Source organism: Cupressus sempervirens, chromosome 6 (assembly GCF_028749045.1).
Source record: "Cupressus sempervirens isolate cs-2001-9-10 chromosome 6, ASM2874904v1, whole genome shotgun sequence".
Lineage (NCBI taxonomy): Eukaryota > Viridiplantae > Streptophyta > Pinopsida > Cupressales > Cupressaceae > Cupressus > Cupressus sempervirens.
This window is the reverse complement of record NC_143123.1, coordinates 116,539,436-116,611,524: the sequence shown is the minus strand read 5'-3', so window position 1 is coordinate 116,611,524 and position 72,089 is coordinate 116,539,436. Positions and strand designations below refer to the sequence as shown.

At 34.7% G+C, this 72,089-nt stretch overlaps 1 protein-coding gene, 1 long non-coding RNA gene and 1 pseudogene across 2 annotated transcripts; all 3 read right to left on the bottom strand.

Annotated features, from left to right (window-relative positions):
* Positions 1–26,152: 26,152 nt before the first annotated feature.
* Positions 26,153–26,548, bottom strand: LOC149551486 (uncharacterized). The gene is made up of 2 exons (XR_016352746.1): positions 26,417–26,548; positions 26,153–26,248 (listed from the first exon to the last, which is right to left on the bottom strand). It is a non-coding gene; the product is annotated as an uncharacterized LOC149551486 (long non-coding RNA).
* A 1,458-nt stretch (positions 26,549–28,006) lies between these two features.
* LOC149551485 (actin-related protein 2-like) lies at positions 28,007–63,277 on the bottom strand. The gene is made up of 15 exons (XM_089786980.1): positions 62,677–63,277; positions 59,766–59,876; positions 50,638–50,772; positions 50,340–50,411; positions 50,106–50,184; positions 49,251–49,300; positions 44,508–44,611; positions 44,340–44,408; positions 44,172–44,235; positions 43,935–44,003; positions 31,457–31,540; positions 30,410–30,468; positions 28,855–28,921; positions 28,617–28,700; positions 28,007–28,523 (listed from the first exon to the last, which is right to left on the bottom strand). Exons 1-15 carry the CDS (start codon positions 62,716–62,718, stop codon positions 28,443–28,445), a joined length of 1,170 nt encoding a protein of 389 aa, XP_089643106.1. The 5' UTR covers positions 62,719–63,277; the 3' UTR covers positions 28,007–28,442.
* Positions 63,278–67,938: 4,661 nt separating this feature from the next.
* On the bottom strand, positions 67,939–68,525 carry LOC149551484 (mavicyanin pseudogene; annotated as a pseudogene).
* Positions 68,526–72,089: the final 3,564 nt, after the last annotated feature.

Here is a 72,089-nt window from a genome sequence, read left to right as displayed (position 1 = left end):
GACGAGATGTCTCAACATCAATTAGGTGGTAGGCTTTGTGAAGACTGCTATATCCAACAAGCATGAGTTTCTGACTCTTGGCATCCAACTTGGTGCATGATGCATCAAAGATCCACACAAAAGCAAGGGAGCCAAAAACCTTCAGATGGCTGATTCTGGGCTTGTGACTTGACTAGGCCTCTTTCGGAGTTTTACCTTTGACTACCACTATGGGTGATCGGTTCAACAAGCAAACTACAATGTTAACTGCTTTTGCCCAAAACTACTTTGCAACATGTTTGTGTTTGAGCATAGATTGAGCCATCTCGGTGATTGTCTTGTTTTGACATTCAACTACACTATTATATTATGGTATGTGGGGTGTGGTTAATTGGTGTTTGATGCCATGTGTATCCAAGAAGCTGGAGAAAGCATTATAACAAAATTCCCCCCATTGTCTGATCTAAGAGTAATAATAGATTTCCCAAACTCTTTTTCAACTAAAGGTTTAAACTTCTAAAATACAGGAAATGCATCTGATTTCTTTTTAACGAAATGCACCCACATTTCTCTACTTAAATCATTAATAAACAACTAAAAATACCTGGACTCAAGAACAGAAGGAGTGGCCATAGGACTGCAAATATCAACATGAACAAGCTGAAGTACCTAAGAACCTCGCCATGAAATGCCACTGGTGAAAGGTGTGTGATGTTGCTTCCCAACTTGACATGCATCACAAACTCCAAGGTGTTGAGTTTGAATCTCTGGCAATCCAAGAACAAGCTCATCTCGAGCAAGTTGTGGGAGATAATGCACATTTAAGTGCCCATATTGTTGATGCCAAAGTGTGCTGACAGAAGATCATCGAGCAACCATAGCTAAGTCCTAAGAATCACTAGTAAGTCTGAAAAGACCATGATCCTCAAGACCCACTGCAACAATAGACTTAATCGCCCAATCAGTGATGGTGCACTGATGTGAACTGAAGGTGACTACCAAGTGTGGAGAATGTCACATCAACTGACTAACTGAGAGTAGATTTAGTTCCATCCCTAGAACATAGTACATATCAAGGAATATGAGATTCCTCCAAATGAACTAAATCTAAATGTTGCCTTTATTAACAACCATGTACTCTTCTCCACCACCAAAAATAACAGAGTCTAAATAAGGCTGGTAGTTAGTAAACCAACCTCTATGTTGAGTGAAATGATGAGAGGCACCTGAATCAATGTACCAGGAAAACGACTTCACATGATTTGCAGGTCTTTTAGCCATGAAGGCATAAAAGGCAGATTTTTCCTGCTCAGTGTGCACTGCACTGTTTGCTTTGGGCTACGAACCTGATTGCTTAGACTGTGTAGCTAAATGTTTCTAACATTCAACCTTCACGTGTCCAAATTTGTGGCAATAGTTGCATTGAATGTTCTTCTTTCTAGAACCATTTGATGTTGGAGCAGAAGACTTCTACCAAGATGTTTGTTGAAACTTTCCCTTATCCCATTGAAAGGATTTTGCAACAAAGGCTTGCTCTGTGGAGGTGGAACTAGAGCTGCTACCAAACTGTTGTTTCCACCGATCTTACTGAAGCAACAATGTGTAGAGATCAATGAACTTCAAATCAACACTAGAAGATGTGATGTTGAGAGTCTTGATAAAATGTTTATAGGATTTTGGTAAACTCCAAAGAGTGATAACCACAATATCCTCTTCCTCCATCTTGCGACCGATGGCAAGTAACTAATCACATATTTCCTAAATTTGATTTAGGTGTTCCTAGAGCAAGGTGTGCTCATCCATGACAATACAAAACAAAGTGTTTTTTAGAAAGAAGGCTCTGCTTTTATTAGAAGTCTCATGAAGACCTTTGAAATGTGTCCAGATCTCAATAGTTGTCTTGCTAGATGGAATATGAGAAAGCTAATCATTAGCCATAGATAATTTGAGAATCATCTCTACATCTTGATTATTCAGATCCCATGTATCTTGATCAGGACCCGAAGAAGTCAGACGCTTCATAACACCTAGAACAAGTTGATTAGTGTTTCGATATATAAAAATTGCGACGATCCGCTACTTTTAGGTGCCATAATTTTGACCATTGAATTTGGAGTTATGCTCGAGCAGAATGTTTGTCAAAGATGCCATAGCACATTTTTTAATGAAAAACTATGAAAGTCTGTGAAGGCACGTTCTTCAAGGAAAAAAATAGAAGACCCATAAAAATTGGAGAGTGACCCAAAAGAGAGCTTGAAAAACCTAGAAGGAATATGTTGTCATTTTCTAGATATGCTAACTCAAAAATTGAGTTACAAAAACCAAGGCACAGAAAAATGAATGACAACCTAGCTGAGCTCTCAAAAAACCCACCAAGAATTTGAAATCAAAAAAAAAATTTCGGACCCAAAATTTAGGGTTTCAAGCAAAATCCTAGTTTGCGACTTGGAAGGTCGAATTTGCAAAAAAATGGTTGATTTTTGTTTCAGAGCTCGACTAGAGGCAGAGACAGCACTAAAGATTGGAGTTTTAACTCCACAAATGGCAGAGATTGTAGAGTTTTAACCACCAGGCATTTTGCAAAGCCGTTTGAAAATGATAACCAAGAAACTAGACCAAGAAATATCTGCGAGTTCCTTCCATATGCAATTTGCAGAGGACTTCAGCTAAGAAAAAAATGATACCAGTAATGAATTCGCGTGACTAAGGAAAAATCGTAATTCGCAGTCAAATCAACCCTGATTGGGCCACAAATCTCCAAAAACAAAGCTGCAATTTTGCCAGAAAAAATCTGTGATTTTCCAAAACCCTCAGACAAAACCTAGTTTGAAATCACAGGGTTTTTGAGATTTAGGAAGCAAGGATTACAAAATAATTTCAAAAATTGGCTCTGATAATTTCAAAAAAGAAATTATATTTTTTTTTAAAAATTAAGAAATAGGCTTTGACACCATATTACAAAGTAATTGGAAAATATTTGCTTGTTATTAATAGAGACCAGACAATCAATTTATAAAAAAGAATGAGACGATGTTTCCTTAGGAAACAATCGTAAAGAATGGAAACATTCTATTCTAGAGAAAGCAAAAAATGAAAACAAATTAAAGCTTAATTAGATAGTTACAATAGATAACCATTAACTAATAATAGACGACTTATCTATTATTATCATACTAGCATGGCATTAATGACCATGATCATGAGCATGATGGTTATGTTTGGTTTTGCTTGAAATTGGGTTTGTTTATACATTGGGCTCTTTTATTTTTGAGGAAGAAATAGAGGAATCACATCAGGTTGAGAGTTAACATTAGTAAAATGTGTATAAGATATAAGAGGTGGGGAAAAACTACATATAGGAGGTGTAGGAAGAAGTCCAAGTCTAGGATAAGGAGACAAAACATCCTTGGGTTTGGTAATTAAGTTCACAAATCTTTTGGACTTTGTATTATTGATATGAGCAAAATAGATTATTGAGATGATTTTGGGTTGGAGGCTAGAAGCCAAAAATAAATTATGGTTAATAGACCCTTGAGGCACAAAGGGATGATAGAGACTATAGTCAATTATAATTTCTCCATCATGAGGAAATTTTACATATTTATGAATAGGAGATGTCACAAATTTCATGGAGATAAGCCACAGAAGACCAAGTTTTTCTTGAAATTGGTTGGAATTTGGAATCATAGGGAAGGTAACATCTAAATCTTTATTGCCAACTTCAATAGGCAATGCAAAGAAGGATAAAGGAAACCATTACAATTTTTGATTGTAACATCAAATTTAACATAAAAAGTATTGAAATTTTTAGAAAAGATATGTTCTTCAATTATCACATTCACCATCTAAGTAGGATCAACTAGGACACCATGAGAATGAAGGCCATTAAGCTTTGCAAACTATACAAAGGGCTGTCAGGTGATTTAATTGTCTGAATAGGGTGAAAGGTAATGCAAGGTTCAATTTGAGGGTTGGATTTTACTTGATCAATGACATTGACAACAATATTGGATTCATGAGTTTAATCATTATAGCTATTCAATCGAGTGTTAGAGGAAGATGAAGGTTGGGTAGAGCTAATAGTATTGTTTGAATGAGATGCCAAAGGATTGATATAGGTTTGTAAGTTTTGATTAGGAGGTGCTACAAATATGTTTCCTTGTTCATTGATACTTTCAATAAATATAGAATTAGAATCAATAAGGTTTTAGTAATAGTTTTCAAATGGAATTTTTTTTTAGTATCATGGCAAGGTTGACGATGAAAGATTTATATTTCATAGTTAGTTTGATAAGAGGAAGAGAGAAAACATTAGTATTTACTAACTTTTACATCAAACTATGCAAAGATTTAGAAAGATGAGTAGAATTACAAGCAAATATAAAGTTAGATGACAAAAGAGTCACACCTTTCGATGCTGCAACCACCTGTTCATCAACATTGTTGGATGAATTATTGACTCAATTGAAGGTTTTGGTTTCTAAACTTTGTTAATATTATTGGAGTCAACATCGCTCTTATCAATGATAAACAATGGAGTAGTTCTTTCAAACTAACTTACTTGAAGCCAATAATCATGAAGCACTACACATAATTAACTAAAAGAAGATAATTCATAAAGAAAAATCTTGTCTCTAATATTTTTTTGTAGTTAGAAATTAAAATTCATTTAACATCAATATCAGACACAAAATAAGAAACTAGCACATGCAAATCTACCAATTAAATTTTCTCTCTAACACCTTAACTACAATGCATTAAATTTGTCAAAGAGATTATAGGACCAATATTGTTTTGAAATTGTTAAATGAAAGCATTAGCAAGCTTTTGGAAAGAATAAATGAAACAAGGAGACAAAAAACAATACCATTGCAAGAAAGAAATGGTGCACGGAGAGGGAGTGAGAGTAGGAGCAGGAAGTGGCAAGATTGAGAATTTGAATTCAGCTTTAGGTGGGTCAATCCAGGATGGTGCAAAGATCAGATCTGGGGCCTGCCAGGAGGATGAAGACCAAGGGAATAAGCCAATCTTTGGGAATGGGGGCCCACGAGAGCCAAGGAAGGTTCCTAGGAAGGATGCATTGAGTTTTGGACAGACTATGTGAGGCCTGCAATCTACTCGGAATGTCCTCAGTGCAATATCGATTGGTCGGTGTTCTCCTCTCTTTAGTATCAAATCTATAGGTAAGTCTTCCTTCCCAGAAATGAAGGATATCTTAGATAAGGAAAAGGGGCAATATTCTATTGAGATTCTTGATGAGCTAGTAGGCCATAATATTGCTACTATGGCCTCTTCTCCGTTTGGGGAGTTCATTGGTCCTAGGTTGAATATTGATATTGTGCCGGCCTATGCTAGGAAAAATGGGACCTGAAAGGTAATATTGAGATTGTGACTATGGCCAAGGGTTTCCTCTCCTTTGAGTTCTCTTGCCTTGAAGATCTCACAAGGATCCTCTATGTTGGGTCTTTGTCCTTTGGTCGATCCACCCTTGCTCTACAGAAATGGACCTCAAAGATGGATCTTAACGACTCTTTCTTTGTTCAAGCTCCTATATGGGTTCACCTTCCTAAACTTCTTATGGAGTTTTGGTATGAAGATGATTTTGATGGCATAGCAAAATCTTTCGGGTAGCTTCTTTCCATTGACCCCATAATGATGTCCAGAAGTCGATTAACCTATGCTCAGATATGTAATGGAGTTAGTGAGGATAGAGATATGTCGGAGGTAGTGTATCATCACTCCAAATTGGGTAAGCATATTTAGAAACTAGACTTTGTAAGTGTCCCATTTGCATGTTTCCATTGCAAGAAAGCAGGGCATGTGGCTAAGAAGTGCCCTAGATTTCTGGAGGAAAAAGCTAGGAAGAAGTCCTTGAGTAAGAACAAGACCAATGGCATTTCCTCATACCTAAACAAGAATACAAAAGAGGGAGAAAAAGTACAGAGACAAAAGAAAATAGTGAACCATGAAGGAGGGACAAAGAAAAGTCAAGAGGATTTAGTGGGAGCTAAGCCATTAGTTACCAAAGTGGCTCTAGGGGTATAATTTGGAGGAATCATGGAAGCTGATATGATTTTGCCATTGGCACTTTGCCAACCCAAAAAATGGCTATAGATGAGGTGGATCTTTTCTTCAAGGAGGTAGGGGTTGTTGTCTCCGCTCATATAGAAGATGAAGCAATTTCACAAGTTCTCGACTCCCAAGCTCTTGATGGGCATAGGGATGCTACTCAAATGAGTAGACCCTCCCCCAGGGAATCTATTATCAACCTCAACCTGGCGATCACTTCCCCTGGAAAGGTTTCAAGAGTGCTAGAAATCGTTAGATCCTCATCACCAAGTCAATTAACAAGAATGGAGGCTCTCTTTGCAAGTTGTGTGGATGAGTGACAAGTGGAGTGAACTATGGTTAAAAAGAAAAAGAAAAGTAGAGACCCTTCTCTAGTCTCCCCAGTTGCTACCAGGAGTAGAGAAAAAGCTGATGTTGGAGCAAAACCCTTGGAAGGAACAACCACAACCATAATAGGAAAGAGGAAGCTGGAAGGAATCTAGCGGATGGTAGTCAAAAGACCATTCAAGAGGCATGGTTCGCAAAGACGAGATGAAGGTCATATCCTAGAATATAAGTGGGCTAAATGGATCCCACAAACAAGAGGTGATTAGAAATATGATTAGGGTTTATAGACTAGATTTTACGCTTATTCAAGAAACCAAAATGAAAAAGGGGTCTGTGGAGAGAATCTCTTTCACTAATAGTTTGGAGCAGTTTGCCACAAACTTAGATGGGGCCTCAAAGGGTCTTCTTACCCTTTGCAACTCTAACATTTTCAAGCCCCAAGTCTTATATGGTGAAGGTAATATTCTACTCATTCAAGCTCTTAATATCAAAAATTATGTGAGCTGGTATCTTTTGAATGTCTATGCTCCTTATTCTAAGATTGGTAGGAGGAACTATAAGGTAAATATTAGAAATATTTTAACTAGATTCCAAGTGGAAAATTGTATCATAATGGGGGACTTTAATAGCCCCCTAAGGGGTGATGAGAAATAGGGTGGTTTGGCCTCAAATCTAGATAGTAGATAGGACCTTTCTGACTTCATCAATGATTTTGCTTTGCTAGATGTTGAACTTCAAGGAGGCTTCTTCACCTAGTCTAATAGAAGAGTCAACAGAGATTGCATCCAAGTGTGGTTGGATAGGGCTCTCATATCATTAGATTGGATGAATTCCAACATCTACAATTTGTCAACAATCTCTACCTTAAGGGAGAACGAATGCCACCCGCATCCACGTCTCCATCTGTGACTCTATATGTTGTGCCTGCACCCATGTTTTCTTCCACCACTACTCTGACATTTGTGTGGGCCTCTTCCTTGGGCATAGGGGTAGCTACGTTCTCAAAATCTCCAATTTTTGCTCCTACTACTCTAGATTCTATCTTCTTTGATGCCCTAGATGGGTTTCAAATCTGGTCCTCTCTCGCCCTTGCCTTAGGTTTGGTTTTGGTGGCCCCTTTGCATTTGTTCCTACTGGGAAGGCTTCTCCGCCTTGTGGTCCTATAGGCAGGTCAACTATCTCTTATGCTAATGTTGCAGCTTATGAGGTCGACATTGGTGGTGGCTTTGGCGGCCAAGATATGCGTTCGAGACTTCGCGATGCTGTGCCTGTCGCTCACCCAATTATGATTGATTTAAAGTCTGATATTATTGATGAGATCTCCCCTTATGTGGATGACTTCTCTTCCACCACTACTATCTTTCATTTTAAGGGTTTCTGGCCCTCTTTGTTAGATCTGCACACCTGGATCACCCGAGTTTGCGAGCCCCTCATTTCGAAAATAGCCCAGATTTACCCTATGGCAAGGGGTTTTTTTATTGTGAAATTTGCTACTACTAATGATAGAAATGCCATCTTTCATTGTGGTTTCTCATGGGGGGAGAAGTTCCCCTTGATGGCCAAACCTTGGTATAAGGATTTTGACCCATTGATAGAATCCTTCAATAAAATCCCATTGTGGGTTAGGTTGTCGAATCTCCCCCTCACCTATGGTTGGATTCATTCCTGGAGGCAGTGGGGGAGGCCCTCGAGGATTTATTGTTGGTTGATACAACATCATCCAATGTGTTTCAGACAATGTATGCTTGCATTCTTATGGAGATTGACATCTCCAAGGGACTCCCTCAAAAGATTAAGCTGGTTTCCCATCTTGGCTCTTGGATTCAGATGCTTGATTACAAGGGTATCCCCTTCTGTTGTAGGAAATGCCACAAGACTAGCCATCTTGCTGCTCGATGCTCCTCTCAAAAATATAGACCGAAGAAGTCTCCCTCTTGGTGGAAGGGGATTTCAGACGATCACTACATGGTTTAGAAAGCCCCCCTTGTTGGGGATTGTGGCTCGTCTCAGGATACTTTGGTGGCAGATTGGATTACTGATGACGGTTCAAATGTTGCCTCAATGGTGGTGACCTCTCCTATTCTCTCTTGTTTGGATTCTGTGGTGGTGACCTCTTCTGTTCTCACTCCTTTGAATTTTGTCACTTGTGATTCGATTGTTGCCCCTCTTATGGCTCCATCTCTAGATGTTGCTACTGTTTATGTTGCAGTCTAGAGTCCTCCTCGAGCTATGGGGGTTTTGGGGGATGGTTGTGGTGTTGTTGACTTTGCATGGAAGAAGGCTGCTGGTTTGGTGGAGGATGGATGGAAAACTATAAAAGGAAAAAAGGTCAAGCCCTCCACTCCAACTTTTGATATGGCATTACATTCTTAAAAGATGGGACCGAAAGGGAAATCTTGAGCCCCGGTCTTGTTTTGGCTCTCCTAGCTTTTTTGGTCTGTTGTCTGTTGTAGTTTTACATGGTTAGGGACTTATTGTATATCCTTTTTTAACCATGGGGTTTTAGGTGCCCAGTCAAAACCTATTTTTGTGGTTAAGTTGTACTATGTTATATGTGTTACCACCCTAGTTACCTTGTTTTGGTTGGTGAACTGTTTCATCTATGGTCTATAATTTAGTTTGAGTTGGACTTCATTGAATTTTTTAAAATTTGTAAAAGGGTTTTAGGTACCCTTCAAAACCTATTTTCCTTAATAAAAAACATCTGCAATTTGTCATTATTGGCACAAACTGGTTCATATCACTCTCCTATTTCTCTCACTATTGACCCCCTTGCCATCAAACGTAACTTCTTCTTTAGATTCGAAAGAATGTGGACTTCCCACCCAGATATCTCTCTTCGTATCTTAGAGTGGTGGAATATTCACATAGATGGCACTGCTATGTTCAAGGTGGCCAAGAAGTTGAAACATATCAAAAAAAAAATCAAGAAGTGGAATAAGTCAAATTTTGGTAACATATTCCAATCAAAAGCTAAGATCTTAGAGGAGGGATTGGAGGAGCAAAAAGTTATTTTTTTTGAGCTTCACAATATTATTGGTCAAGAGGAAGCTTACTAGAAATAGAGATTGAGAGTTGTCTAGTTAAAAGAGGGGGACCAAAACACTATATTCTTCCATATCTCTACTTTGAAACATAAAGTCCATAGTATAATTAGAAAAATCAAATAGGGGGTTGTTGTCTTGGAGGAAGAAAAAGATATAGCGGTTGAGGCCATCTCTTTCTTCTCTAATCATTTAACTAGAGACCTTAATCTTTTGGAAGATAATCAACAGGAAATTATCTCTAATATCCCAACTTTGATCCTACTAGAGCACAACTCTATGATTGAGGCAATTTCTTCCCCTTTGGAAATTGAGTAGGTAGTGTTCTCCCTCCTTGCAGACGAATCCTCAGGTCCAGATGGTTTCCCCACTTTCTTCTTCCAATTATTTAGGTAAGTGGTTCAATGGAATTTTATCAAAGCGATCTAAGAGTTTTTCGAAGCTCAAAGTCTACTCAAGGAGGTTAATGCTACATTCTTAGTGCTTATCCCTAAAGTTTTGGGGTAGATTCTATGGATCTTTTAGACCTATCAGCCTCTGCAACTCTTTCTACAAGATTTTTTCTAAAGTCCTAGCTAATAGGATTATCAAGATCCTCCCTATTATTATTACTCCTCAACAGTCTGGCTTTGTTTTGGGGAGGCAAATCCTAGATTCTATCATGATTGTTCATGAAGTCATCCACTCTTTGGAAGAAGGCAAGAGATAAGGTTTTCTCCTCAAGCTCGACTTGCCAAAGGCTTATGATCAGGTTGACTGGTCTTTTCTCATCTAGGTTCTTAGAGCCTTTGGGTTTTATTCTAAGGTTTGCAAGCTTATCGATCAGTTGATTTCTACTTCCTCTTTGGCTATCTTGATCAATGGTTCTCCTTCAAAATTTTTCAAACCCTCAAGGTGTTTAAGGCAGGGGGACTCCCTATCGCCCATTCTCTTTATCATTCTGGTAGAGTGCTTGGGAAGGATGATTTCAGCTAACAGAATTTCAGGGGCATTGAAAGGAATCAAAACTTCTTCTAGTCCCCTGGTCTTCTCTCATAAATAATTCATGGATGACACCATTATGGGGGGTGAAGCTTTGATTGGGGAAGCTAGGGTGGTCAAAAAGATTTTGAGCTCTTACACGAGGGGATTGGGGCAACTAATCAATTAGAACAAGAGCTCTATCTTCTTCATCAACACTTCAGCTATGGGACAGAGGAAGATTGTCGATATCCTAGATTGTGGCATAGGTAGCCTTTCCTTTACTTATTTAGGTCTCCCTATGGGCCTCAAACCCCCTAATTCTTTTTGGATCAGTTTTATTGATAGGTTTAACAAGAAATTGGCTAGTTGGAAGGTATCACCCTAAGTCAAGCAAGTAAAATTCAGTTGGTCAAATCCACCCTTCAAAATCTTCCAACCTATGGGTTGTGCCTCGTTTGGATTCCCAACAAGTTTGCAGACCTAATGGAGAAGATCCATAGGAACTTTCTATAGTCTAGTTCAAAAGATCACAAGAGATTTCCTCGCATTGCTTGGGACAATGTGTGCCTCCCCAAACACTATGGAGGTTTGGGTATCAGAAAATTGAGACCTTTTAATAAAGCACTTCAAGCTAAACATATTTGGAGAATCTTTTCTAGCAAGGGGGATTGGAGAGATATCATGGAGGACAAATATTTTCGGAGACCTTCTATTCAATACTTGTTCAATGAAGAAACCATTCCTAATGGATCCAATATTTGGAATGACATGCTCAAAGCCAGAGATACTACCAAAAGAAATGCAAAGTGGAGAGTGGGAAATGGTAATGACATTCTTTTCTGGCAGGACAATTGGCTGTTCCAGGGACCTCTCCTCAATTTTCTTGCTTTTGATAGATGGGCTAATATTTGCATTCAAAGATTTGGCATTAAAGTCGGTGACTATAGATTAGGCCAAGAGCGGAGAGACCTTTCTTCTATCTTTGAGGATCTCAAACCTCTGATGACAATCCTCCACTCTGTGATTTTGAACAATGACCATCACAAGTTAGTGTGGGAAAATACTTCTAGTGGCAATTACTCGATAGCTTTTGGGTACCAAGCTCTGATGAAGCAAGATTCCAAACCATTATGGGTGAATTCCTAGTACCCTAGCTTTATTCCTAAAATCAACATCTTCTTTTAGTTGTTCCTCCAAAATGGGGTTCTTACTCTTGGTAATCTCCACAAAGGGGACTCTATATTCCTTACAAATGAAAAACCAGGCAGACTCAGTAGATCACTTGTTCATTCATTGCACTTTTACAAGAGAGGTGTGGTTTAGTTTCAGATAAGGCTACGGTTTGGACTGGTGTGCCACAGCCTCAACTACTGACTTCTTTAGGCAATGGGACAATTCTTGGAAGGGAACTAGTCTTTACTCCATCAGAAAATGAGCTCTCCCTCGCTTTGGTTGGGAAATATCGAAATAATGCAATAATCATATCTTCAAGGATGTCAGCCTTCCTACCAAGATTGTGTTGGGTAAAATTCTTAATGCCCTTATGGAAAATTACCTTTTTTGCAAAGGATCTAACCCATTTACAAGAGAATAGAAGAGGTGATGATGCATAGAAAAGAAGAAAATAATTACCAATGGTTGTTGCCCCCAAATGGGTGGCATAAAGAGAATCTCGATGGGGTGGCAAAAGGTAATCCGAGAGAAGTTGGGTGTGGTGGGGTGATTAGAAATTTCTTTGGCTATGGCATAGTGGTTGTCACCTTCCCTCTGGGGTACCAAACTAACCACTATGTTGAGACTTGTGTTGTCCTTCGCATTACTAAGATGGCTAAAGAAATTGGTGTTAGATGCCTTTGGCTTGAGGGGGATTCTAATAACATCATAACGTGCCTCAAAGGTACACCTTCTCCTTCTTGGACTATTGAGAATATGGTGGAAGAAACTAGACAGATCCTGCTTACTTTTGAGAGGGTCTATGTGTCGCATGAATTTAGAGAGGCAAATTTAGTAGCTGACTAGATGGCTAACGAGGCGGTCAAAAGGGACACATCAACTAGGTGGATTAATGGCGATGGGTTCCTGGTGACAGTTTAAAGCATGATTGAGAAGGAAAGAATCCAATGAAGGATGGGTAGTATAAAAAGTAATGATGAAAGGTAATGTTGTCAGTTGCACATATCACTCAATAAAAGCTAAGCACGAGTCAACCACAAGGAAACTTAATTCGCTGGCTTTTTGGCACACTTTTTAGGTGTTTTATAATCGCAAATGCTCTTGTATTGCCGAGGACAAAAGCAAGCTTAGTTTTGGTGTGAAATATCAAAGGTTTGTTCTCCTCTTTCAGAGTTTGCAGAGAACCATCCCAACTCTTATCAACACTATGGTGGGAGAAAGGCATCGTAGAGAGCCAAAGGATGAAGCGACGAAATGGAAAAGGTCAAAGGTCTGGGAGAGGTTGTGGGAAGGTTGCATTTCAAATTACATTGAGAAATTGCATGGTTGGAACCTGAAGGTGACTAAACTTATGGTCACATCTTGGAGAGAAGGGAAAGTAAAAATTGATGGTATTGATTTCTAGGTTAATGAACGTGACATAGAAGAGGTCATTGACTCCCCTTCCAAGGGCATCAAATTCTTTAGGGATAAGAAGGTTTCCCTCAATGTTGTCAAATATTTTTCCAAGAATGCTAAGGAATTGAAAGATTTGGTGAGAAGATGGGAGCATACTATGAACCAACTTCAATTAAAAAAATTTGGAGGTTCATTCTTAGGGTAATCATCTCTTATATTACACTAGACACAAGGTATGATAGAGTCCATACCCATCACTTTTTCATCCTTAACCACTTTAGGTATGACACTAAGAAATCCATCCCCTACTATCTCTTCTTCTCTGTTAACAAGAATATCATGGGATACAAAAAGAAATCTTATGCTAACCCAACTTTCCATGAGGGCTTGTTGTTACTAATTTATGAGCACTTTAAGACTCAAACCTATGGCAGATCCATAATGCAAAAAGTGGAATCCTTGGAGGACATGGAAAGCTCCTATCTCCCATCTGACACTAAGGATAGTGTTGGGCTTCATTCAGATGATGAAGAGGAGGTCGCCAAGATTATAAAAGATTTGGGAAAAAACAAGAAGAAAAGTGAACCTAAAAAGAATATAATCAAGGCTGGGAAAGGCTTTGCAGGTAAAATTATTAAGTCTGAGGTTAATTTTTTTGAGGACTATAACGAGGAGGATGAGGGTATGGACATGGAAGAGGAGAATAATGTGAAAGAGGAAGTTACTAGCAAGGTCCCTATTTGTAGGAAGGTGGAAATCTCAGCCAAGAGGAGAAGGGGAAACAAAATGAATGCATATTAGGACTCTGGTAAGGGACAGGAAACCCCCCTCCATGCCTAGGAGGAGAGAAATGAGGATTATGGCATGGAAAAAACCATATGTACTTTCAATTTTAAGGGAAGGAAAATGGCCTAGAGAAACTTTGAAACTCGGACTGCGAAAATGGGCATTGTGAGAGAAACTATCTAGCCCAAGGTCTTGGAGGCCAATGATGGCATAATTCATCTAGAGGAACTTATTGATTTGGCCATGGTGATTCTCATTGATAATGCCAGGGAGGTGGAGATGAATCTCCTCAATAATGCCCAAAATAACATGGTGGATAACTTTCGGTCTATCAAGTGGATTTTTCATGAAAATGAGGAGATAAAGAACAGGCTTCAAGGTCTAGAAAGGAAGGGGATGATAGGATTGACATAATCAACAAACTAGATAACAGTGTTACTGAGGTGGAAAAAATAATATAAAGAATGGAGAGCTCTCTCTATGACACTGCTAACCAGAGTTTCAATAATATCGAAGTCTTAAATGATAAGATCAAACAACTACAAACTACGATGGAGGTTAGCACAGGGGTCAAAGATGACATGGAAAATGAGGACAGTAGGGAAACAAAAGATGATGTCAACCCACTTGATGAGAGCTCAAGGAATAACATGAGATCGAACAAGAAGAAGAGGGATAGGGATGACTCTCCTGATGACACATCATTAATAAGTGAAGCAACTGAGACAATGGAAATGTTGGAGCTCAAGGCTACCGAGTTGGTCAAAAATACGATGCCCTGATTGGTTTCCTTGGCTTTTCTGATTTTCCTTTGGTTTTTCGTTAGCTAGGCTTGCTTTCTCTTCCAGAGGCTATGTTCTATTTTGTCTTGTTCTCCTAGCCTTTTGTGGCTTGTTGTTTCTATGTTGATTTGCTTCATGCTTCGGACTTAATGTCGGTTTCTTTTGTATACTGCTAGGTTTTAGGTACTCATTAAAACTTGGTTTACTTAATAAAAAATAATACCATTGCAAGGTTTAGTCTTGAAAGGTTCTATAAAATAACTTTTTTGTGAGCCTATGGTCATGAGAGAAATTACTACACAAGGCTTGAATTTTTTGACATGTGTTGAAGGATCACCCTTACCATTATAAGTCTTAAGATGAGGAATCTCCATGTATTTTGGTATAAAAAAATGAATGATATCCAAAGGAAAAAAACTAGAAATCTTACAACTAGGGATGCTAAACTTGGATTGAGTCATTGAAGCAATTTTTTGTTGCAAGGAAGATATGGTTTGAGCGAAGCTATTAATGGTAGAATCAATAGATAGTAGGATAGGAGGGGATATGTTGGAATTGTTTGACCATTGTTAGAAATTAAAGAAACAATTGAATGTGAAAAGGATGCACTATTGTAAGTGACCATTGATAAAGGTAATGAAACACATGGCACACTTGAAGGAGTAGAAGGAGCAATAGGATAGGGAATACTCAAATGTGTAGGATTGAGATTTTGAATTCAAGTTGATATGATAGATGGAGCATAAGTAGAAAAACTAGGTCCATGGAGGTTTCAACGCTAGTAGTAGGTGGAAGAAGACCTACATATTGAATAAAATCTATAATACATGTTTAGAATTGAACTATAAATGAGATGATAGAACTACACAAGATTTAAAAGATACTACACATGATGTTAAGAAATACTATGCATGATGTTAAGACCATGTTCATTATAATGAATTAGCTTCATTAAGCCTTCTACGATGAAAATGATCTCAGGATTAGAATTTTCTTGTCCTAACCATTATTCAAATTTTTCAAAGTCATTAAAGAGTTTTCAGACTTGCATAGGAGGAACTATTAAAACCTAATATTCATCATGTGAAGAATGAGAATATTTTTTTCTACATGACAAGATTGATGTCACTAATTTGCATGTTGGTCTCATCAATATTAGTAGGAAAGAATGAAGGCTTGAGATCAAAGTAACCCATAAGCCTACAAATTCTTCTAACGAGAATACAATAATTAGGACTCAAAGTAATAAAACTTGTAATAAAAGAAAGGAAATCCAATTTTAAAGAGATATGAAATAATAAGATCCCCATGATAAGCACATATAACTAACAAATTTAAACTTTCAATGTAAAACATGCAAAGTAGATCTATATCTAAGTAGGAGATATGTAATGCATACAAAGAAGATCATGCAAAGAGGATCTAAGTACAAAATGAAAAGTGTGTAAGAGGATCCATGCTCACCAAAATGTATAAACAAAAACATGAGACAATTATAAGGTGTAGATTACCTCCCAAACTAGTCTATACATTTAAATACAAACCCACCTTTACGCAAATCTAATTAGCACAACCAAAAGAAGGAAGCGTGCCAATGCAAGATCTATGATCAATGGGGGTTTTAAATTCCTTATTAGATGTGTGATATGATAAAGTATAATAAGCACAAAGGGGAAAATAAGGGATTATAAGTGCATCTAAAAATTAAATGAATAATATGGAGATTTCAATTTGAATTTCCCAATTGTTAGAGTATCATTAATAAATTTATCTACAGATCTAGAAAATAGGGGCCTATACTTTTCTATTTAGAAAGTTACACTGAAAAATGGTAGGAACATGTTGAATTTTTCAGAATAAGTTGACTTTTAGGGGACAAGTTGCCAATTGTGACTTCTTCCAAATCATTTTTGACAAAGGTCTCCTAAAACCTATAACTACACCTGTATTGTCCAGATTTGAAATCACAACTTTGTAACCTATTTTTGCACACACACAAGATGGGGAAAAGGTTGTGGAAAGGGGTTTTCCTTTTTTAAATCCCCTTTTAGGAATCAACCTTGAAAGATGAAGGAAAATTCATAAAGGAAAGCAATGTAGAAAGGTAAATTTTTGATTCACCTTATACAAAAGCTTCATGAACATATATAGCGATCACTCAAATCCATGAAGATTTTTTAATGTTTCTAGGAATCCAAAGAGTTGACCTTGGAATAATATGTAGAATCGAGGATATTTTCACAAATGTATGGATTTATCATTGACACTCCTATATCTTAAAAGTAGATATACTTGATAGCCACATGTAAAGAAGAAGAAAAAGAGAGAAGGATGGACGAATGAATCTTCTTGATTGATTAAGAATTCTTCTACTTGGCCATCATGAGAGAAAGAATTGCATCAATTTGAGAATATTATCTTGGATTTTATGGACCTTGAAGAAGTGGATACTTGGAGATCTTGAATTCGATGCTTGCCTTCAAGTCTTGAATCTAAATTCTCAATCACACAACTTAATTGCTTGAGAGATATAATTGATTATGATTTCATGTTGTTGAAGATGAGAGGAGATATCAAATTTGTTCGAGGCCATTTGTGAATAAAAAACCCCAAAAGAATGCCCTATCATCGGGCCCTGGGTCAAATATGACCCAAATCCCTAGGGACAAATTGTCATTGGCAACTTGTCCCATGTAGAATGGGTCCAAAATCTATGGGGATGTTGGGTATGGTGAAAAGAAGCAAGGGGAATACATAAAGGTTCTTGTAATCAAGCATAATGGACATTCAAACCTTGAAATCACCAAAATGGGGTCTAATAAAGTCTAGAGCATCAAACTATAAGTGTTAAAATTTTAAGACGATACACATCCTTCTTAGCAATGTCGATGCATGAGCATAGAAAGATAATTTTGACGACATATCTTGAATCCATCACAATCTCATGATTTGTTGGATGACCAATTGAAATGACAAGAAATCAAGCCAATTTGATAAGAGACATAATAGGATGAGGAAGATGCCACGCAAAGGATAACTAAATCAACATTTTATTTAAAATCTAGATTCCAAATGGTATACATCCAATTGGAATTTCTAGAAGGTGGAAATGATTACTTATAGACACTTTAATAAGATTTGTCACAATAAGCATGATATCATAGAAAATAAAAAAATGAGTTGTAGCATCTTCTTGAATTATTTTCTATTTGGCCACATTTGTTGTGAAATTGTCCACTCCTTTCAAATCTAGGAAAGGAAAAATAGCTACTCTTTTTACATCTTTTTTCTCTTCCAAATAAAGGAATCCTATCATACAAACCTTATGTTGTTCCTCATATTCTCATCACGGATGACTCTCAAATGGATGGTATTTAGTCAATCAATTAATATTGACATCGATACATTGATGAATGTTCTCTATGTGCTGAACTTGTCAACTTACCTTCTCTCTATCCACTAAATTTCCCATCTCTAGAATTTCGTAAATGTAAAATTTACTATAGAGCTTGTTGTAATCAAGAATATAGAAGATGATGATTTTACCATTATAGGAAAGACCAACCCTTCTCATCTTTATTCTTTCTTTCATGTTGCACATAAGGGTCTCACCATAACATTTATCACCCATTCAAATTCTACAACAAAGAAATAATATGATTAGTTTGGCCATATTAAGAATTTATATCTCTAGCACCTTAATGCACAAGAAATAGCCAAAAAAGAAATTTAATTGATTCATTGAATGGTGTTTGTTATGGCGAGGCCTTGGAAAAGTAGCCCAGGGATAGGCTTGAAAAAGGCAAGACTTAGAGAGATTTAAAATTTTCTTGAGTTATTTCATGGTGGCTTGGTAGATCCCTTTCCATACTCATCTTTTGGTAAAGATGACAATTAGTGTACCTTCATTAATGACTTTTATAAATATACATGAGTATGTTTTCTTTATAAGAAAGGAAATGTAATCAATTTCAGAAGTTTAAGGGTTGTGCTAAGATAAGATAATTTATTAATGTCCAATAGGAGACTAGAAATGGGTTTAAGGGACTAAGAATACAAACAAGGGCCAGAAGGCAGTTAGACCACCAAACAGTATCTGATTACGACAAAATAAAACAGAAAGAAGTAGAACAAGAAGAAAAGAAAGAGGAATAATAACAAAAGGGGAGTTACAAAACCGCAAAACTAGTAGTTTGCAACCATGGAAAAGTAGCTCAAAACAAAAGGATAGTTAATTGTGTGCAGAGAAATTTGAGCCCAACGCTAGGTAGAGGAGGTACAGTGTTGTTGGTGGTGCAAGTGGTCTTTGTGTGGTCTCCTCAATCTGGTGTGAGTATCTATGGATGGGCACCGAGATCGCTTGGTTCCTCTAGGAGAGGTAACCAAAGTGAAGAAGGAAGTGATAAGTGGATGGAGAGATGTAGACCTAGGGGTAGACAACTCCTTAAGGGTGAAATCCTAAAGATAGAGAGCCTCCTGTAGAAAAAGAGAAAGGCACCATTGGTCATCACACCTGAAAAAGGAGGACAAGGACCTACACTCTTTGAATAAGTAATGAAACCTCCCTCTAATCTCATAATGTATGGGATAATAGAATATAAAGTTTATCTCATTCTCAACCGCATCCATTTCACAACACTAACAAATCCTCTCAACTCTGCTGGTCTGATGATCTGTTTGAATACGGAGCCGGTGAGAACCCACTCTGAAAGTGACCAACTAGATATGTAGGGCATGGGGCCATCGATGAAAAGATTAGTAGGGACGAACATTGATGCCATATTGGATGTCAATAAAATGCTCCACGTAGAAGGCTATACAAGGATGGAGACCCCAAAGAACCTATAGAGTACATTAGTGTTCCTTGTATCGATAATGCCAAAGAGTATGTGAATTAACACAATAATCTATACACCTCAATAAAATGACATAGTTGAGAAGAAATTAGATTAAGTAAAGAGATGATTGGATACATGATGCACACATACTCCCTTGAACTCAAATATTGGGCTAAAGCTACCAACCCTATTTCTTACAACCAAAACAAAAGTTTGCATGAGCCATTTAAGGCCATCACTTCCTTCGAACTATATTGTGGTAAGAAACATGTTGTGTGGAGTTTTTCAGTATTTTATTGACCTGCATGGGTACACATTCCTCTATAGAATCATAGGGTCTTTGAACTTCATCTATGACCTCACATCCTTTTTGGATACCTCGATGGTGTCAAAGGAGATCAACAATTAGAGCTTGAGACACATGGCCACTTCATTAAGTGCAATGTATTTTTCAAGTAAACCTATCCCATGTCATCCTCTCACATTCTTCCTTCCTCCATAAAGCAAATGAGAATGAATTAAAATGCTTCCATCTAGCTTCTACTTACATAGTTTGTCACAAGGATTCTTCTCCCCATTTTCCTTGCCATAATTAAAGGCCTGAGACTTTTCTCTTCTATCCCATTCCACTTCTACACCATATTAGGGATTCTTTTAATGGATCATTTAGACACAAGGATAAATCAATCACAATATCAAGATATTTTCCATACTGAAATTTGAACAACATCACGTCCATAGTCATTCTAGAAAGCATCAAGGATTTATAAGATCAAGTCAACCATGGAGAAGGGGTAAAAATCTTTGATACAAACAACATATGGGAGCTTGCTCCACATTCTAGGAAGAAAATGGTTATGGGAGAGGTTGATCATTAAAATGGTGATTAATATAGTAGATCTTGAAGAACAAGCTATCAATTTATTTTCTCGATTGGGATTTTCAAAAGAAATATAGTCTTATATGGATTCTAATTGAAATAATTATACTTCTATTGGGAATTACAATAAGAGTATTAGTTATTGTATGGCTTGAAAGAAAAATATGAGTGGATTTATCAAACTAAATTTGTAGGATATGGATAAATTAGAAAGTTCAATGATAGCTTGTAGCCAATAATTTCTTGCATGTTCATGGTGTTAACTTCATTGAGACATTTTCTCTTGTCACCAAGATCAACTCCATTACAATGAATCTTACTATTACTACAATCCATGGTTTGGTTGTATGTCAAATGAATATGAATGACATATTTATTAATGGTGGTTTATATGGAACAACCATAAGCATTTGTTAAGGATTCTTCATTTCTATGTAGTTCAAAGGAATCTCTATATGGACTTAGTTAGGTCCCATGGATTTAGTATGCAAATATGGTCTCATTTCTTCTTTCAATTGAGTTCTTTATATTCCACTTAAATGCAAATGTATACATATTGAGATAGGAAAATTTCATTTTCTTGGCTTTCACTCTTGATAATTTTATTATCACAAGAAGAACCTCACCCCTTATTGCTAAAGTCAAGATTCTTTGAATAATAGATTTTCCATGATTTCCTTGGGTCCTAAGTAATCTTTTTTTAAGTTTGAGATTATTAAGACCTCTTATGGGATCTCTCTCTTACCTAGCCCAAGCATGCTCTTTATCATTTGACTCATTTTGCAAGGCTTATTTTAAGCTTGTAATAACTACCTTTCTATATGGAGTCAAACTTGTGACAAAGTGTTTGAATCTACTTGGAGATGCCACTTTGTATCATCAAATTATTGGTATCATTATCTACATGATTGATACTCACCTTAATATTCTATTTACAATTGGGATCATTTTAAACTTCATAAGAAAGCCTTATAAGATTCATTAGGAGGTGGAAAAACACATTCTACACTGCATTTAAGGCACTCACATTCATGGGATTAACTATGTAACAAGCATAGGTTTAGAAATAACTAGATACACAAACTCTAAGTGGGATAATGATCTTGATGAGCACAAGGCCATATTTGATTAAAATTTTAACCCTAGTTTTGATCCCACTTTGTGGGTAGAACAATAAGTAGAATGCCCTTTTTCTCTTTGACAATGCCAAGTATCGGGGAGTTTTTAGTGTTATCACTATGATTATTTGGCTTTTAAATATCATCATAAACTTGACATTATATGAGTTCTAGATATGAAGGTAGACACCAAAGGCCTAAGTGCCTAATAGAAAGTGCAATGAAATGAGAATATTGATATGGAAAGAATGAATTGTACTCCTATTAAAAATGCATATATACAATGATGATGGATCGATATTACAAGGAAAACTACTTGATTATCTAATCCAATGCGAGCCATAATATTTATTGAGATTATAAAAAGTGTTTGATCTTATGATATGAGACAAAAAGTTGTATTCTTTGTGTACACCGAGTAAACATAACTAAAAAGTGTGAATATGACCTAAGTGACAACTATCTAAGTAAATCAACTCTTTCAAGCCAAAATCCCCCTTAAGTGAGAATGTTAACAGATCAAAGACCTGTCCTAGATAATAAGCCATTTACATATTTATGTACACATACAATTTCTCACAAATGGAGAAGATAATAAAACCAAGTGGAAGAAATCTCCTCTCCAAAAGAGAGAATAAAAGAAAAAAGTTGTTAAAGGAGATGAGAAGAATAAAACCTTATATGTAGAAAAAGTCCCCTCGTCCCACATCCCCACCCCCCAATAAGACCAAATATGAGAGATCATGTAGCCTCTCCCCAATGTGTAACATCTTGGAATAATGCTAGATGTTTAAAATATATATATTTAGTCAATGCCTACAAAGAACATTCCTCTCCTGGGAAGAAACAAAGCCGAGTATAGTTGCAAGAAAGATTATATTTTGGAAGAAAATGAAAGACACATTTTTGAACTTTGATCAAGTGTTTCCATGTTGATGTTGGGAAATATCACCACGTGAGGTGTTTCATGCCACGTTAATGAAGATGATAATCTAGAATCTTGTAGTAAGTTTGATGTAGACCACAAGCCAAAAATAATTGTCTCCTTCAAATGTTGCCTAGGGGTCTCCACACTATAGTAAAATTGTAATAAATGATAAGGTGGCTGAGAAGAAAAATTATTACCAGAATTGTCTCCTACAATATTTGAAGTGAACAACATAACTTTATTAAAAGTAACATCAAAGAGGTATGAATACCATCAATAGTGTCCTCTAACCTTAAATATCTATCAAGTTCTCATCCCAAATTAGCTATATTTGGAAGACACTAAGTATACTAAAATGTAGCCATTATTGTAGCAATAAAAGTGTCATCATAGGTAACACAGATGTAGATATAGTATTAATAGGAGGAGAAAGAAAATAAACTTCTCTTTGTCATCTAAATAATCAAGTTATTCATTATATTTAATGTCCTATAAGTTTCATCATTGAAGGGTATATTAATTGTATCATCAAGTAGATTGAGACAATTTGCAGCATGCCATTTGAGATGGAGAGATATGAGGGTATCTAAAGATTTCACAAATCTTGATCCAAAGTGTTTGTCAAAACTCAAATTTTGACATATTTTTAGAATACTAACATTAAGTGTTCCATCAATCTCATAGTTTGGTCATTCCTATTACCCCAAATTGGTTTCTTCAAAACTTGTCCATTTTAAGTAATTATCCATAAAAATAAGGTGAAATTTGAAGTGGCCTAAGATCTATTAAGATACCTTTTTGCCAAGACTCATAATTATCCTTATCCTAGATTACCATAGAAGGATGAAGAGAAAAATCCATGATGCCTCCTCAAATGATAAATTTTGAGATTAATACATATGAATCAACCACTAGATTAATCCCCAAGTCTAGTCTAGGAATAATTTTCTAAGAAAATATGATTTGACACTTAGAACTTTTATGATAACACTTACCAAAAATAACTAAGTGGTCTTGATCTTAGTACATCAAAAATCAAATTCAACCACATAAATGAAAAACATATATATTTTTAAAAAGATTAATTTGATCATACCATTACAGAGCACAATTTTTTTTTATAAAAAGAATCCAAAATTGCTACTGTAAGAATAAGATGAGAGTGTTGGACTACCCACCAACATTCTCGTTCAAGATTCATGACATGGTTTAACAACTTCCTGTGTCTTCAATAAGTCTAGTGGTTGTATCGAGCACTAATATGTTGATCTTTTGGAGAAACAACAACCACAACTCTAATAAGTGGTATCAGAGCTTGGTCACAGGTTCGGATCCTTTCGGGTAATGTTGAGAGGGGGGGGGGGGGGGGTGTGGTTATTGGACTAACCACTAGTGTCCCCCTTCAAGATTTGTGACATAATAAAACAACCTCTTATGTCTTCTATCAATCTAGTGGTTGCATCAGGCATTAACAAGTCGACCTTTTGGTGCAATGAAAACGACCACTCTAACAAAGACCCCCATAAATTTTTCAAATGAGAACTCAGAAACACTTGTAAGAGCCTACCATTTAACAAAAAATCAAAAGCCAAACTTAAGAACATCGACACCAATATGGAGAGAACATAATTTTGTCCCAAATAAAAAATAGCTTTTAAATTAGAGATTGTGAACCTGAGTTATGAACCTTCAAAATTGACTATCAAAATGGAAACTACATTAGAGAGTGGTTCAAATGCATATGTTTCTATTAGCATTATGTCATCACGAAGTTTTGTAAATTGCTACCAACTTTGAAAAATTCTACGAGTGTTCCCCTTCAAGATTTGTGACATAGTATAACAACCTCTTATGTCTTCTATCAATCTAGTGGTTGTATCAGGCATTAACAAGTCGACCTTTTGGTGCAACGAAAACCGCCGATCTAACAAAGATCCCCATAAATTTTTCAAATGAGAACTTAGAACATTTGTGAGAGCCTACCATTTAAGAAAAATTCAAAACCAAACTTAAGAACATTGACACCAATATAAAGAGAACATAATTTTGTCCCAAATAAAAAATAGCTTTTAAATTAGAGATTGTGAGCTTGAGTTACGAACCTTCAAAATTGACTATCAAAATGGAAACTACATTAGAGAGTGGTTCAAATGCATATGTTGCTATTAGCATTATGTCATCACGAAGTTTTGTAAATTGCTACCAACTTTGAAAAACTCTACCAGCTAGTTGAAAACCTCTAGGTGGAATTTGAAAACACTATTAAACTGGAAAAAGAGCCAACTCTGATTATTTTGCTAAATTTTCTACTACTAAATATTTTAAAAATATATATATTCATATATTTTCTATTTTTGTAACAAAATAAATTCATAAATATAGATGAATTAAGGGCCATGTTGGGCCACACCCCACACTCTAAAGAAGAGAAGCTTGAGCCCTCGTATGTGATTAGGACCCTAATAGGGGTCAACAAACCATTAGAGGGGCCATGACCTCTAATGGTGGGACTCACACTTATAAAGTCATCCTTTTTGTACTTACAATGTTACACAAAGCCTAAACAACAGATAAATATTTTTTATTTTATTTTATTTTTTTTTAAAATTAGGTTTTTTAATATAAAAATAGTAATTTAATTACGATGAAAAAAATTAAAGAATTTTTAAATTGTACCATTATGTAGGTTGTTTGTATGGCTTGACTTACATTTTATTTTTTGCTCCAAATGATAATTTTCTCCAAAGTTGACAATTGGTCCATATGTTTAGATCTTCTAGATGTGATGACAATCTTTGTTTTGACATAAAATGATAAAAAAACTATGAGTGCCTCTTGGATTTGACAACCAACTCCAAATTTCAAACCCTTGTAGATCTACCTCGACATGTCCAATTAAAGAAAAAGAAAAAGAAAAAAAGAATTTATCAGACACCTTAAATGAATTGGTGATTTGATATCTACTTCTTTTGTCTACAATACAAGGGCAATGCGAATGATTATACATGCTTCAAAATAGATGCAAATCTACTAAGTTATTGGATTGGGAAACTAAGATGTTTGTTGGGTTACTTATTATCCCTATGGTTCTATATTGTTGTGAGGTTTGGGGCAACGACACCTCAATAACAAGATAGAAGCAAACAAAAAGTCTACAAAGATATCTTATCACAAGTATTTTCAAGATTAAGACCACAATCCTATACAAAGTCATATTACCAAAAGTTGAGGCCTTCTTGATTTAAGCGACTGCAATGATTGGATTGTTAGGCTATTTGAAGAGAATATAGGAAATGGAAGATCATTGTTGGCCCAAACTTTTGACAAATGAAAGGTTAGATAGAAGAAAAACACCTAGATGAAACTAAATATCAAGTGGCTAGATAAATGGAGAATTAATATACATGAATGCCTTAATATTAACTCTAAAATCAAAAAGTAAATAAGAGAGAAAGAAAAAAATGATATTTTAAATCAAAGGATCTTGGAAGAAAAAGAGAATATTACATTGAACATTTTAATCCCAAATGTGATCAATTGCAAAAGCATTACATGGAGACATATATAAAATAGAAAGCACAAATGTTAATTGCTCAATTAAAAACAAGCTCACACCATCTTACATGTGAAAGAGTGAGGTGGAAAATACCCAAAGAGGAATGAGAAGACAAGGTTTGTCTTATTTGCATGGCACGATCAATAGAAATAGAATGACATTATTTTCCATGAATTGTACAACTTTTGGTGATATCTAATCTGCAAATATGAATACCCAAAATGTTGAATCTCTAAGTAGAATAACAAATTACTTCATTAAAATTGACAACAAAAGAAAATTGATCGAGAGAGATTACTTTCACCTTAGTCTTGTTTCATCATTGAAAATCTCCCTTCATTCATCCATTCAATCTTCAATAATATCCAATGAAAAACTAAAAGCATTCCTTCATTCATCCCTTCAATCTTCAATAATGCCCAAAAGGAAAACTATAAACAATCATTGCACTTGTTCTGATGCTCGTCAAACTTACATAAGTTTAAAAACATAAACCCTAAACCTTACCTAAATAGAAAATGAGAATCAAGTATGCTCGTCAAACTTACAAAACTTGAAAAACATAAACCCTATACCTTACAGAAAAAATGAGAATCGATTCAAAAGCAAATCCACGAGAAATTCGCCAATGGATTTTCCTTCATTTTCATTTGGATACCAAAATACATCGACGCTATTACACGGGTTCTTCAGTACAAGAACCTACGTTCACAGTCTGCAGCTGTGCTTTTGTCATGTGAAGGAACAGTGCAGCGATGACAATCTCCACACTATTTGAAGCCACAATATTTTCCAGGTCTCCTTAAAAAAATGAAATTCGTTAGTTTGCATCTTTACACTTCTTGAAACAATCATAACAAAATATGAGTCAACTAAACATGTGAATAAATAGTAGCAACGAGTGGCAGATGTCTACTATAATTCCACACATCAATGATAATGAAGGAACTTGTACCTTGTTGTCTCATACTCCCACTGATAATTTTCACGCTCGAAATATTGTTTGCCAAAGAGAGTGGTACCCTGCCCACGTTCTCTACGACGCAGCTATATTTCACACAGAATAGTACCATTGCACAGGTCTGTATGGAAATCCAATTTTGTATATCATGATGGATTTTCAATGCCATTTTCATTAGTTTGATATTGGCTTGATTCACTTTAGATTCTAAAGAACACCTCTAGTCTTTGATTCACCCGCTTGGACCAACCTAGGTAATTGAGCCTTCTTTTATGTTTCCACAAGCCCTAAATCTATGCTCACTCATAAATGGTGACCAACCTTATTATAATTCCTATGGAAATTAATTTGCAGATATGATACAACCAATGATCTCCCCTCCTTGAATTTCTTTGACTCTTTTTGTCAAAAATGACCAGTTTTGTGCGTCTGAATAGCCATTCAATAAACTTTGACAATGACTAAAGGCTACTTAAAATGATTTTCTATAGCACTTGCATTCTTACGAAAACCTTGAGACTTGCTTCAATGATATTCAGTTCTTTGCGAACTAAGCTAGCTAAAAGTAAAGTAGGAAAAAGGATTGGGCAAGATCTTTATCGAAACCAGAAATGAAAAGAAAAATACTAATAGAACAAGGTTCCTATTTCCAGCTATGGTGATTATGGCTTGTCTAGCAATGAGTGATCTCATAGACAACAATGAAAATCCTCGAAATTAGTGGTCATTCCTTCTCTTTTCAACTAAATGTGCAAAATTAAATTGATTGTGATAATGGTGAGTTACAAATGGGCAATTGGTTTAGTTATAAGGAGGGCTTAGGGTTTGATTAAGGGTGTGGGGTCCCAAGAGGATTCCCATTACCTTTATTTTATTCAATATTATTTAAATTTCATTATCTTTTCAGCCAAATTTATGGGGACGTTTAGAGATTACTGGGATGGTCCAAGGACATAATAAACATCTAGAGTCATCTTGGGACATTTGGACATTTCTAAACTCTAGGATCTCCTAAAGAGGCATTTCAGGGCAAAAACCCAAAAAATCTTGTGGCAAGGGATGAGGGGAGAGTCACAGTGAAAAACAAATGCAACCATCTCTGCGAGCTAGTAGAGATAATTTAACTGTATCATTTTAACATTAATCTAGCTTAAGAATCCAAACGTAAAGCATTTTTTATTAGATGAATGTCTTCTGCCATCACTTCTGAAAGTCAAAGGAAATTATTTAGATTCACTTATGAGTTTCTCATTCACATGAAATGAGATTCAAAAGAACATCCCTCATGAGCATCCGACACTATATGATTAGCTACTGTCAATAATAAGAAGGAAAAAAAGTCTGCCCTTGTCACTGGAAACATTAATTCTCTTAAAAACTTTTCGATATTCAATGTGACCTTTTGTGGAGTAATAATGAATGTGAGATCAAACATGCACACATAGATTGTCTGAATTCTACAATTTGCCAAGTGGCTTGAAAGAAATCATTGTTTTAGTACTGGAAGGCATCATTTGCTGTAAAATCCTGGCAATCCGCAGTGAAAAAATCGCAGAATGTAATTTCCTTGGAAAAACTACATATGACCCTCTGTTCATCAAATGTATGACTTGTGATATTATAGCCTGTTTTCAGTACTGTCATGACTGCCCACATTTCTGGAGGCACCTGAAACCTTCCTCCTCATATTCTTGTCTGGATATCCAAAACTGAGGCTCATCCTGAAAGTAAGGCACATGTTATCATTGATGATAGTTATTCAACCATTCACCTGTTAAATCAAGAATCTTAAAAATAACGATTGTGTATCTTACCTTCATAATCCCAGCTAACACAGAACCTCCTGAGTAAACCATATATTTACGCCTTGGAGGATCTTCAATTCTTAATCGAAGTTTCTATTTAAAAGGAAAAAAGGTAGTAAATCAGTGCAGACTTACTGTAACTTGATAAATCTTAACAGGAAAAATATCTTATGAGGGCAATAGTGAGAACATGCAATAAGTGCATACAGAAAAAACTCATTCGATTAATGAGAAAACTAGAAACAACCTTAAGCCCTTGTTTGTTTCCTTTCAGAACATTATTCAGATAGCGTAATCGAACCTCATCTTCCAGTCTGTTGACAAGGCAAAGCAACAAAAATAACCAGTATTAAAACCTTTTGATTCCCAAGCAGGCACAATATCTTAGAAACCAATTTCTAATAGTGACTCACAATGAAAATACTAATTCAATCCATATCACAAGAAGGCTTTTTTAAACAAGAATAAACTACTGTCAATTAAAGAAACCTAAGAGAGCATTTCCTGAGAATAACATTTCCTGAGAATAAAAGGCTCTGTGCATGGAGTTCCTAGGTTTCCGTGCATACATTCAAATTTTCAATCAAAATCCTGTATTCAGAAAAAATATTTCTGAAATGTAGGGATAAAAGCAGGTGCAGCATGACAAACAAACTCTCTAATATTGGATTTGATTTGTATGGCATATAATGATGACTGCTTTTTAAAAGAAGAGTGACAAAATATTGTGATATTGCTACCAGGTTTCAACTGTGCAGTTTTTCAGTCAAATTTGACCTAGGCTTCATGAGGAGTGGTTCAAAAGAACCCATCTCTCATGAGAATGAATGGAACACTTGGCACTCATGGAAGACTGCATATGTCATCTTGGAGTTAATTAACATAAAAAGAGATTACAATTTACTCGACTTTCAGCCAAGGCTTGCTTTATAGACATATCGGATGTTATTGTAACAATCTGAAGGAAGCATTAAACAGTGTAAATTTCAATGATGACGATTTTGGCAGGGGACTTACCATCACAAAATATGGCCATACAATTTGGTAAATATATCCTAACCCTTGAATCAATGTATTTTAAAATAGCGAAATTACAAATTTGAATAAAGAATAAGCTATCCCGTAAACTTCTTTCTATACATTATAGTACAGAAAGGTTTTGATGATACAAGTTATTTCTGCCATTCGCCACCAAGAAAAGATGATTTTATCGAATGAAAAGTTTGTAGAGAATTGTGAGTTTTTTCAAAAATCTAAATGGTCAACGAAACATGGATGGAAGTTAATGCGAAGAGGTCAGATGACTTCATTTTGTCATTTCTATATTCTTTGTAGTCAGTGTTCTTTGGACAGATCTTATGAGCAGCAGGTTCTCTGCTTCTAGTTATTTCTACAATTCACAACCAAGACAAGATGATTTTATCGAACCAAAAGTTTGTAGAGAATCGTGAGGTTTTGCAAAAAACTAAATGGCCAACAAAACATGGATGGAAGTAAATACGAAAAGGTCAGGTGACTTCATTTTGTCATTTCTATATTTTTTTGCAGTCTGTGTTCTCTGCTTCTTTTCCAACTCTTATTCAACATTCTATAAGGCATTTTGTTTTGCTGATCATAATAAAAGGAGTCGGAAAGTGAGGTTGCTAATAAGACCACAAAATGAATTTGTCAAGGACTCGAGACATCTGTATTGAACTGAATAGCAACACGTTTCAGAAACAAAATTATGGAACAAACTAGGAGGTGCAGATAGTGGTGTGCTGCTTGAGAAAAAAACTTGAACAAGAGTTCAGAATTTAAACCTGCTTGGTAGTCCTGGATACATTGTACTGCCACCATTGAGAACAATGTGCTGATATAACTGCAAGTGTGTCAAAAATTTTATTATAGTTTTCCTTTTGCAAATAAAGAAGCATTCTCATTTACAGTTGCACAATATTTTCTCCTCATGTTTTATACAAAATAAATTGAAGACTATACCCAACTAAGATTTGATGTCATTATCAATTATCTTTTTTTATGCTTGTTCTACATGCACCTCATTCCTGTACTTACACAAAAATCAGATGGATAATAAAAGGTGTCCACCATATGCAGATTACATGTATTGTCCAAATGTGGCACAAATATGAATTTCATTCTAAGCTAATATGGCAAGCCCCTTCAGAATTAAAAACTGGGAGAGTACTGCTATATGCCAAATAGGTCAATAAGAAATAGAGAGAACAACATTAATGTTAATGAGAATCACTAAAAAACAAAAGGAATGGGCAAGGAATGATGGTATGGTTATTTGAAAGTTCAAAGGAAAGATTTCTTTTAGGCAGTAACTACTCTTATAAAGAGATTGAGGTCCAGAAGAACATGTAATTGTGATAACAGAAAGACTCAATTAGGCTTAACAAAATCCTTTTATTTGCAGTATGCAATTCCTTATAGGAGCAACTAGTAATGGATCTTACAATTTTGATATCAGAATCAAATTGCTAATCTATTTTTGCATATTCTCCAAAAAAGTCTCTCAGAGTTTGATTGAGAAAGAACGTGAAACTGGTTCAATGTCATTTTTTAGCAGCTTTCTGCCTGGTAAATTTCACAGCTGATTTTCCCCACATCCTATAGCAATTTGAATAAAATAGATTCTAGGCAACAGAATGAATGCTGACTAAATAGAGCTCTTTAGAACCTTCTGAAACATTTAATAGAGCTCCTTAGAACTTCATTATATCACTATATTTATTAGCATGCTAATAGCAAGTTAACTGCATGCAATGGAAGAGGAATTTCAAGGAATATTAGAATATAAAGTATGTAATCACTAAAAAGATATATGAAGTTGAACTACTTACCATCAAACGGTTATCAATTTCCATACTCTGGATGCACTGAAACACCAAGTCAGCCAATCCATCTCCCTCAATGTCTACTAGCTCCTACAAATAACACAGAACACAAATACGAAACTGATGTAAGCACCACATTAATTGTAAATTTTCCTACTCTGTTGTTCCGTTCATCTCTAGACTCTTTCCATCGTATTTAAGTGTTTTGTTACTCTACCCTCTAAGCAAATAGAGAGTTGTTACCCAGTTGTTTACTATGTACATTAATGATTATGTTTCATTAGTGCCTGATGAATATTGCATGGGAATTTTCCAAACGTTATTTTTGTAATACAGGTTTCAAGTATTTAAAAAAAAAGTTATATCTGGAGTAAGCATCAGAATGGGTAGTTGTGATAGAACACAGCCTTCATTTTCCTGGTAATTTGGATTGTACTTGCAAGTTTTGTTGCTAAATAGTGTAACAGTTTTAAAAAAATTACGTTTACACAGTCTAAGTTTTGAAATACTATCTCACTGCAAACTGCAGAAGAAAGTGTAAGTCATCAAATAGTAGAAAACCCACAGGCAACTCCGCAAGATGCTTAGCTCAAGTCTCAACTTCAGAATCAATAAACATATAAGTGGGAAAACATTCAGTGTGAATGGTAAGTAGGATTTTTTGAGACAATGTAGTATGAAGTTTGTTCAATCTCATTTAGATCAGGTAGACTGATCAGAAAGGTTTTAGGGCCAAGCCTTCTTTGTAGCTCTCTGAGTTGATGCTAATGATGGGAATATTAGTCTCCTGCAGATCATTTTCAAAATGGAAAGATTTGCAAGAATTTGAACCTTTATTTAGATTGTTGAGCTATGATAGCAAGATAGTGGATAAAATATACAGTGCTACAAAGACAATGCTAAAATAATCTCATTTGTCGAATAAAAAGTTGAAGGTACTCATCAGAAAACTGAGACAAATGAAGAGACGAACAAAGAAAAACATTTCTCATTGAGGTCTTGGCACTTGAATATAGTTTCTTCACCTTCTCATTTGGAAAAACAGTAAGAAAAACTTGAATCTGAAAAGTGAAGAAGGGCCAATTATGCTGATGATGGAGGCATGTCCACAATAACATGATCTACTTGTTAAAGAAATTCAAATTGGATAAGTCAAAAGAGTGTAGGTTTGGTACATGACTTCCAACATCAAAGTGCCATTTTAGAAGTCTGCCTTTGGTCATCAATTATATATTAAGATGTTTTCAAGGGACTGATTTCTTGAATGATCACCCTTCTAATCTGAAAAAAAAAAAAAAAAAAAACTGTTAAGAGAATGCCTTCCAAAACATGATCACCGAGAACCACAAGTGGTGCTTAAATCAATCCTTAGTGTTTTAGCATGGCTCCCTAAATCATCAATACAAACCATGAGAGTCCAACAGAACATATGAAAAGAGAACTGAACTCTCTCCAAGAAAAGGGACTGGAACATCCCAAAACCTGCTTGTGAACTAAACCAAAAACAACCTTCCACCAGATTGGGCCCTTGAAAACTAGCAGCATCCACCTGGTCAGGAGCAGAAAAAGCTAACAAACAAAGGAAAGGAGAATTTCCTTTCGAAAAAAAACATACTCAAACTGAACTGGGATTTTATCATGGTACCTGAAACCAAAATGGGGTTTTGACAGGATCCCCAAGCCAGCGCAACCTCCCAAGAATGACAACAGAAAATGGGTTCATTATCACAAAAATGATAGAAACACCTAAGCGCACGACAAGGGTTTTGACTGGTACCCTTAACCACAACATTGAGATCAGGACTGAAGCCCTTCACTGTGTAAAATCTGCTCAAAAGAATAAGCTTCCAAAAACCAGCAGAAACTCTGAACTTGGGTAAAGTCATGGCAACCAGAACCAGCAGCAAGAAGGGATTAAGCATAGAACCTCAAACCAACCGATCCATAATAAAAACATCATCTTCCTGCAAAAATGCATAGTGGATTCTGACAAGACTCCTAAAACCTCCATTATAACCAGCTGTAAAATATACTTTACCAAACGGCAGGCCCAAATGAGATAAAAGGGTTTAGACCAAGAACCCTTGACCTGAACCTTCAGGGACCTCCAACTAAGGTCCACCTCTGCACAATAACTCCTTCCCAACACCATATGAGAGAAACCGACCTCTATGCAGACAACAGAGGCAAGGAAAATCAGAGAAGAAATCCCTGACCAGATATAACTTGCCATTGAATGACCAGGAGACAGGAAAGATCGTTGATAGCAACAAAACTCCTTAAAGATCTAGAAACATGCCATCTCAATAGGAAGCAGGCAAGAGGAGGAAAGGAGCATCAAGATCTCTGACTAACACTGAGCCATAGTGTAATGTCCCCATCCTTTTAGCAACTAAGTGGAGTTCTTAGCCTTCACGTTTTCCGAAGGCTAAGTGGAGCATAAGAGAGAAGGGTGTAGGGAAAGTAAAAATAGAGGTGGAAGCTTCATTGTTTAGCATCGGATGATGGTGAATTGCATTTGATAGGAACTTGGATCTACAATTCTGTTCTTGGCATTAGAGGACATCCATCCTCTCTTGTGACATTCTAGACGTCATTCTCTTGAGGTTTGGCCTTTGGAATTCATTGCTATGTATTTAATTTTATTAGTTTGAGAACTAATAATATTTCAACAGTAGTCCAATTTTTCCGTTTGCATGAATTCCTTGTTTATGTTCATGTTATGTGGTTTAAATCTATGCAAAGACGTTAAAATCTCTATTAGTAGTTGGTTTAGTTATTGGGCATTTCCAGGGTGCCCATTACAGTGGTATCAGAGCTATAAGTCCTGCCATTCTGTGGAGATCTTAAGCATTTATGTTTGAGCATGCGAGAAGGGCTTTATCATTTCCGCAATACCAGAGCAAGACAAAATAGGAGTTTAGACTTGTAGAACGAACAGGGTAGTTCATCCGTGTAGAGGGACATACAATCTAGTCATACAGACACAGAGGAGATATTCTTTGAACAAGATAGCAGTATGGGTGACCGAGATGATAGGAATACAGGATTAGATGGAGGTAGGAATAGCGGTCTAGATCAGGAAAATGTAATGTTCAGGTTATTGGGTACATTAGAGGAGGGGCAGCGTAATATGATGTTGCAGCTTATGGCTAGACAAATGGGCATCGATATTTAATCCAGGTGATGCCAACAATGGAAACAACAATAATAGGGGCAATGATAATGGAGGCTGAGGCGACATTAATGGTAATAATGGACATGACAACAATGGGAATGAGGCTGATAACTTTAGACATGTTGCACGCCCCACTCGAACAGCCAGCTCGAGACCTCTTCTACCCACCTTCACACCCAGAGATCCAGTTCAACCGGTTAATGAACCTCAGATTACGGAGTTACAGGATTAGTTCAGGAGGGATTGGGAGGCCAGTGGACCGGAGTTTCAGGTGGACATTTCTCTCAGAGATTACATGGACTTGAGGATGAGACACATGCCTAGATTAGGAGGAAGAAGTCAAAACCTTGAGTTGAGAAAGAAAGTTGGGAAGCTTTCTTTACCTTATTATGATGCTTCAGGGAAGATGACCACACGAGCTTGGGTGCAGAAGATGGATACATACTTGCAGTTGAATCCTATGCCTGAGGAGGAGGATATAAAGTATGCAGCTATTCACTTGGATGAACTGGCACATGAGTGGTGGCACCATGGCAAGATAACCTTGGGACATAATCAGATCACATCTTACGAGGAGTTCACTAAGAAGCTCATAGAGAGATTTGATACCAAAGATCCCGAATTACAGTTTAAGGAGTTGGCACAACTCAAGCAGTGGGGATCAGTTGAGATGTATATCAATGAGTTTCAGAGGTTAGCTATGTTGGTCATAGATATTTTAGAGAGAAGGTTATAGTGTTGTTTATGGATGGACTCTCAGAACCCTTGTGAGGTTGGGTCAAGGGGCATGACCCAGCTACGTTGTAGGAGGCCACTAAAAATGCTCGTGACTTAGCACCTTCTTCATTTAGGAGCAGATTTCAGCACAGGGATTCTTATATGAAAAAGGACAAGGAGAAGGACAAAAAAACTTTTCACAAGGATGCTTAGCCAAAAAGAGATAAGTTGGATAATGACACCTTGAATGATTTAAGAAGGAAGAAGTTATGTTTTCATTGTAGAGAGCCTTGGGATTTATCTCATAAGTGTCCTCTCAAGGCTAAGGCAAATCAAATGGAGTATTTCTCAGCAGAGGAGTCATAGTCAGAGAGGGAGGATCAACACTTTGATTCAGATGAGGATAGTACTACAAAGGAGAGCAACATTCCTAAGGATGAGAAGTCATTAGCACGATTAACAAGGGCTCAGAAGGCAATCACATTTAAGGTCAAAGGTACTATCCAAGGGCAGAAAGTGATCTCACTCATTGACACTGGGGCTACACATAATTTTACAGATGCACAATGGGTAGCCAAGAGAGGTCTACAGATTGAGGAGCACTCTGGGTTTAGAATCATGGTAGCTAATGGTGACAAACTATTATGCACTCGGAAGATATCTAATCTTCACATCAGGTTTGGAGATGGCTATGAGTTGGAGGATGAGTTCTATGTAGTAGACATGGGAGACTATGATGTCATCCTCGGTATGACATGGATGGCCTCGCTAGTAGAGTTCACACTTAACCTAGCAAAATTGGAGATGACGTTTCAGCATGAGGGAAGAACTATTGTACTTAGAGGACTTTTAGATGGGAGTTGCAGAGTAGTTTCCCTGAGGAGAATGCAGAGACTTTTTCGGCATAATAAAATAGAGTGGGCAGCTGAATGTTTCACTATGCCAACTTCACAAGAGCCATAGGTGAAGAGTCATCCACCAGATATCCAGGAGATGCTTGACAGGCACACTAAGGTATTTGGCAAGATTCCGCATGGGGTTCCTCCTGACAGGGGGATAGAGCATGTTATTGAGCTCGAGGAGGGAGCCAAACCAGTTACGATTACTCCCTCTCGTCATCCTAAGAAACATAAGGATGAGATAGAGAAGGCAATTAAGGAGTTGTTGGAAATAGGGCATATTAAGCCTAGTAAGAGCCCCTTTGCTTCAGTGGTAGTGTTGGTAAAGAAGAAGGATGGGACGATGCGCATGTGCATCGGTTACAGGGCAATAAATAAGAAGACCATTAAGAACAAATATCCCATCCCACGGATAGATGAGCTAATTGATGAATTGCATGGTGCATGCTTTTTTACGAAGATAGATTTACAGTCAGGGTATCATCAAATCAAGATGAGGGAGGACATTGAGAAGACAACTTTTCGGTGTCACTATGGCCACTTCGAGTTTTTGGTTATGCCATTTGGGCTAACCAATGCCCCTGCTACGTTCCAGAGTTGCATGAATCAAGTATTTAGGGAGCAGCTTAGGAGATTTGTCTTGATTTTCTTTGATGACATTTAAGTCTTCAGTAAGACTTGGGAGGAGCATTTACAACATCTTGAGATGGTGTTGTCCACTTTGGAGAAAGAGTCATTAAATGCCAAGGAATCTAAGTGCGAGTTTGGGATGACTGAGCTACTATTCCTTGGGCATATCATCAACGCAAATGGAGTTTGGGTAGATCCTGAAAAGATTAGGGCTATTGTTGATTGGCCTACGCCTATGAATCTTACACAGCTTAAGGGATTCCTTGGTCTTTGCGGGTTTTACAAAAGATTTGTTAAGGGATTTTCACAAATCACTGCACCCTTGACAGACCTTACAAGGAAAGGGGTCTTCGCATGGACAGGTTCAGCTCAAAGAAGCTTCGATCATTTCAAGAAGGTGATGTCATCATTTCCAGTACTAGCTCTACTAGATTTCACAAAGCCAATTGAGCTTCATTGTGATGCGTCAAGAGATGGGATTGGGGCAGTCTTGATACAGGAAAAGCATCCCATTGTTTTTGAGAGCAAGAAGCTCCGTGGAGTGGAGAGGAGCTATTCCATCTATGATCGGGAGATGTTGGCTGTTATGCATGCATTGGCTAAGTTTCAGCCCTACCTAGTTGGGGGAAAGTTTGTTATCAAAACTGATCACAACAGCATCAAATACTTCATGAGCTAGCGTGACTTGAATGATAGACAACAGAAGTGGATTACGAAGTTACAGGCCTGACTTTGACATTGAGTTTTTCAAAGGTAAGAAGAATGTGGTGGCAGATGCTTTATCTAGGAAACCTCATATTTGTGCTCTAGCTGAGATTACAGGAGATTGGAGAAATAAGATCACAGAAGAGTATGCGAGGGACACTTGGGCTTCTGGAGTAATTGCAGGCACCATACATGATGATCGTTACGTGGTGATGGATGAATTGATTAAGTTCCAGGGTAGGATATATTTGATTCCTTCATAATAGTTTAGGAAAGTAATGTTGAAGGCATTTCACGATGCACCTATAGCTGGACACCCAGGGATCTTTAAGACCTATAGGAAGATCTATGAGCGGTTCACATGGAAAGGGGTCAAAGATGATGTTCAGAAGTATGTCAGCGAGTGTGTAGTTTATCAGCAGAATAAGGGAGAACACACATATCCTGCAGGGTTGTTACAACCTTTGCCCATTCCGGATAGGAAATGGGAAAGTATTTCTATGGACTTCATCACCGGGTTACCACGAGTACAGGGGAAAGATTGCATCTATGTGATTGTTGACCGGCTGATGAAGTTTGCTCACTTCTTTGCTATTCCATCTACTGACACAATAGCACAGGTGGCCAATCTTTTCTTTAGAGAGATATTCAGGTTACATAGGCTACCTAGTTTTATTGTCAATGATCGAAATAGTAAATTTATGAGTGCTTTTTGGAAAGAATTGTTTAGGTTGTGTGATACGGATCTTACACCCAGCACTAGTTATCATCCACAGACAGATGGGCAGACAGAGATTGTGAATAAATAGGTGGAAGGATATCTGAGGAACTATGTGACCACACAATAGAGGGCTTGGGTCAAATGGCTACATATGGGAGAGTACTATTATAACACCACTTATCATATGTCCATCAAGATGACTCCATTCATGGCACTGTACGGTTATGAAGCACCTAGTTTCATGGATCTGGTTTTGGGGGATATTAGAGTGCCCAAAGCAACGCACTTCTTGCAGTATAGTCAGGATTATTTGAGGGTGCTCAAGGAGAATATATAGCAAGCCCAAAATCAGTAGAAATTGTATGCTAACCAGCACCGGATAGAGCACAGCTTCGAGGTTGGGGATATGGTTTACCTGAGGCTACAACCATACAGACAATCATCACTCAAGAAGAGCGAAGCAGAGAAGTTGAAGCCTAGGTTTTATGGCCCCTACAGAGTGATTCGCAAGGTGGGTGAGGTTGCTTACGAGATTGAGCTTCCAGAGGGCAGTCAGGTGGATAATGTGTTTCATGTGTCAAGGCTTAAGAAAGCCATCGGTCAAAGAGTTGTGTCTTCTGCAAAATTGCCACCATTAGATGAGGAGGGAAAGCTTGTATTGATTCCTGAGGCTATTCTGGATACTAGGGAAAGGACTCTATGAAATAGGTTGATTAAAGAATATTTAGTCAAATGGAGATATCTGCCAGAGGAAGATGCCACTTGGGAGAGTGAGCAAGTGCTACAGAAAACAGGACTGAGATTGCTTGAGGACAAGCAATTTCAAAGAGGGCAGACTGTAATGTCCTCATCTTTTTAGCAACTAAGTGGAGTTCTTAGCCTTCACGTTCTCCAAAGGCTAAGTGGAGCATAAGAGGAAATTAAATTAATTTCCTATAAAGTCATTAAATAAATTAAAATTAAAAGGTGACTTTGTATTTAATTAATTTAATTAATTATTGTATTACAAGGGAGAAGCTTCTAGAGTGTGTATTAATTATTGGAAAGGGGGAAGCCTCTAGTAATTTAATTTTCTAGAAGCACATTTAATTTTTGTATTGCAAGGGAGGAGTTTCTAGAGAGTGCATTAATTATTGGAAGGGGGAAGCTTCTAGTACTTGCAATCAATTAATATTTGATTTCCTTCTAGAAGGGTGTAGGGAAAGTATAAATAGAGGTGGAAGCTTCATTGTTTAGCATCGGATGATGGTGAATTGCATTTGATAGGAACTTGGATCTACAGTTCTATTCTTGGCATTAGAGGACATCCATCCTCTCTTGTGACATTCTAGACGTCATTCCCTTGAGGTTTGGCCTTTGGAATTCATTACTATGTACTTAATTTTATTAGTTTGAGAACTAATAATATTTCAGCAGTAGTCCAATTTTTCCGTTTGCATGAATTCCTTGTTTATGTTCATGTTATGTGGTTTAAATCTATGCAAAGACGTTAAAATCTCTATTAGTAGTTGGTTCAGTTATTGGGCATTTCCAGGGTGCCCATTACACATAGAGTGAAACCCCACCTCAATAGGGGTCAGCAACTCCCCATGGAGAGCCATACAAGGAAGAATCCAACCAAGGATAATAGCCCACCAAAGAAAAATCACATAAAAGATTTGGGGTTCATAAAAAAAGACCTGAGAACTAAAGCTCAACAGTCAAGGATGAGAAAAACCCCTCCTCAAAAAATAACCCATACAAAAAATGGAGTAAAACCCCACAAAAAGACCCACCAAGGATCACAGTACTGGATCTACCACAACAAAACAAGCCAAGGGATCCTAGAAATTCCCATCAACAGGATCAAGCCCTAACCAACCATCCATGGCAGCAAAATGCAACCAAGGAGAGAGGGGAACAAGAATCCACCACCGAGCATCACCTCCACTCTAGACAGTGTGGGCCATAACCCAATGAAGGGACTCCCAAAACCAATAGACAATGTACCCAAAGCCCCTCAACTAGCGCTACAAACCTAAGAGAGACGCCAATATGCAAACTCCCTCTCAAAATCACCATAACCCCATTGCACATGACCCACACAAGGAGAAGGCCGCCCCCCCCCCCGTCTAACTCACTGCCATCAGAGTCACTTTCACCATCATCTCCAACCACAGAACCCTTAACACTCCCACCGCTCAATGCCATGAGAATGTTTTTGGACCTGTGTGATTGCACTTCCTAGGACAAGAAAATGTTCCTTTGTATTCTAGTTTTTTTTTTCAACTTTTGGTGGGTGTTTGATGTTGATTTAGGTTTGTGAAACATAAATACGTCAATGCATTCTAAGCATTGATTTGAGAGGTTTGAAGTTAATGAATGGGATTTGAGTGTAAGTCAAGAGGATTAAATAGTTCCTAATGAACAATTTTACCCCAAGCTAATTTGAATTGTTAAAGAAATGTGATAGAGGTCTTGGGGACTAAAATCACTAAGTTTTAGGTTGGTTGTGTGGCCAAGGGACCTAGAATTGTATTTGCTATTGAACTTGTGGATTTTAAATGAGTTGTAGCTCACATTTTGTTGGAACCACATGGGTTTCTCTAGGGTAAATCTTGTGTCTTCTTAATTGAGCATGGCGATTTGTTTTATTTTCACTCCTTTGGTTGGGTTTACTAGTTGGTAGTCATACACCACTTATTTTCTTTTATTAAATCCATATGTTAATGACTAGTGTATGGAATATCCATCCCAGTTTAGAAACCAGGTGATACCATAATAGTTCTTTCTTTGGGGAGTGATTTTGTAGGTACACATGAAAAGCAAGTAAAAAAAATTGTTGCCTCATCAAAGAGACATTGAGTTCCAAATTTGGAAAATAGAACTAAGATACATGGAGAGATGCAAAACAACTTGAGAAAGAAGCAAGGTTCTACAAGCTAGAAATATATGTTGCAAGAATATCTTTATCACTAGAGACTCTAGAGCTCTTAATGGAGGCTCTCATGGAGAATTTGTGCTCATTGGAGGTTATCAAAAGCAAGGGAACAACCCACATAGAAGTAGAGGAAAATTTCCATAGTAAAACAAGTCTACCACAAATGCTTTAATGAGGGAGGCCACAAAAAGAATTGAGATTCCTTCATTTAAAGGAAACACAGAAAGGCTAGAGCATTGGTTTGCACAATTGGCTTCAAAAGTCTCCCATATTCATTAGCTTTTAGAAATCAAGTGATCTGTCAAACACTAGATATAATCTCCTAGTGTTGACCAACAATGGATATCACCCTCTCAAATTACAACCTTCTAAAATTGTTGTACACCTTTAATCTATACAATCTAGACTTCGAGTATTCAACTATGTGTAACATAAAGGAAACATGCAAAATTGAGAATGAAAATCGCAGAGCACACACAAAAATGACTACATAACAAGATATTCACAAAATGATTTGAAAAAATGACACCTCATTTCAACTTTGTATAAAAAAGTTATGGCTTCTTGAAGAAGGGCAAAAAACATCAAAAAATGGTAGTTTTGTAACAGGTGATAGATTTTAAAATGTTCCTTTCTGAAAAGAGGTGGGTTGGGTTTGTGATGAGAATGCATCTTGTGGAGTTCCAATTTCTTCCTTTTTGATTTTTGGTGACTTTTAGAATTCTGTTCAGGCTTGTAAATCATAAATATGCCATTATAAATGCATTCTGAGAATCAATTTGAAATATTCAAAGAGTTAATGTAAGAGATTTGAGTCTTGACTGGAAATTATAGGATTTTACAGCTCCTAGTGAAAATTTTGCCATTTTAAGCTAATTTGATGTGTAAAAGAGTTGTGTTAGAGGTCTTTGGGACTGAATTCACTGAGAATCGGGCTAATGGGGATTGTAATTTCCACGGAAGTTGTGGATTTTAAATGGATCTTAGCTCGGATTTCTTTTTCCGATGTGTGGGTTTCTCTAGGGTAAATCCTTTTTCTTCTTAATTTGCAGTTCACATTTACATTCCTTTCAATTTAGTATTTGGTAGTCATGTAACACTTTGTTATTTTCATTAAATATGTATGTTGATGATTGGTATGTGGAATATCAATCCTTGTTTGCAGATCAGTGATGGTCCAGGAAGGAGGGAAATAACTAATTGATATGTAGGATGGGGTGAAAAAGTTGGGAGGAATGGAAGTCAAGACCCACTCAGATGGAGAATTTTGTAAATGTCAAAATGATGATGAATAACAAATTACTAGACCAGACAATTGAGCACAGATACAAATGCAACTATCAAGAAGCCTCTCGAAACACCTTTTTCAAACAGCCTGAAAAATCTGCTGAAAATATTTCCAATGATGAGAACATGGAAGGTGGTTTCATGCAACCAAATGAACATGGCCAATTGATGCTTTGATGCACATGTATGAAAACTCTCACTAGGACACTTTTCCAAGGTGTAAGTAACTATAGTTGCATCCATTCTATCACTGGGACTCTGATATTGTCACATGGTTTTACTTTTGAACTGTGCTACATAACAACTGAAAATATTGCTGACAGAAATACGTGTATAATAAAATGGAAGGAACCCAAAATCAATTTGCCTCATCGATATCAAATACATTCCACTAACCAATTGTCTTGGTATATAAATGTGAAGCTAACCATCACCACAACAAATTTTAATTTATGTTCCCACTACAAAATTGCTGTTTGAAATACCAACCAACACTTGTACTAGTATCATCGCCTCAACTAGATCAAGGACTCTTGTTTCTATTTCATTGTATTAATTAGCACAAACATGTTGAATTACAATAATATTTTATGCTTCATTTGAGAATCTAAAATTCATCTACAGAATCTATTACAGGATGGCCTTATAGTTACAGTAAGGTCAATCTATGTGGGTACTAAAACCAATAGTTAGGTATACATTTGCCATTGTATTGATATTTGTTGTTTTCTGGCCTCATTTTAGACAACAGAAAATTCATTGTGTCAATGTGTACTTCATAAGTTCATATCTTCCCCAGAGCCTTTCTATTTATTTTTCCTTTTCATTGATGGCATTTGCAGTTATTCAAATATATGCCATGATTGTTTTCCTGTCCCGTGGTCATATTTACTTACATTTCTGGCTTACTGAAAATTATCTCATGATCTATTACTGTTTCATTAATGTGGTAAGAGTAAGACAATATTAGAAGGCAGATTGGAGTCATGAAATCTTATTTCCATGTCTTCAGATCTACATTATTGGCTACTATACCATACAATATGTTAGAAAATTGGAAGTGGCCTCACAGATTAATCTTGGGAATATGTAGTTCACATAAAGGGTCTTGCAACATAGTTGGCAGCAGTTCTATGTAGATGTATGTTTCACAGTGTTTATATGTGTTTTAGAGGGAGGAGATAATTACACAATAAACTTGAGGGCACATGGTACTCTTGTCGAGGGGAAATGCAGTGCCATTTTTTAGCGAGGACAATGATATCGTTTAACAAAAGCATTAAATTAACATTAGCCCATTACATCTAGTATCTTGTTCTATGGTCTAGACTCTAGTACCATAAAGCTACTCAAGTATGGAATACTAAAAAGATACATTTTATTGATAAGCCTGCAATGGTAAATGCGTGAAAGAGAAAATAACTGACTGGGTTGAATAAGGCTTCAGGTGCTTGAAAACGTTCTGAGCCAACTTTGATAATTCTTCCATCTGGTAGCTGAATTGCAAAAAGACATCAGAAATGGTAAAAAGATTATATTGTTGTCATGTGAAACTGGAAAATGATAGATCTGTAATGGATTTCATAAGTAAATTATAAAATCTGAAAAGTCTCCAAGAAGTATGTCTAGAAAGGAATATCATATGGAATGAAACAAGAACTGACCGTATAATGCCTGACCAATACGGTCGTCTCCAATCCAAGTTGAATCTCTCTTTTGAAATCATAGCTTGTGCAAGTTTGTAAAAGATAAATCATTAACCCTGTAAATATTGAATTTATTAAAGGTATTCATCATCAGAATTGTATTATGGTTCCTGTAATTTACCTTACCTGATATAGCAAAGTTGTTCTTTAATTTCTCTTGCTGTTTCAAAATCTGATGTTCTATTTAAAGCATACCTGTAATACAAATATCCATGAATAAGTCCATATCCCGGAATCCAATTAGAATTTATTGATGCTTTTACAATCTTTTTTTGTCATTATCTACTTTCCTACCCTCTTCGAAGTAGAAGTTCAATCAAGTAAGATGTAATGTGACGCCCTGCAATGTTCACTCGTCTCGTCGCATGAGGAAATGAATATCCATCTATGACAGGAACCTGGAAAAAAATCACCAAATCCTTAGCTTGGTCAAGAAGAATACATTATATTCCATCCTGTGCTGCTACTAAACTATGTCAAAATTTCAAATGTTTCATGTAATCTCTAGCAATAAACTAAGAAGAAATTTTTCAACATATCTTTTGTAGATTCAATATCACAGCCGCATGATATTGACTCATTATTCAGGAAAACAATATTGTCAAATGATTCTAGCTTTACCTCTATGCAGAATTTATTTAAAATCTATTGCTTAGGTCTCCTTCTCGTGCATAACTACAATGTGAAGGAGACAATAAATGAGAAAAGAATTTTGACACCCTCTATAAATTTATTCAGGATTTTGATTTGTATAGGAAATGATTGTTGGGTTATGGAGAATATTGATAATTTTTGTAAGCATCTTTTCTCTGACCTAGTAATAGAGAACATGGTCAACAAAGACCGACTTGCTCTTGAACTTGACTGTCATCATACAGCGGTTATTCACAATAGTGATGGGAAAATTATTGTTGCCGCAGCTCTCTTGAGGGTAGCCTTCTAGTTTGTTAGGATGCAGTCCCATTGAATGGGTTTGGGCTCCTGTTTTTACTCCGATGACATCATTTGGAATTGAAAAAATGAAGCTAGAGGATTAAAATCGACCTCTCTCTATTTAATAGGAACCCCATCTATGTAACTAACATATTTAAGCAGGTGTAGAAAATTTTCCCCTCCAGCATAGGGATTTTTGTGTGAAAATTAACACTGTTGCAGTCACTAATTATTAATCTTCTATCGTAAACAATTATTAAACTGCTGGAAACAAATTCACAGCTAATATCGAAAAATAACACAACTGCAACTTCACCAATAAAATTCGGAAAGAAATTCAAAACACAATATTTTTGGACAAATCATCCTTGGAAAGACCACCAAGGGAAAACTAGTTCTGCAGATGGAAAATATATTAACTTCAGCAAATCAAGAGATACAAAATTCCTTGCCTCTCACTAGCAGAATTCAGACAACCTCCTAATTCCTCCTACTGATATTCTCCACTATTATCCCCAACGCTAACACTGTGCCCTTGCTAACACTGCAAGACTATTTGCTATCACTGCAAACTCATTTTCTAACATTGCAAATGCTTCTTAAAACTCTTGTTGTTCTCTGTACTGTTCTCTAAATGCCTCCCTTGACGCCCTTTTATACTACTTAACCAAGAGGTTTCTAGTTGTTTCTTGATAAAGACAACTCAACCAAGAAGTTTCTAGTTGTTTCCTAACCAAGAAGTTTCTAGTTGCTTCTCGATTAAAACAACCTAACCAATAGGTTACTAGTGGCTTCTAGAAGGAGTCAATTAATTAACAAATATTTGTCGTAACTCTAACAATTATTTGTCAATTAATCACATATGGACGAACAGCTGTCCAAGCTAACCTAAAACTAACATTTTGCCTATCTGACAGCTTTGAATGACACCATTTTAAAATTCTAATTTAAAAAAGAAAAAAAAAAAGAGGATGGATCATCTATTTGCATATAGTTTCTATAATTTTTTATTTAAAATTATTCACTTCCTCCTAAAATTTCTCACCAGAAAAGAAACAGAAATATTAAGAACAACTGACCTGAAAAAGGCTCCTAATGTTTTATAGCAATTCCTGCTAAAAAATATTCTTTAGCCCCCCTCTATGGTACCATAACCTTCATCTCTTTGTGTGGGTACGCCCTTGATGAACATCATTGTAAAATTGGGTTTTTTGTTGCTATCATACTGGTTAGGAGTCAAGACTGGCCCTCGTGGTTCTATGATTCTTTTAGTAGTTTTTTAGTTACTGGAGCTGATACTCTATATAATGTTGATAAGACAATTAGGGCTGCACTTGGATAGGCAATTTTCCACTATTGGTTACCTTATTTTTTATCAATTATTAGGCGTAGATATACTACTGCTACCTGGAAACCTATTCGATTGGTATAATTCATTTATTGGTATAACTGATTGGTATAATTCTCTATTTTCAACAATTTAGTTAATTAAAACAAGCCTTTGAATTTTTGAAAGATAATCTCCATATCTCCTCCATAACTTGAGAAAAAACTTAAAGATGTTCTTCAACTCAAGACCATTGTCTTATAGGTCTGGTATCATCCTTACTATCAAAGCTGTGGACTGCATCTCTCTACTAGAATGGACAAGTATTATTATGCCCATCACTAGACTGAAAACTTTGCCTTTTTTGGGGCCCAACTGCTGCTCTATTTGGGTAAATTAGTATTGCTTTTTGAGGCCATCAATATGGACTCCCTGGCCTGTGTATTTGGTTTAAAATAAAGTTACTTTTTTATTTCAATCGTTTTAGTCTTTTAGAGGGAAAAACTTTATTTGAGAACCCAAATTTGCAATTGCCTATAAAGGTAAAGCTAGTGCTCCATTTTGAAATATCCATATGACATTTGAGAGATTTGAATTTTCAAATTAAGTGCAAGCAATGACAAAATTACTCGGCTGCAATTTTTCATTTTTAAAACACTAATTTCTATTTGGAGGGATTTCACTTAGAGGACCACAGTTGTATTCAACAATTCAGCTGGAGATGATAATTATTTTCAAGCAAATCTGAGCTTGATGCAAAATTGTATTGTTTTTGAGCTTTTCCATAGTGTCACATTTTTAGATTAGCATATTGTATTTCTCATGATTTTATGCAGGGCTGTGGCTAACATTTACAGGATCTGATCTGATTACTAAGGCATCACTATAAAATCAATTCTATTGTTGGTCTTTGGAAGGCTGGCCACCTGATAGGATAACTGGTTTGATTGCGGATCTGAAGGCTTTCATATTTTACTGCGAATTTATTAACCTTTGCAGGTCTTCTCATTGTTTAGCTGCCATATCTTAACCTTAGACTCAGCTGGGCCCTATAAGCTAATTGTTCTAAGAAGGTGGCAGATATTACACATACTATAGGACTACTGAAACCCCTGGGTTTCTGTGCCTATTACCCGTTGTGAGGCTGTCTGGCTGCATATTAGATGTTCACTGATTCTGCATTCTAATTATGAGTGTTTGGAGCAATCTGAGATAGGTATCAATAATTGCTGTTATCAGTACCAAGGAGGTTAGATCGGCCATGTTGAGGTGATGGAGCCATAAAATCCTATGATAATGAACTTCACATGGGAATATTGGAAAATATCCTTGTTATCTGAGTTACTTATGCAGTCATTAACCCTACTTGAAACTATTAGTCTAATATGGATGGTGAGGGCATGGGGTTATATAAAAAAGGTGTCTGCCTTATAATGTGGTTAATACTAGAGATTCCTAAGGTGTAAGTAGAGTCTCCAAAACATTTCCTACATATTTTGAATCATTCTCTTTAGACGTTGGTAAAAGATTTGATTTACAAATGTACAATGAGTGATGTAAAATCATGGTGCCTAACCACTGACTGATACTTGTATGTATGCCTGTAAATGGTTTCCTGAGGTAAGGTCAATTTTCACTTTGGTCCATGACACTTGAGATTGTTCTTGAAATGAGTTTTTATGATTTATATTCTCACTAGGTAAAAAAGAGTTGAGGCGGAGTTGGTGTGTCCCTAGCTTCTTTTGAAAATGATTTTCCTTCATTATTGAATGGTTATCACTATGTGAACATGCATTATAAGACATCAGTCCGAGGAATGATTACATGAAATGGGTCTGACAATGTATTTTGAACAGCTATGAGACAACTCCAGCATAGACAGACTTACTGCACTTAAATAACTACAATAACAGATAGCAATATAGAGAAAATAACAGCATTTGAATGCCAAGATGAGATATCCAATTAAAGGGTACCACCAAGTGTATGCATTTATAAATACCCTCTACAAAAAAAAATCATTATTATTAATTAAATATATCACTTTTGAGCCGCAAAATCCACTTAACCTGCTTGATGCTAGTATTTATACAAATACATCATGTATTCATTATGCTGCTAACAATCTATTAGGGTTTAGATGCACCTCTGACATATTTGATGCAAGGATAATTCCAGACAAATTATTTAAGTACCGAAGCCTTAGTGCTCAGAATCTTGTGACGAAAGTTAGAAGGACTGCATAATTGAATTTCTTTAGCATCTCTGATTCAACTGCCAAGGTTCTTTTTGCTCTACTCCCATAACATACTTCCTCTTCAGAATCATGTGAAATGTTTGCAAATTGATCTTGTGTGTCATTCATGACATCTCAATATATTTTTAGCTGCTAACAATTTATTGGCAATGGGGCTTCAGAATTCTATGAGTGTCTTCATAAATCATTACTCTTTTCCTCATTCACAAGATGTATCATGGCTAATAAGGTTAAACATCAAATACAGTTCAACAAAAAGTTTCATTGAGAATAGAGTTTGCTCTATTTTCCAGAATACAAATATACTAAGCATTGTTTTATTTGGTTTTAGAAAAAAATCACAAAATATGAGCCTTGGATCCTGATGACGGTTTTATGAAAAGAAATGTTGCTTTAATCCTGCATCAATTATCCTTATATTTGCATGCACAATATTCGATATTGAAGGTCTACTTGTTATATCTTCCACCAGATAGATAATGTGAAACAAAGAAGATCTTGAAATAGTAGAAACACTCACAATATTTGTGACTCCATCTCCCGAATCTACAACTAGACCTGTCAAGAGCCCTGCACAATATATCCCATTTTGTTCATACTTTATTAATATTGTCTTGACTTAGATTTAGTTTAAGGATACAAAAGCCTAAAAACAATGAACATTGGGTACTTTAATACCACTTGGCGAAAAATGCTGCCTTTGCATTCATGGACTTGTGATTTCAAATGCAGCAAAAACAATATTTAGCAATCACCCTACTCAATGACTAGATAAAATTATGCAATTTTAATGTTTCTATTATGCTTGGGAAATGAGATTCATTAGCATAAAAATTCATCCTACAATGTGTATCCAGTCACTGATGACTTTCTATGGGTAGACAAAATATTCATATATTACTCATCTCAGGTCATCTGATTTAGAATCTCCAATAATAACTCAATTGCCACACGCATGCATGCACACACATATATTCCTCACCTAACAAGTTGTTTATTGAAAATGATAACTTCTACATAGATCGTGAAGTGCATCTATGGTATTCAATATGTTACTTAACAAATTGTCAAATTTTAAAATGTTACAGTGAATGAACTAATTGTTTTGCTGAATGGCCTCACAAAGTATCATCTGCCATTTTAAATTTTAATCAAATGGAATGTTTTATATATCTCAAAAACCTTCTTTAACCATAGTTCTACAAAAGGCTATGGAGCTTTCCATATAATGATGTCTTTGCTACATGATTTCTTCCTTATGAGGTAGAAAATAATTTAAAATGTATCGCTCTAGATTGTTTATGAAATATAGGCATGCCAAAAATGAGCAAACCTGAACCAAACAATTACACTAGTTTTGAGAAGCTGAAGGCACCTTGAGCATAAAGTGTTAAGATAGCACTTATTTGGATAAACAAACCCGCAAAATTGTATTTCTCAAACATTGTCTCTGCCTGTCACAAGAAAAAATAATATTTTTCAGAAACCTGTCAAAAATGCATGTTTAAGTGTATAAGGATTAGGAAAGTCAGGACAATAACTAATGCATGTGATATTTTTCTTTAGTAACCTAAAACCCAAAATTTAAATACAAATGTACTCAATTTACCATCTTTTGTCTGTTGCTTGTTGGATTAAGAGGTGGATCTGATAATAGGATCTTGCATTCTGAAGGTTCAACCTGTTCACACAAACACCAGAATTTTACCTATGATTTGTGAAATTGGCGAATCAACGTTCAAAACTAAGAATAACAAACAGAAAGATTCCAACACAAGAATCAAATTTGGATCGGACAGACAACTGAAAACAAATAGGCTAAAGAAAGATATGACACTTCAATAATGAAGAAGTCCCTCAAGTATGCCATTGATCATTTACTTCGGTATGGGGAATGGAGGGTTTACCTTCAGTATTTCATATAGCATGTGATCCCACACACAACTCATTCCTTCCCAATTTTGAATGATGCCATTCTTGATGGGATATGAGACCTCCAACTGGTTTCGAAGCCTGGAACATGCTTCACCTACAACCATGTCCTAGAACATTGTAAAACCATAAATCATCTACTTTGAACCATTCAAATACCTCACGCCATCCCTACATTATTGTTTGCAATGTCCATATATTCAAGTGTTTCAAGTTGAAAAAAATCCTATTGAATGAAGACGTAAATTGGAAAAGAACAAAAAAAATATCAAAAACATGTTCTTAGTTTTATACATGACAGCTAGCAACTGATCTGACTCAAGTCTGATGTTCAAATGGATAAAACTAGCAGTTAAGTCATTTAAAACCAATGGAGAAAATTAATAAACCTGACCAATGTGTACAGTTGCCAGCTTGAAATGCAAGATTTTGCACAGGGACAAGTGTTGTTAAACTTTCCAAATAATTTTTTATATACAAATTAGGCTAACAAAATATCCATGATAGCATTTTGGTTGTGGATATATAATGCTTGGTTTCATACAAAACATGTCATAAAAAGAATTCATAATGACTAATAATTTATAAAGCATTTACCTTTTATGTTGCAACCTTTAAAACAACACAGAGAGCATAAGATAATAACCAAGGCACCTGTCTTCAAATGAATCTGAAAGAACTTATCAAGCAATGTTCAAACAGGTTCTATCAATGTTGTATTGAATGGAAAATGAAAATATGATGAACTCAAACAGATTTACATGCATAATTCTTTTTATCATTATTGTTGTGGATGGTTGTTTGATACAAGAATTCAAAAGTTGAAGAAATGTTTGATCTGACTGGTTGAGTTAGCCTTGCAAGCATGGACCCAACTGTTTGTCATTCTGTCTTGTCTATAAAATCGACCAGAGAATTATAAGGAAGTACACCATTTTCAAGGGCAGAAAAACTAAGTTACCTACTTCTGCAAAGTATCTTTTAATGAATTGTGTTAATAATTTTTCGTCAATCATCTATAAATTGCATTCTACTAGTAGGACTTGATTGTATGTTGTTGTTTCGCAAGTTTGTAACATGGCTTGATCCTATCATCTATGTATAATCACCATAAGCGCCTCACGTAAGAAGGGAGTAGCAAATTGTCAACTATTTTTTCCCTGTAGCTATTATAAAAGGTTTCAGGTTGTTAATCATCACCTTACTCTGGTCATTTTTAGACATTCATACAATCTCATTCATTCTTTCATTTCTACTTTGCAAGTGCCCAACTTCTATTTATCAAGAGAGGAGTGGTTTTTCTTCGTAATCACACAAAACATAGATGCACTCCAAGTTGACACAAACCATTCAAAAGCATCAAAATGGAAATATACTCTAGATTTTATGTCATTGATGTAAAAAAATAGCGGTAGTTAACTCTTTGCTAAATTTAAGTTTTACAAATAATGATGCAGGTTTCTCAATTTAGAAAATTATAGAAAAGATGTAATTGAATTGCAAAAGACTAACAACCTCAATTACTATACACCAAATGTTGGAGTTTATAATCTTAGGTAAGGATGTTTAAATGAATTTTAGGCTAAGCAACTTATTTAATTCAACCTTTTTGAAATTGTAATGATTTGTATATAGACACACCCAATCCCATTGTTTTATTATTGTAATCGAGTTCTATAAAGTATCAAGCAGCGTTACAAGACTCGGCGAGTCCCGAGGCAAGCGCATCAAAACAAGGTAAATTGCCTCAAGACTCAGACTCGGCCAAGTCCTAGCCGAGTCCTGTAAGCCTAACTTGGCCAGCAAGCAGCATTTGGAAAAGGCAAAAAAACAAAATTTTAATATTTTTTTGTTTAGTTGGTATGTTAAGCATGAGTAAGACCCAGAAAGGTCATTCTATCACTTGCAAGCACAAAGAATAGAGAAATAAGAGTTCAGGGAAGAGTATTGGGGTTTTGGGAGATAGATTAGCAAATTGGTTGGCTCTCATCTATTGGTTGCTGATTGTTTCTATCACTTCATGACTTGCATATAAGCATTGAGAGGAGTTAAAAGAAGCATTTGGAGGAAGCTCCTTCAAACTTGGGGTACATTTCCATTTCTAGAGCAAATTTGAAGAGGTAACGCAATTGGAGTATGTTGAGCCAGCCATCTAGTGCTTCAGGATGCGAACGCAAGTGGAGTATGTTTGAGCATATACACTCGAAGAGGGGCAACCTGTTGGTAGCAAAAAAGTTGAATGATCTTGTTTTTGTTCACTACAACCTTCACTTCCACCACAAACAGATTTTGGGCATCGACACATCTCTCATTGTATTAGAGAAGGTTGATATACAAGCAGAGTGGAACAAAGAGGTTGATGATCCTGTCTTCAACAATGAAGACTTAGAGTGGATTGATCAGGTGGATCGAGAGGCAGAGGCAATGGCAAGGGCAGTGGAGGAGGCTAGAGCACGAGGAGACTTAGTGCAGGACCCTGAGGCCGAGAGTGATGGATCTAACTCTGATGATGAGGATTATGAGGATGAGGATGAGTATGAGGATTAGGAGGATGATCATGTCACTAAGATTCAACCTCAGACACAGGGAGAGAGGATGGTTCTAGAGGCTTCCATGACCTATCTTAGGTGTACTCGTAGGAAGACATGGGCTGCTATGAGCCTTTCTTTTGATATATGTTTTGAATTTTTGATTCCATGGATTGCATATTCCATAAATATTGACGTATTAAAGACATTTGAAAGTTACACTATATTTCAAATTTCTATTATGTGAAAAGTTGTATATGTGTGCAAAGTAGCTTCTATTTATCTCAATTATTGTGTGTTTGATGTTAATTGTCTAAATGATGCATGAAAAAAGCTTAAAATCCTTAAAAATCTTTGAATTTCATGAGTTTTTTAATTTGTCGAGTTCTCGCCAAGTCCTCGTAGAGTTCGGCCGCCGAAACCAAGTCCAAGCCTAATTTGGCCCTGACCAAGTCTGAGGTTGGTAACATTGTTATCAAGAGCCTATAATAACCAGCATATATTTACATCTCCTCTTTCACTTTGTTCTTGTTTGTTAGAATTAGTTTCTTTGTTCCTGCGGGTGCAAACCTATTAATTTCTACAATCGAACACAACTAGGTGGGACTTTTATAGTCCTAATTTCAGCTTTATGTGACTTTTTTATCAAGCTTTTTTTATAGGTGTTTTTTATCAAGCTATTACTTTTTTAGGTTTTTTATTTTAATTCCTCTTCATGGTACAATTTTTAGAAACCGATCTGATTTATATATATTTTTGGAAAAGAACAAGAAAAGTCAATTTGGTTATGCTCCTTGAATATTTGGATTTGGAAGAGAACTTTCAGCTCTTAGTTTTAGTATGTCTAAACATCTTGTCAAAGGCAACTTACCTACATACTCCCTGTAATGTTCCTAAGGTGAACTCGGCCTGTAGGTGATCTCGATCCATAGGCAATTACTTAGGTAGCCTTGTAGTGTGCTCCTAGTAGCAAATGCTTCAAGTAGTTCTCCCTTCGTGCTTCAAGTAGTCTTTCCAGTGCCTCAAGTAGTTCCCCTTCGTGCCTTGGGTAGTCTTTCCAATGCCTCAACTAGTTCTCCTCTGTGCCTCAGGTAGTCAGTGCATTAGGTACGGTGGAATCAAGAGGTGAAAGGGGTGACCGTACGGTCCAAGAAGGATGTTCGTATGGTGATGGGTAAAGCCGTACGGTAATCTGGGACAGGTCGTACGGTAGTCTGGGACAGGCCATATGGTAGCAATAGGGCTATATGGGAGGCCTTGGGTAGCCATACGGTAAGTAAACGAAAATTTGTATGGTATGGGACAGAGAAGGAAATCGCAGAGAATGGAGTGAGGGAGGTCCTGCGCCACAGTTAGTGAGTTACATATGATTCCCGATAATCAACAATATTTGACAAGCAATTCAGATATACAAACAAGAGATACCAACAAAGTTGCTCCACAAAATATATCGATATTTGCCAGAATCAAATCAAGAAATACACAGACGGAATAGGGTGAGGGTTGAATCCCATCGAAACCGAAAGAGCCAAATAGGGAAGATCTTCCACTTCTAAAATGGCAAACAATAGGGAATCCCAACTAGAATTCGCAGTACAAAGAAATAATCCAAATTGCATACTCACTACAATCTACACGTCGCGCTTAAATACCCTTCGGATAAACATCCCGAGGGTGTACAAAGATAGCCAACGGTCAACACATACGGAACAATTAATTAAAAATGGGTCCGAGATATACTAAATCAACCAGAAACCACCAATACAAACATTAATAACTTGGGTCCCAAATTAATTAAAATTGGGAACATTACACTCCCACATGCTCTTTGCCCAATATTGCAAATAAGATGATCAAAGATCTCAAGTACAAGGGCCAAATATCTTATACAAAAAAAAAATGGAAGAGAAAAACATAAAGGTTAAGATACTTAAGAAAAAAAATAGAATAAATAGGTTTCATCTTGTTATTTCAAGGAAAAATGTAATTGTTATGGAAAATTTGGCAATAAGCATGTAAATTATCATCCTTTGACTTGGCATCTCAAAGAATATGTTAGGAAGATAGGAAGAATAAGCTTCTCTCTTCCCACAAAGTTTATGTTGCTTGTCATTGTGCTCCCCATGCTTCTCCTTAGTGTATTGCTTTAACTACTAAGGAAAATGATATTAACACTCTCTAGAATTATTGATATTAACACTCTCTAGAATTATTGATCAGTTTACACCATGGCACAATGCACCACTTGGTAAATAAAAGAGTGATGTATCAAAGGATTTCTTATCTTGGGTGTTTGATCGGCCTTCAAGAATCTCCTTTGAAGGGGGAGTGTTCCACAACAATTTTAATGATCTATTTCCCTAGTCAAGCTTACGTGGAATGTTGGAATTTCTGAAGTTGTATAAGAGCCTTCTAATGAATTTTAGGCCATGCCTTATTTTGGTTGTACTTCTTTTCATATGTGTGGGGTCAACCTCCTTTGGATGTGTGTTGAAGTGTATATATACACAACGAAACTGATTGTTTTATTATAACACCTCCTGTTTCACGTTGTACTTATCTTGTTAAAGGATAGTCTTTATCTTTGTGAGGAAGCATACCTACCAATCTGTATGTTGAAAGAGCTGCTATGAATCCCTAATGCAGTCTACTGATTCAGCCCCTCACCAGAAGTTATCACTCATAAATCCACTGAATTCATAGATGGGACAAGTGGTGACTACCAAAAACATGAACCAAGGACCAGCATAAAGGTGGTTTCCAACAACCGGTCCACGAATCTAAATGTTTCCAACTCCGCCCCCACATACTTGCAAACGGATAAAGATCTTCAGTCACTTGGTGGAGTCTTTGGACCATTATCATTGCTGAAATGTTCTCAGCTAGTACAGGGAAGTTTCCAGCCTTTTTTGTCTTGGTTTAGGATATAGGAACTCAGTTTTGCAGCCATGTTGCTATGATCCTATCCATCATTTCTATAAATTCATGCTTTGGATGGATAATATCTTCCATAAATAGTGTTGCCCACTTATTGGGGCCACTAAGTGCAAGTGCTCCAACTTGCACAATGCTATTCTCAGAGAAATTTCTAGCAACCTATTATTTGTACACCAAATTTCTTGACCCCAAACAATCTGATCCATGCCAGTTGTCAAAGGGAACAAGTTGTGGCATCATGGCAAGTGTCTCTGGACTGGAACTCATTTTTATTATAATACTTTAGGAGATATGAGTGTAATTTTAAGAATGCCACAATCACAATTCAAGGACAAAGAGGTGGGATTTTTCTGCACCCTTCATATTAAGAAAGTTTCTGACACAATACAAAGACACTTCAAGGATGTTAACGAGCTTGATTGAAGAAGCTCAAGTTCATATTCATCTTCACAATTATTTGATCTAGGTAGAAGAAAAAGAGGTGGGAATAACATTTTGTAGATAGGTTGCACAAGGAAAATGACCAAGATTATTGTCAAAGTTATGTCCCGCTTTGGAACTATTATCATTATCAGTCTCAGCTATTACCTTGCACCATTTGCAGCCACACAAGCATTGTCTGTTATAGGATTGAGTAAAGTATACCATCCAGAGTCAAGGTCAAATTGTTTTGGACACCTCTACCTTGTTGAGGAAGTTATAAGCACCGCAAAAAGATCTCAAGGACTTCAAGTGAATAACAGCGCTCTGCAGCATAAGCATGGTGAATAAATCCATGGGTAGATAAGTGTGCAAGGAATCAACAACACAAACATGGAGGTGAACACATCTAGCAACCTTCATTCTTGCGGAAGTTTGTGAATGTTTTCATTCATCTGTCACAAGGAGGCATATGGGTGATTGACTGCCTTTGCTGTTGATCCAAGTCAAAGGTTTAGAAATTTGGGACATGGAGCTTTTAAAAAGTTATCTAGTTCAGTGGAGGAACTTGCCTATAGAGAAGGATGCTTGGGAAGAATCAGGGAATACAAATATCTGCAGAGAATTCCAGATAGGAGATGGAGAACTGAACTTACAATTGCTTGAAAGAAAGCAAATTTGAGTAGGGCAGACTTGTCACATCCCCTTTTCCATTATCTATGTTGTAGTCCAAAATACCCATTTGCTGTCACCGGCATTACCCTTGATCCAAATTTGTAAATGAGTTCCTTCCCTTCATCCTCCATACACCGACTCAAGATCTCCCAATTTTCTAAGTATGGAGGCATGACCAATTTTCTAAGCTAGTGTAAGTTGTCAAAGTTTCTGAGTTTCCATTCTTGACATGACTTTCTCCCAAGTTTGCTTTCTTCTACACATATTTGCAACACAAGATGTTAATATTTGATTTGATGATGTACTAGATTTACATCAGATTGGGAGGATGAAAGCCTTTGTGTTGTACTATTTAGTAATGAATATTGCTACAACTCGATGCATGATTAAACTTGAGGTTTCCGACTTCTCCATTCAAACAGACCACTGCCTCCATATCCTAAAACGTAGTCACCTGGAGACAGGGAGACTTGGAGGTCTCAAACATTGGTACGAGTACAACTATTTTCCAAAAGTAGGAGACTAGGGTACTTGGACACAGTATTTGGTTTTTAATACGATTTAATAATTTCCAAGAAATATCATGACATAGAGCTTTGAAAACAAGAATAATGGAAAGTTTTACGTGTGAACATTAAAATTTAAAACCATTGAATCAAAATATAAAATCTGAAATTCAAATCACTAATAGTAATAGTGATAGTAATTGTAATAATAATGTCATCTACTCATTTAGTAGTGTGTCATATAGAGTCAAATAGTTCAAAACTCACACTGCAAACAACTAAAAAACAAAAATGTTTTGTTTTTATTACTTTTTAATATGCTTTTTCTTAGAAGACATGTGGGAGACGTCAAAATACATAATGGGGGACTTCGAGATGTTGGAAGACTGAGACGTGAAGTTTCCACCCAAATTTGAAGTTCTCTGGGCACGCGCAAGGTCTGGGAGACGCAGCTCCAGGGGGTGCACAATCTCGCGGAGACTATGTCCTAAACCATTGCTTATAAAAAAGTACTCTCTCTCTCTCTCTCTCTCTCTCTCTCTCTCTCTCTCTCTCTCTCTCTATGTATGCATGCATGGATGGTATGTATGTATGTATGTATTCAAAGGGGCAGCCTAGAAATGTGCCTAATAGCATTAACAGACAGGATGGAGAGAAGTATTTACCTTGCAAATACAAGACTAAGAGTTTGGCTGCAAAGAAAGAGAACTGCCAAACTTGACTCCTAAATAGGTATAAGATGTGATGGTCTCCATTGGGCCCCTTTTGCAAAAGAAATGAAAATTAGAAAGAAAATCTTTGGGGTTGAAGACCACAGCCTCACTTAGACTACGGTTGACCATAAGCTGACAAAGATCACAAAACTTAGAAAGGGCAATCCAACTATCTCTGTAGGCTGTTCGGAGAATGAGAGAGGACAGTGTCATCAGCAATGAGAAATATAACAATCATAGCATGGTGAAGCAACCATAATCTGCACGAATATGTCGTCCAAGCAAATTTCTCATCAATATTGATATAAAAGAGAATCAGTGAAAAATGGCAAGCCTGCAAGACTCCGATACTATGCTTGATGAAGTTAAAGAGGCCCCAAGCATTCCAGAATGGCACAAGAATGGTCTTGTAAAGCCACTTGATGGTAATAATGAGAAATTAGAATACTAAAAATATCAATGTGACAAACTTCTGGAAAAGATGACTTGAGATGGAGTTAAAGGCCTTCATGAAGTACTCAAAAGATAAAACACAAAAGACATCAGAAAACTGATGCAGAGAAATGAGTCTTTGAAACATTTTCAGGGTCAAGAATTGAAGAGCAATGGAACATACTCAATGGCTTTGAGGAAAATTACGTTAGTCTTGGATATGACCAACCTGATCTGCAGCTGTTGGGAAATTTCCCTCATTATTGGCACCTCGTTATCCAAGTTTTTCCTCTCGCCTCTATGCCAATTGCCTCTGCGAAATCTCAGCTGGGGGTTGTTAGCCAGCTCACTATTCTTCCTACTCTTTTTCCTATAAATTTTGAAGCACTAGATTGATCCAAAGAAAAATTTGATTTGCAAAATGGATTGCTGCTTATAGGTTTCCAAATCAATCTGGGCCTTCTTCTAAGGCTTATCAACTGTAAGCTGGCTTGAAACACCTAGGAAGATTTTCCTGATCTGATCTGTTATCAACTTTGAAGAGGTCACAAATATGTTCAGATGCCTCAAGTTTGTTGCTAGCCAATAGGATCAATTGATATTTCAGCTTTTTTTGTCAATTTAGCTATTTAAGGATCAATTTTTGGACTGCTTTTTTGACTTATTCTGTACTATTCTAAACTGTTTATTTTGTAATCTGGATTCCCGTATCTACAACCTTGTCTCAATATAATATAAATCTGTTTCATAATATATCCTGTTCCTCTTAACGATCTAACATTCTTCCAACATTCACGATTGCTTTTAATCTTTCTAATAATAAAAACAAGTATTGAATCATGTCATCACAAAAGGAATTGAACATTGAGATTTGTACTGCCTGGTTACATACTTTCAACTCCTCTTCACATAGTGATTCCTCATAGCGTAAAATCGGTTTCCCAACAATGCAGGGAAATGTTGCTGCTGGGAAGTTTTCTCCTCCAAACCCGCATTTGACGAACTGCAAATATGATAATGAGAAGTTCAATTCAGATCAAACGTAAATGCCATCAGCTTAAGAAAGAATGAAAAAAAATGTTAAGAACCATTCATTAAATAATGGTCAATAAATTTTCTTGGCCAAAAACATCAATAAATTAAAAGTCGTCACAAATAGGCAAAGAACCGGAAAAACTACTAAACAGATTTTTCCCCAGCTGTCTATTATTGTTATCCCAAATTTCTAAATTTATAATCTTCTTCTGTTTTAAGTGCTCAGGTGTACATTAAATAGACCAAATCATCCAAGGATGCCCTTGCCAAAGACAACCAACTCTATAACTGAACAAATTCAGTTCGCAAGCAAATACAAGAGAGTTTTAGCAGATGTTTGACTGATTTATAATTTATGGGATTCTTTCTACATCTAAAATATTTGTAATATGGTAAAAAATACTTTAAATTTGTCAGCTTTTACTGCACAAGTTTTCTTACAACAAAACATGGATTTCTTATTGATGTCGAGGACAATTGATTGGATTTTAGGATAGATCATCTGTTTATTAATATTATGGTATGCAGAGGCAAAAGCCTACAACGCAACGGTAACTAGCGAGCCTCTCATGTGAGAGGTTTTGGGTTCGAATCTACCTTCGCTTAACATATAATAATACAATTAAAAAATATATATTATGATATGCATAATTTTTTTATAACTCCTAAGAGCCCATTTTTAGTAACTCCTATTTCATTCATGTAATGGAGCTAATGGGCAAAGATAATTTTTCAGTTAAAAAGGGTTGGACATAAATATAATTTAAACAAATTTTTGTTTGTTTGGTAAATCTTGGGGATCCAATATAATCTTCAAGGTCATTTAGAAGACCAAAACCAGAAAAGAATGAAGATTTTATCAAAATTAAAAGAAGATTGCATTCAGATACCAAAACGGAACACCAAGAGGTGTCTGTTCAGTTTCGACATTCAGTCATCAAGATGAAGGCATAAAATAATGCCTACGCAAGTGTGAGCAGATAAAAAAATTGAATTTGAAGCACAATAGCTATATAAGTCAATAAGGGAATCTCTCTATGGCACGCAAGGGAACACGGGTAATTCTCATCAAGTCTTCCACCCATATTGCATGGCGTTGAGACAGAATGTAAAGTTTCACGGGAGAGTTGAAAATGGTGAATTAAAGTATCCTTGTATTTGTGAATAAATTTAGAAGAATATTGTGCAGATGGAAAACTGTGCAATGCAAATGATAGTGGCAGATGCATTGACAAAGATATTGTGAAAAGATACGTTTGAGTTCAATGAGAAAAGATTCAATGTGCAGCAGGTTACTTGAAAGAATATTTAGCTAAGTGGGAGTAGTAGCCAAACATTTAGGATTTCTGTTTTAATAAGTATAGCACAAAGAAAATGTGTGTTTAGATGTAACTAGCTGAGTTCAAAAACAGTTAGAAACAAATCTAAATTGTGCCTCTGGGCAGGACTCTTGATATAATAAATGGGTGTGAGAAATGTATTCTAAGATTTATACTCTACTCTCTTATTTGTGTTTTTTCGTTGTTAATTTTGCATAAAATCTGTTTAACAAACTATAATTTAATTATATTCAATTGATCAACAGATGGAATTTTGTAACAGAGTTGAAAGTTCCTTTTCATACTTCGGAATATTGATTTTCTCATGACACGAACACAAAAAAGTTTCCTGACAACACTTTACTGTTCCCCTTCTTTCCTTTTCAAGTTGAAGGAAATTTTTAAAAGATGGTACTTTTATATAAGCAAGGATTAATTGGAAAAGCTTCTAAAGCTTAAACAGAGTGATGAATATACCATGAGGTCTGCATTGAAAGCCTATTTTTCTTCTACCACGTGAACTCGTGTATTTCTCACATTCACTTTATACGTGGATTGACAAGTTCAATTTTACCTTTGAACTTTGTCCTGAAGTCAAAAACCTAATAGTGAAGCTGTGTTCAATTTTACTTTTGAACTTTGTCATTAAGTCAAAAACCTAAGAGGAAATGTCTGGACTATGCATATACTTCGGGAAATTCGCGTATTCAGTAATTTAGGGGCTAAAAAATTAGGTGTCTTATGTATAGTGAATTTCTCTGGTGCTAGCTATTGAAAATGGTATCTTCATGTAAATATCAAATACGTTACATTGTATCAAATTTATATAGAGAAAGATTGTGACGGTGACAAATTTAAATGAAAAAATCCCTGTTGTTTATGTACAGTAATTTTTCATTTATACTAGCTACTTCAGTTAAGGTAGATATCAACTTCACTACATTATATCAAAGACCAATCTAATTTGAGAACATCCAAAACTGTCCATCATAAAAGTTTCCCATTCTCTATTTCAAGCTAGTTGCGATTTTATCATAGCCGAAATAGAAGATGTTCAAAAGGCCGGAAATAGACGACAAACGAAAACTTCCTTGTGACAAATATTGGAAGCCTGTAAAATTTACTTCGTATTGATGTTTCAATTTAAGATCCATTTGACTTGGATAGACTGTTATAAAATTTTGCCATTCTTTATTTCAAACATAGTAGCGATGTTTATCAAAACCAAAATATGGGATGTTCAGAAGGCCAGAAATAGACTCAACGCAAAAACATTGTCACTAATATTGGGAGCCTGTAGAACTAACTTCGTATTGATCTTCCAATTTAAGATCCATCTGAGTGTGAGAACATATTTTTTAAAATGTCTGTTATAAAATTTAATAATTGTTGCATACTCGTCAATTTCAATTTGAAAAATTCAGAGAGGCGGAGAAATCGAAAACTTACTCCAGTTCCATTGTCGCACACAACTACTTTGTTGCCTTCCATTTCTGCGTCTGTGCATCACCAAGGATCCAACTCATTCAATGAAAATGCTTATGAGTTTTCACATTTAAGCTCTCCCTCGCTGTAGCGTCCCTTTCATTTAACGTATTAGACATAATCTTCTCTCTAATTGAGTACATTCGAAGCATCTTTTTGTAAGGTACAAAATTATTTTCTTTTCACAGTAGCCTTTTCGATCTGCCATGGATAAACACCCAACTTGCGTACTACTTTTCCCTGATCTGACAAAGTAATCATGGAATTCAATCGTGATCCTTACTTATCACTGTTATTGTCAGATGTTAAAAAATTCAACAAATTGCCTCTCATTTTATTAATTTTTGCCCTGGCTTAATATTTCATTTTCAAAGCGAACAGAATTTTCCAGTCCCGGCATTTTCTAATTTAAACCAACTTTATTTTGAAGTCAAAAAAGATTTTATAATTAAGACTGTTCAAACTGTAGCAGATCTGTTGTATGAGATGATGCTGATTCTTGATATTATGAGATTAAATAACTTATATTCAGACGTACTTTCAACTCATGATAATGCAGTGTTATAAACAATTTAGATTTTCAAAATTTATTTAAGTATTGAACTGAATAATTAAAAAAATAATGGGGATAGAAAATCTTATGGAGTTTTTTATGAACACTATTATTTTATTCAATTTTAACGATATTTATTTTAGTAGACAAAATTAAATTATTATAGAGTATGTAATGAACATTGTTATTTAATTTAATTTTAAGAGAATATTAATTTTTGTAGACAAAATTAAATGTAAGTTTTAGATATATTTAATGAAGGGATATTTGTTAGTATTTGTGCATATTATATTATTTTGTAATCAATATTGTTTAGCTAGTTATTAGTTAAATTAGTTGAACAATTACAAAGAAGTATTTTTCATTTGTTTAAACTACATATTGTTTTAATAAAGTCTACATAAATAAATTTAATTTTTAAAATCTTAAAACCATTTTTCTAATTGTTCATTGTATAATACATTTGGGGTCATAGACCGATGATTCTATAAAATAATAATTCTATGGTTTAATTAGTGAAAATAGGCAAGAGCTGGTGCTTGGGTTCAAGTCTACTCCAACATAATAAATAATAATAATAAATGATCACAACAAATAATAATAATTAACCTATTTCTAAGATAAGTACTAGCTACGTGGCATTGTTTATGAAGATAGTGAAGGGAATGTACTAATGTAAATTGTATATTTAGTGTTTTATTTATTAGAGAATTATGTTTTCACTTGTCTCTCCTCAAATTTGTGCATTCCAAAAATATTAAACTATATTTGTACACTCATTTACTTTTTATTTTAAAATTTTTTAAAATGTTTATTTTCCTAATTGATTATATATCTATGTAACCTTAAACATCACACACTGAAGGAAAATTTAAGCTTGCAAAACAAATTTAAGTGAACTTTTAACTATTTAGCACTTTTAGTTCATGAATCAATCATTAGTATGTGATGTTTAAGTTGTTCCTATATATGCTAGTGGTTTATTCATTTTTCCATTCAAAAATTTAAAATGTTTTTTGTGGGGTCAATAAAAACAAACAATTTCTACATTTCTAATGCTAAATGAGTAAAATTGCAACTATGGTTTTGCATTATCCTTTTAAAGGGGTTCTTGGGCTTGGGATGACACCTATCTATATATGAAATTTTAATTTCCAAAATCTACAGTTCTTATTAAAAAAAATTATTATTTTTATTTGGTACCGTTGTATTTTTGCAATAAACTCTTGTTTCATTGTAATTTGAAATTTGACAACTTATATTGTCAAATTATCAATTTTCTTTTATCCTTGAATCTCCAATCATATATTTATTTATTTATTTTTATAAAAATGAATATTTCCAAAAAAAAAAAAAAAAATTACAAAATGGAGATAAAGTTGAAAATAAACATATTGTGTATGCAAAATTGTTATAATCAAGAGAGACTAATGTTCAAAAATCTGACCTTTAAAATGGACAAAAAACCCTAAAACATGCTATCTTGTGTAAGGACAAATTTCTTTCTTGAAGCACAATCTGTTATGCAAAGTATTAATTACAATATTTGGACATTTATATGGAAAAAAAATAGTCTATGAAAAGAAAGATAATTTAATTACTCATATTTCGATTCTTTGGGCTTAAGGATAATTATTGACTTTTAGAGGGTGGCGCAGATTGTCGGCCACCATCAATCCAACTCATGATATCATTTGTCGTCATAACTGTTACGCCTTTATTGTCTTTAAACAGATAAATGTCATTTATAATCTGAAAAGAGGGTATGAATTTATATAATAATAAAAAGTGGTTGGAATAGGATAGTTTATTTAGAATTTAATTAAATATTGGGTGGAATCGGATTTAGTTTTATGGGTCCCATTCCATTGTTTCCTTAAAAAATTTCAATTTCTAATGTAGAGATAATATTATTCCATTCTATATCAAGCTAATTTTATATTTAATTTTCATATATTTAAATTATTAGAAAGCGATGTAATTGATAAAAAAAAAAGCTATTTGTGTCCCAAAAATTAAATTTTTGAATGAAAATTTGTAAGAGTTTGGCCGAAAAATTGAAAATCATTCCTCTTAATTATTTGCCGCCTAGTTTTTATCTCCCTTCACTTTTAACTTTTGTTTTGATAGTTATTAATTGTTATCTTCAGTTTTACCTATTGTTTTTCTTTTTCTATTTATTAGTTGTGATCTTACATTAGCTCATATTGTGATCTATTCAGTCAACTTTTGATTTTTAAAATTGATTTAGATTTTAGTTTTTAAATGATATTAATTTTTTTTGTAGACTATTTTTTTTCCTTAAATTATTATTTTTTAGTTTCTATAATTTATTTAGTTAATAGAATATTTATTAGACATATTATTTGTTTTGTATTTCTCTTGTTAATTTTTCATAATAGAGTTTTTGATACTTTTTTTAAATGATTTTTTTTTCATGTTTGATAAATTTAATTTAAATAAATAATATTTATTAATCTATTTAAAATATTTTAATAAATATTATGTTATTTAAATTAAAAATTATTAATTATCTAATTTGTTCACATAAGATTATGATTTAAATATCTACTTTTAAATTTATTTTTCTTTATTTTAAAAAATAATAATTACTTGTGATCTCCACATTAGATTATGTTGTGATCTCTATTTATTAAATTTTTGATTTTTTAAATTGATTTAAGTTTTAGTTTTTAAATTACTTTTTTTTTTTATTAATTTAGTTTTTTCTTTAAATATTATTTTGTTAGTTTCTATAATTTATTCAGTCAATAGAATATTTGTTAGAGATGTTGTTATTTTTCATATTATTATTTTTTGTATTTTTCTTATTAATTTTTGTAATAAATTTTTTGATGAGTTTTTTTCAAAATGATTTTTTTCATATTTGATTAATTTAATTTAATTGTAAATTATTGAAATTATTAAACATGTTTCTTAAGCAATATTCATATTTCCTAAATATTGTAAATTTTATATCTATGTTTTAATCTTTAAATTTTTTATTTTTGTATTTTCATTTTTTAAAAACTTATATTTACATTATTTAATATTCATTCTACACTTTTCTCTGAAATCTCATCTCCTATCGGCACACTCGTTGGATGTACAAAAGCATGTGACTGCTAGTATTAAATTATTGTATTATAAAACTTTATCTAACTAGCAGTCGCATGCTTTTGTTCATGCAACGAGTGCACCGATAGGAGCACTCGTTGTATGTACAAAAGCATGTGAATGCTAGTATTAAATTATTATATTATAAAACTTTATTTAACTAGCAATCGCATGCTTTCGAACATGCAAAGAGTGCGCCGATAAGAGATGAGATTTAAGAGATAAATGTAGAATGAACATTAAATAATTTAAATATAAGTTTTTTTAAAATGAAAATACAAACATTAAAAAGTTGAAGAGTAAAACATAGATATAAAATTTACAATATTTAAAAAATTTGAATATTGCTTAAGAAATGTGTTCAATAATTTCAATATTTTACAATTAAATTCAATTTATCAAATATGGAAAAAAAAAATCATTTAAAAAAAATCCATCAAAAATTTTATTATGAAAAATTAATAAGAGAAATAAAACAAACAAAAATGAAAAATAACGACATCTCTAACAAATATTCTATTGACTAAATAAATTATAGAAATTCAAAAAACAATATTTAAAGAAAAAACTAAACTAATTTTAAAAATAATTTAAAGTAATTTAAAAACTAAAATCTAAATCAATTTAAAAAATCAAAAATTTAATAACATAATCTAATGTGGAGATCACAAGTAATTATTTTTTAAATAAATAAGAAAAAAAAAACAATAGTTAAAAGTGAATATTTAAATTATAATCTTATATTATTCAAAATTTTCATTTAAATTATACTCAAAAATATTGAATTTACCTTAGAGTTGAATAAAAAATGATAAATTAATTTATATAACTTTATAGAAGACATATAGAAAATTGATTTTAAACAAATATTTTAAAGTATAATAAAAGTATTATATATTTATCTCTTACTTAAAAAAAATATTTTAATTAAATTATATTCTTAAAATAAAAATTGAAATCTATATTTACTTAAAATGCAAACTTATATAATATAGGGAAAACACATTATAATGAAGTATCTTAAAATTAAAATCATTTAAGTAAATCGAGACATTACTAAAATTGGATTGATTTGACCTATGGATGTACAGATTGCTACACATACAGTAGAATAAAAAATATCTCTGTCAAAATCGAAATAGAAATAATACGAACACACTTATCATTTAAGAAGACTTGATTCACAAAATCTAGTAGTGAACAAAGTGAGAGGTAGTGTCAATTTAATTACTCATTCTATTCTCGATGCAAGAGACTGCGATTGATATCATTATTGAGGGTAATTGATACAAAGAACTATAAGAAAAATAGATAAGTACAAAGTGGGTGTTCCTACATTAGAATTTAAAATCTGGTGCAATAGGGAGTGAAAGAGTTCTAAAGAGTTTCGGTGTGAGGAGGAGAAGAAGAAGAAGAGAGGAGAATAAAAGAGAGAAAAGAAGGAGAAGAGGAAGGAGAAAGAAAAGCCAGAGGATGGAAGGATAAAAGAATGGAATGACATGGAGGGAGGCAGGCACATTCCTAATCGGTAACACGTGTCCTACGCAGGTAGGCTGCTATTGTGGTTGTGCAGTGTCACTTGAAGGAGGCATGGATGTGCGAGTAAAATTACTGGCTAAAGTGGTTTGCGTGATGTTGTGTTTAGGGACGTGAGTACCAGGTGAAACGATGACTTCCAACTTCATTCCTACATTGCTGTGAGCGGGAACTCCACAGATGAAATACCTTGTCCCCGCGCTGGTAAGTGAAATCTTGTTATTACCCCCTCGAAACTCCTCTATTGGATTACTTGTGTCACACAATTCATATGCCCGCTTCTCAACCTCCAAGACGTTATGCCATTCACCTCGGTACTCGAACACTATTTCAGTTGATTCAATAAACCTCTTGTTATTACTATTACTATTACTATTACTATTGACAAGGAAGAGGACAAGAGTTAAAAGATAAATTTACCCAAGGTGTCGCCCATGTGGAATTTTTTGGTGGAAGCCCAGTCGGTATAATCTACATCGAAGTCCCACCTCTGTTCATCTCCAACAATGTACTGGGTGCCCATGGCCTTTGCAAATGCACACAAATACATACACAAAACTAACAACTTCACCAAAGCCGTCATTCCTTTAGCCCTTAATGTGCCCATTTTTTCTTATTCAAACCGCAAAAAAAGAGTGGAGAGGGGTAGGCATTTATGGTCCACACCCTTGGTAGTTATTGTCCCTAGCCTTCCCTTCCCACGCCTTTTTTCTCCTTCCACTAGTTGTTAAATGTTATTTTTAGATTTTCGAAATAGAAATACACCACGCTCCTATTAAAATTTTAAAAAATAATAGTGACAACCCTTTGTTTCTTCTAATTAAGGTGGACTCCAGATTAAATTTATCTTTTCTCTTGGTTTCCACACCAGTAGTTACATTATTTATTTATTTTTTATTGTTTCTATAATATAATGAGAATTCTTTGTTTTTTTTTCTGATTAGGATGCACTAATTAATTAAGACTCAAGCTTAAATCTAGGTTCTCATACTAGTTAGATTATTATCATTATTATTACTATTTTTTTCATAATAAAATTTATAGGTGCTATAAATTTATCAGTTCCATTCTTTATCACTCTACTTAGATTACTTTTTGTTATATATGAAGACAATTTCTTTCCTATACAATGAGAATTCTCCACTTAAAATAAAATACAATATATACTTTACAATGAGAATCCTCCACTTAAAAAACATATAATATATTGAAACTAAATTTAACATTTAATATTTTGAACTACATGAAAGTTCCTAATTTTCTAAATTTCTCGTCAAGCATTGCCTCATGTAAAATGTTGAACACAAAGATTACATTTAGAAAGAACCTTCCAATAAAATTTTGGAATGCAAAAGTGGAAAAAAAAAAAAAAAGAATTAAACAAGCGTTCTAAAGTTCTCACAACTTCTTACATGTAGCCTTTTTGAATCTTTAGACTCTAGATCATCCTAGATACCTACTTACATTAATAACATGCAATTTGATTCTTTTTTATTGTCCTCTTCACAAATGGTTTTATCCCTTTTTTTCATTAATTTTAATTTTAAAAATTCAATTCTCAATAACATTTCAAGAACTTAATTGAATAATTTATTGGTCCTTTTTAATTATTGACACTATTTTTAGTAAGTGCATCACATACACTAAAGACTAATAGAAGAGGGGAATTGAACTAACTAGGTGCTACCTTAATAAATTTGACTCCACTTCTATGTGTTGTGATTGTTCTTTCTATTATGATTGAATCTTTATCTATGCGCTATGAATTCTAAAATTTGTGTTTTACTCATGTTGTGATCTATTCAATTAACTTTTGATTTTTTAAATTGATTTAGATTTTAGTTTTTAAATTATTTTAATTTATTTTATTTTTTAATTTAGTTTTTAAATTATTTTAATTTTTTTATTTAAATATTATTTTTTAGTTTTTATAATTTATTTTTGTTAGACATATATTTTTTTGTATTTCTCTTATTAATTTTTCATAATAAATTTTTTGATGGCTTTTTTAAAAATAATTTTTTTTCATATTTGATAAATTTAATTTAAATAAATAATATTTATTAGTCTATTTAAAAAATTTTAGTAAATATTATGTTATTTAAGTTAAAAATTATTAATAATCTAATTTGTTCACATAAGATTATATTTTAAATATCCACTTTTAACTATTGTTTTTCTTTTCTTATTTATTTAGAAAAATAATTACTTGTGATCTGCATATTAGATTATGTTATGATCTTTGTTTATTAAACTTTTGATTTTTTAAATTGATTTAGGTTTTAGTTTTTAAATTACTTTAAATAATGTTTTTTATTAGTTTAGTTTTTTCTTTAAGTATTGTTTTTTAGTTTCTATAATTTATTTAGTCAATAGAATATTTGTTAGGATGTCATTATTTTTCATATTATTTTTTTGTATTTCTCTTATTAATTTTTCGTAATAAATTTTTTGATAGGTTTTTTTTAAATGATTTTTTTTTAATATTTGATAAATTAAATTTAATTGTAAAACCTTAAAATTATTGAACACGTTTCTTAAGCAATATTCAAATTCCCTAGATATTGTAAATTTTATATCTATGTTTTAATCTTCAATTTTTTTTATTTTTGTATTTTTATTTTTTTATAACTTATATTTACATTATTTAATATTCATTCTACATTTTTCTCTTAAATCTCATCTCTTATCAGCACACTCGTTGCATGTACAAAAGCATGTGACTACTAGTTTAGCTGATGGGCTATTTGTGGAACTTTATTTCTGAAAATTGAAATTTTGATGGAAAAGTTGTCAGTTAGTCAAAAAAATTGTTAAGTTAATTATTTATCAGCCAGTTTTTATCTCACTCCACTTTTAACTCTTGTTTTGATATTTATTAGTTGGTATCTCCAATTTTAACTATTATTTTTTCTTTTTCTATTTATTTAAAAAAACTAATTACTTGTTATCTCCAATTAGCTCATTTTGTGATGTCTAATTTGTTAGAAACGTTGCTATTTTTTCATATTTCTCTTATTAATTTTTCATAATAGATTTTTTGATGGGGTTTTTTTAATAAATTTTTTTCAAATTTGATAAATTGAATTTAAATAAATAATATTTATTAATCTATTTAAAATATTTTAGTAAATATTGTGTTATTTAAATTGAAAATTATTAATAATCTAATTTGTTCACATAAGATTATATTTTAAATCTTCACTTTTAACAATTATTTTTCTTTTTCTATTTATTTAAAAAATAATTACTTGTGATCTCCACATTAGCTATTTTTGTGATCTGTATTTATTTAACTTTTTATTTTTTAAATTTATTTAGGTTTTAACTTTTAATTTATTTATTTTTTATTAGTTTAGACTTTTTTTAAATATTATTTTTTAGTTTCTATAATTTATTTAGTTAAATATAATATTTGTTAGAGAAGTTGTTATTTTTTCATTTTATTATTTTTTATTTCTCTTATTCATTTTTCATAATAGATTTTTTGATGGGGTTTTTAAAAATAATTTCTTTTTCATATTTGATAAATTGAATTTAAATAAATAATATTTATTAATCTATTTAAAATATTTTAGTAAATATTATTTTATTTTATTTGAAAATTATTAATAATCTAATTCACATAAGATTGTATCTTAAAAAATAATTATATTATCGAGCACCTATCGACTTATCGTTGCAAGCACAAAAGCATACAACTACTAGTTACATTTACTTGCAACTTTTAAAAAGAGGAATTTCTAAATTAAATTTGAAAGTAGTTAAAGGTAACCTAAGTTTAATATTTTTTTTAAGGTTTGTTTATAATAGTGGTTTATTCTATTATCTAAGATTGAGTTAAAATATATACATTACTAAATATTGTGATATTGTTATCACATTTCAACTATGTAGTTTTTTGAATCAAATTTATTGATTCATATTTCATGATTTGTGGTTTAGATGGACCTATTTCTCATGAGAATGAATGGGATACTTAGCACTCGTTGGATCTAGGTGATGCTCACCCAAGTGAAGCATCGGGACTTCGTGGGAGGTCACTCTTCACAATACTACTTAGCTTGAGCGCACTTAGCTATGAAGTTTCCTCTATGCTTAAATCCACTTTGTTTGCAACCCCATTTGCACCACTTTCATCAAATGTTGTGCCTTATGAACCATTCATCAA

What these genes read in the sequence shown, in the direction of transcription:
- LOC149551485 (XM_089786980.1), bottom strand. Translation starts at nt 62,718, where the DNA reads ATGGAAGGCAACAAAGTAGTTGTGTGCGACAATGGAACTGGA. An exon ending in CTGAAGCCTTATTCAACCCA is followed by an intron (nt 31,541 to 43,934) that starts GTCAGTTATTTT and finishes TGTTATTTGTAG; the next exon opens with GAGCTAGTAGACATTGAGGG. An exon ending in GAAACAAACAAGGGCTTAAG is followed by an intron (nt 28,701 to 28,854) that starts GTTGTTTCTAGT and finishes CCTTTTAAATAG; the next exon opens with AAACTTCGATTAAGAATTGA.